The sequence below is a fragment of the Hyperoodon ampullatus genome (genome assembly GCF_949752795.1).
Source record: "Hyperoodon ampullatus genome assembly, chromosome: 6".
Classification (NCBI taxonomy): domain Eukaryota; kingdom Metazoa; phylum Chordata; class Mammalia; order Artiodactyla; family Ziphiidae; genus Hyperoodon; species Hyperoodon ampullatus.
The window spans coordinates 108,357,750-108,429,838 of NC_136919.1; positions in this window are offsets into that span (position 1 = coordinate 108,357,750).

Consider the following 72,089-nt stretch of genomic DNA (forward strand, 5'->3'; position numbering starts at 1 on the left):
ATCTAATCTGGAAGAAAAGACAATCTGAGGACAGGTTGTGTCACGAATATTCTGGACCACATTTAACACATTTAGTTTGCAACGAGGATTCAGAGAACACACACCTTGCACCAGGAACATGCCAACCATCATGGGGAATAAGAATTATACAACATGGACCTGTGCTCATAATGTTAAAACTCCACTTGACCTGCCCCACCCCACAGAGTCCTGAGTGCGAGCAGAGCCTGGCTGCTGACGGCTGCTCACTTCCTTCTCAAGCTCATCCAAGAGAAGAAACTGCTCTGTGACTGTCTCCATGCAGAGACAGGAACCGGAAGCCAGGGATCATGTAGGTGCTTCACACACGAACCCTTCTTAAGCTTTGGGACCCTTGGTCCTCCATGTTATACACTTTGACCTCAGAAAGAACCAATGAGGAAATGTAAGGCAGGACATGGACCTCAGCGACCTTCCTCAACTTACTAATCATTAAGAATGACCAACTTTCATCAGGGGAAAAGTGGATCCCTTCCCTCCATCTGCAGCCCCCACCAAGCTCCCACTTTTCTGGAAGATCTATCATAGATTGCAAGCTTCTCAAGCATTCTCAATCAATATTCAATATTAGGATCATTCAGACTCCCAAATGAGTTCTTAGGATGGGCCTTCCTCCCTGCAGATGGATCTTCCAGAATGGACAGAGCTGCCCACCACTTTCCCTCGTGGCCTGAGATACCCCAGGTCAGGAGCAACCTCTGTGGCATACGTCAGAGGAACAGAGAACTGCTGGGTAGCCCCAGCTTCCTCCAAGGAACAGGCATGGTCCTAGCCCCTCGCCCCTCTGCTGCCTTCCTCTGCCCTCTGAATCCAAGCCACCTGCTCTCATAAGAGCCTGGAGGGATCTTTCCATGTCTTTGCCTATGTGGTGATAAATTATACTCAATTTCCATTTGTTCTTTTCATCACAGTACTTGACTTTCTCCAAATAAGAAACCTAAGGTCACTTCAGTTTAAAGCTGATGAAAAATTAGCTCCAAACACACGTCATCCTTTATCCAACAAGCCACAACCAAGGTTCAGGAATAAAGTTTCCCTCCTTGGTGAGAATGGGTCAGTTAAGATGTGTTGCTTGGCTCACGGATGGTGTCAATTTATGCCAGGGGTGCATTCTGTTGGTTAGAATGAACATTGTTTCAGAAGACAGCAAACTGTGTGTGGTTTCTAGCGCCCAGTGATGGAGGGAACGCCTGTTTCTCTTCAACTCTGTGTTCCCAGCAAACACCTGTTTCAGGCAGAACTGCCATCGCCTCGGTGTTTGTCCCCACGAGGCAAGAATTAAGGAAATGGAACAGTTTTCTGCACATCTTAGGGGCCCGCCCCACATTCTGTTTCATCTCCAGTGTAGAATGGAGACATCTTAAAGTGCCTCTGCCACTCCAAAGACAAGTAAAAGGAAGAAACATGAACTGGGAGTAAAAGACTGTAAACTGGAGTAAAAATGTCTGTGGACACCTTGCCATTTGTGTTACTTTGAGGATCAAATGAGGTAATTGGGTAAACTTGCCAGGGAATGATAAAGCACCACACAAACAAAAGCTAATGTGGAAACACCACCCGGATTTTGGAAGAGCTGGGCTTTGTCCTAGTTCTGAACCATCAAGTGATCTTGGGCAAGTTTAGTACAGTCTCCAGGGCCCCAGTTTTCTCAGCATGTGGTTCTCCTGGCTGCATGATGCCCACCACGCTGGTCTTGCTGGAGTGGGCTCTTAACACATCTCAGGTTTGACACCTGGCTCTGAACCGCCCTCTGTTTTCCAGCTACAGATTTCATAGAACACGTGGCGCCCATCAGAGTCCCTCTCCGGGTGCTGGCACTGACAAAGAGATTCAGCTCCAGGCCCCAGTGTCCTTGGCCATCTTCACAAGGTCACGAAAGGAAGCAACATCAAAGAAAGGGTCCATTTAAAGAGCTGTTGCTACTGACTGGAATGGGTCCTTTGAGATAGAAGCAGACTTTGAAAGCAGGGTCCTCACCTGACCAGGCTCCCTGTTAATGCATGTTTCACTCATGCATTAACTTGAGTTACTCTCTTAACCTGCTAGATCTCTTGCCTTTGCAACTAATTTTTTGCTCTCTTGGGCAGTTGCCAACTCTCAAAGCACATGGCTCCCTGCCAGGTGTGATCACAGACAGTCCATTTATTTCAGCGAGAGATGGAGGTAAAACATCCCCTCCCACGAGATTTCAACCACTGGCGCCTAAAGAATGAAGACCTCTCAGTCCAGTGGGATCCAGTGGGGTCCAGTGGGGCATCTTGGCCAAAAGAGCACCTGGGGCCGGGTCATTCCCAGAGCAGGCTATGGACCTGGGAGGGCCAGCAGGGAATGGCTCCATGATATGGAAACTGGCAAAATCACAATTCAGGTTTGTGGGCCCTAAAACCCTGACTATGATGACTTGGTGATGTGACCTTGAATCTGGAGTTTGGAAGATGACATTCCTGCGATACCTCACAGAGATATGCCTCCTTGTGTTAGCATCACTCACCCTCTCTGTCTCCTTTCCTCTCTTCAAACACTGCCTGTTTCTTGTATGCTCAGGGCATCAGGGTTCCCCACAATGTGGACAGCCCCTGGAACAAAAGATCAATGGGCATCTGAATTTAGAGTTGAAACAGCCCGGTGGCAGGGAGATGGGGTGGGGGTGTGTGATGTGGCAGCTAATGCAGAGCTAAGCAGGGAGGATAAGCCCTCCCCGCACACCGGAGGGTGTGGGGCTGCCGAGTTCACATGTGACCCAGTGCTTCTCTGGGGGGCCAGGTGACAAGGAGGAAAGTGCACCGAGCAACAGGTAGAGGTGGAGGATGGTTGCATTTCCTTGGATTTCTCAAGGTCTCACCCATCAGCCTTTCCCTGGGAATGATCTATGCTGCATTTCTGTGTGTAAAATAAATTCTGAAATTGGAGGAGCTCTCCATCACCAGCCACAGGTATGTCTCACAACAGCTTCCCCCAGCCATGGAGAAGACCCTGCAGGTAGTAATGCCCAAACACACTCAGCTCACAATGCAAGCAAGAATGTGACTTGTTCCCTCCCATTTAGGACACCACAGTGCAGTGAGTAGAGTTCCCTGTGCTATACAGTATGTTCCCCTCAGCTGACTATTTTATACATAGTATCAATCGTGTTTTTGTGTCAATCCCAATCTCCCAATTCCTCCCACCAAAAGGGTGGAGATATATGTATATGTATAGCTGATTCATTTTGCTGTGCTAGAAGTAGAAGCTAACACAACATTATAAAGCAACTAGAAATTAATTTAAAAAAAAAGAATGTGACTTGTTCATTCAGGTTTTACAGAAAAATCCCAGAGTCATTTTCCCCTGTTGTCACACCCTTTTTAGAAATGTTTCTCTGTATTTGGCCACTAGTACAGAAAGTGAGCTTCAGTCTCAGACAAGAAGATGCTCTGAGTACCAAAGTCTTTTTACATTTGGACAGTAATAAACAAACAAACACCAATAAACAAATAAATAAAGTAACCAGTACTATAAGTTACGATAAGAGCAAATTGCATCTCAGTCAGCACGAGTGCAAGCTTTTGCGGTCAATGACCCGAGTTGTTAGTAAAACAGAAACATTTTGTACCAGCACATGCTCAGGCCAGCTCAGTCCACTCACTTGTTTTGAGGAAAATTTGGTCAGAGCACAAACCCCTGGGCTCTGTGTGTGCTGCTTCACTAGAAATGTGCCTTGGCTTGAAACCAAGGAAGAGATTTGGGCAAAACCTTCTGTTGAATGAATGTGCTTGTCAAAGCTCTACAAAGCATGAGAGAGGAAAAAAATGTCCTTGCTTGAGGCCTAACTTCCCTGCCCTTCTCCAAGGCTGCAGTGCTCCCTTTCTGATCACCAGCACACTACCCCATAGCCTCAGGCACTTCTTTCTTCTGTGAACTTTCTCTCCTCTTCCCTTTCTTAAAGTGGCTGTTCCCTGAGAACACCACTCCCCCTGCACCCACTTCCAGTTGCAGCTGTGAATGTTCTCCCTCCTACTCGTGACCATGGGCTGGGAGGTAGAGCTGGTGTTTTCCAAGCAGGTGCTTTGGCTCTACTTCCAGATGAGTAGTTAGCCTTTAGCCTCTTGGGAAAGCCTTTGATTCACACCCCATTCATCTCCACAACCCTCCCCCCTTTTTATGGCATCAGACACCCCTCCTTATAGTATAATCTAAACAAGGCCACCTAAGGGCCTTGGTTGGTGGTGGGAGGATAAGGAAAGGGATAAGAGAAGGATGAGGTCAGTGACTAGCGCTTTCTGTGCCTGGCTCAGGTCATGAGGCCATTTCTCCCTCCCCGGGTAAAGCCCCCAGAGCTCCTGCACTCTGAGAAAACCCTCAGAAAGAGTTGATTTCACTGCCAACCAAATAAAGACAATGAAAGCGAGGTGTGGAGCCAGCGATACCACACACACAAAAGGCTCCATCCAGGGATGAGCCTGCACGCACGTAGGTGAAACACACGTCTCATCTGGTGTGTCACCTCCGGTAGGTAGGTAGTGGTTGTCCAGTGTCCTATGCTGAGGATTCAAGGACACCATGGCCTTCAGAGGGTTCAGGCAGTGAGACTGTCCTCTGGTAAGATAGGACAATGGGGACATATGGGTTTGTGGTTGCTATTCCTGGTTTAGAGACACATAAGAGATGTTCCAGACTGATGGTGTATCCCGCCCACTCCCCGCAGTCCCCTCCTGCCCGAATCCATGTCAGTATGCATTCCCTTCTTTTCCACTCCCACCTCATCTGACTCCAGGCTCCCCACGCTCTGAAATGTGCCTACTGGTGGGATCAATAACTATTCTTCATTATGACTTCAGCTATTTATAGTAGAGTGGTTGGCTGTATGGGACAATGACGACAAAGCTACTCGCCATTGCCCTTAACCTGTGTCCGTTTAGGGAGAGGACACGACTCCTTCACTTGTTCCCAGTCGGTCTGGCCAACATGATTCCAGAACCAAGACAAAGGTAGGGCAGGACGGTGACGGGAATCCCAGACACATAAGAAGCATATCCAGGACAACCTGTGAGTCTAGCCTCCACCCCATCACAGGGCCAATAATGCTGCTGCCCTGGCCACCTCCTGTTTCCAAAACAGAAAGCTGGACAGGGGCTCCTCATTTCCCACGGGACAAATCACCATGCTGCGGTCTGTCATGCTCTGACCTCCAATCGCCTTTTGTGTGCACTGCCACAAGACCAAACTGTCTGAAGTGACACTTTCCCTTGGCCTGTCTGTGCCCTTGATGCACACCTCCATGGCTTTGCACAGAATTCCTCTTTCCACTCTCCCTCTTGACCATCCTCTCTTCTGTCTGAGAAATGCAGACCTTCCTCTTGACTCCTACTGCCCCTGTTTATGTGTCTCCCTGTAGGGGACTTAGTCTATCTCTTTACACATCTGTGCCCCATTGGCCTGTGATGGCAGGGGCTATGGAATTTTCCCTCTCCATATGACCAGAGTGCTTGATATCTAGTAGGTAGCCAATGGTTAAGTAATTGGACAAGATACTGAATGCATCAATAAATCAGTCTTTTCAGTTGTGGAAGAAACAGATGCAAAATTAGGCCATGTTCTGGTATTAACTTCCTGTGAGCTTTCTCCCCCAGGTGCCCGCACTGTGGAAGGGAACAGCTCTGGGATGACCGACAGGTCTTTATTGGTACTTTCTAGGGAACAGTACAGACATAATGGTGGATGAAAACAGAACTGGTCAGGGGGGTCATGGCGATTACTACCTAGGGAGAAAGGCTAGCATTAATAACAAACTTTAGATTGAGGAGTAGAAAAAGTGCCAGAAGAAAGGAGGTAATAGCATATAGCAGAGGACAGGCAGTGAGAAGGAGAGAAGTTAAATTAGAGAGAGATTTCCTAGGATGAAGAGAGAAGGAAAAGGAGATAATAAGGACAGTGTCTAGGTTTCTATTTGCATGCTTGCTGGGCATGGACACCACTCACTGCAGTACAGAAGGTGCAAGAGTAATAGGTTTAAGGGGACAGATTATAACTTAGCCTTTATGCATATTGAATTAAAGGAGTCCTCCAGATAACTGTGTAGTGATTCCAAGTCAGCCCTTAGCTTTATGAATCTGAAACTCTGAGGATTAGTCGGGCATAGTGACATTGAGGTGTGTATACTTTGTAAGTAAACACTAATTGAAGCCAAGAGAGCATAGAAATATCTGCAAGTAACAAAAACCTAAACTTAGAATGATGTTGACAATAAAAGTATCTATTACCTCACATTACAAGGAGGGTGATGGCAAAGCAGTTACAGAGTTGGTTAATCTCACCATGGCATAAATAACCCATCTTTCTGTATTTCTGTTCTGCAGTCTCAACCCTTTGACTGGATTTGCAGGAGGCAAAGGAGGCAGGGTGGCCAGAGTAGAACAGGCTTCAGATATCAGGTCAACTCGTCCTGGTATCTCTTATTAAGAGTGAGAAAAAGAGCTCTCAAAACATACCCAGCAGAAGGATAGTCACATCTCATTGGATAAAATCAGATTCCATGCAAAGAGAAGGGAATTACTGTGACTGCCTTGATTGAATTGGAACTGACTGCCAAGTCACTTGAGGGGGTGGGCCAATTTGGACCCCCAGCGAAAAAGAAGAATGAGGAAGTGGATGTTAAGGGAAAAGTGTTTGCTCCATCTAAGGAGAATATGCAGAGTGAGTGAAAAAGGACTTGAGAAATACACATGCTTCATGGTTGGAGGATGAACCTGCAAAGGGATTAAGGTACAGCCAAAGAGCAGGAGGAAAGCCAGGAGAAGGTTTTTACTGAACCTGAGGGTAGAACAGGTCTCATGAAGTAGGTCGTGCTCATTTGCAGAATGCAGCTGAAAGGTCAGACGACAACATGGAGATCATGAGTTACCTGAGTCAGAGATGTTTTAATGACATGGTCAGGGCAGAAGTTGGATTAGAAAGGCTGAGAAGTGATTGGGAGGTGAGAAGTGGAGACATAAAATATAGGCAAGTCTTGTGAGAAATTTCTATAAATGCAAAGTGAAATGATAGACAGTAGCTGTAGAGTTTTATATTTTTGCTCATGTTTTGGTCTGTAACAGAAGCTTGAGGCTGTTTTATATTTTACTGCAAGAATTCATCTGATAGGGTGAACAGAAAAGAGATCCAAAGTGTCTGTGGATATTCGGTGGAATGGAGTTGATTTGTTTTAGATAGGGAGAGGGCAGCTCTTCACTGGATAGCTTGGGAAGAAGGGTAGGTTGTGAAGTTTATATAGAAATGTGCGTTGGATGTTTAGGGGATGGAGGATTTACTGTCTGGTGGCTTCTATTTTTCTCTGTAAAGGGGAATATGAGGTAATCAGCTGAGACCGAACACTGTTGGGTTCTTTGTTAGGGCTCCCAATAAATGCCATCCACGTTTCCTGCCATGAGTTCTGAGTCATCGAGAAATAAGTCAAAAGTATAAGCATATGGAAGCCAAAACATCACATGTATGACTGATACAGCCGACCTTGAGAATGTGGTGTATATCTTCAGTCAAGTGGGCTCACTGATTCTCAACCCAAGAATTGTTGGCTTAAGAAGACAGTGCAGTGCTGGCCAGGGCAAACACACACCAAGATAGTCATCGCAGACAAGAAGACCTCTAGTCATCCAAATGGACAAACCACCTCAATAAATGACAGAAACAGAAAAAGTTTGCCCCCCAACAAACTCTAAAATGGTTAATTTAATTAACTTAATTAATTTATTAATTAAATTAGCTCCAAGACCACCCTGTACCCAAGACAGAACACTTGTTCTTGGATCTGTTTTTCTTTCACCAATTATGTACACTTCTATCATTCAGTATAGTTCAGCAGGAGTCCTCAATAAGAGTAAATGGAAAAATTAAATGCCCCGAATAATTTGAAAAAATCTAAGCATGTCTCAAATTTAAGGAAATATTTTCTCCCATTGCCAAGTCCCCAGAGAGAAATTAAATTCTCTGGTAACTTCAAATCCAAAGACCAAAGGAAGTAAAGGCCAAAATCAAATGAGCTTGCCCTTGAATGTTAAAAGTTTAAAGAAGTGAAAGGCCCTCTTTGTTCTTACTCTGCTTGTTATCAGCATCACGGCCTCTGGATACCTGGGTGGCATTCATGTTTCTGTAACCTGGGCTGTCTTTCATGGGAAATGGGTAGAACCTTCAAGACCTCAGAATTTGAATCCCCACCCCGTGCCACACCTGTGATGTGGCTCCCTTGTTAAAGAGGACGAGTGTATGAGATGCATGAGATGATCAAGAGCCTCACACAGCCCACTTTAGTAATCCAGCCAATTGCCAGCACCTAGTACAATAATATGGGCAAAAAATAATAATAACAGACTTATTATTACCAGGAGACATGAGTCACCCAGATAAAGCTTGGTTCTCACCTTAGCAGGAAGCCAGTCAATTGATACCAGCTGCCCCTAACATACATTCTGTGAACTTCGATCTAACTGAGAGAAATCTCTCAGCAATTTTGGCACAGTGCACTTATCCTATCTGGGAGAAAAATTCACCTGTGTGAAATTAGCAGCGAGCCTTCAAGATGCCCCTGTGATCTTTACTATGTACGTTGATAGCTCCTCCCCATGATGAATCAGGGCTGACCTATGTGACCAATAGAATATTTGTAGAAGTGATAGTATGTGACAGTGACGGTGAGTGACTTTTGAGTCTAGGTTAAGGACATTACAACTTCTGCTTGACCTCTTGGGCTATTTGCTCTGGGGGCAGCTAGCTGTTGTATCTATTAAAATAGCTGAAATCCAAAAAACTGAATCTATGACATGCTGGCGAGCACGTTGAGCCACAGGAACTTTTTTCCATTGATTGCTGGTGGAAGATAACCACAGATACATGGTATTGCTGGGTACAATTTATGTTTTATTGAGATATCATTTACATGGAGTAAGATGCACAAAACTTAAGAGTACAGTTCCATCAATTTTGACCACTGTATACACCTCTGTGAGTACCACCCAGCTCAAGTTATAGAACATGTCCATCTCCCCAGAAAGTTGTCTTATGGCTCTGCCCAGTCAACACTCACCCTGTTCCTCCACCAGCAGTAACCATCACTCTGAGTTGTCTATCAATTTGTTCACCTGTTCTTAACCTTCACACAATGGACTCATACAGGGCATGCTGCTTTGTGTTTGGCCTCTTTCATTTAGATATTTATCCATGTGGTTGTTGCACATATCAGGACCTTATTCTTTTTTTCTTCTTAATTTTGCTTTTTATTCCATTGAGTGAATTGGTTTATCCATTCTCCTGTTATTGGATGTGTTGTTTCCAGTTTTTAATTACAATGAATAAAGCTTCTGTGAGCATTGTTGAACAAGTTTTCATGAAAATATATATTCTTTTCTCTTAAGAATACACCTTGGGCTTCCCTGGTGGTGCAGTCGTTGAGAGTCCGCTTGCCGATGTAGGGGACACGGGTTCGTGCCCCGGTCCGGGAAGGTCCCACATGCCGCGGAGCTGCTGGGACCGTGAGCCATGGCCGCTGAGCCTGCGCATCCGGAGCCTGTTCTCCACAATGGAAGAGGCCACAAGAGTGAGAGGCCTGCGTACCACAGAAAAAAAAAAAAAAAAAAAAGGATACACCTTGGAGTCAATTGCTGGTTCCCAGGATATTCATGTGCTTACTTTAACGAAAACTGCCAAAGAGTTTTCCAAAGTGGATCTAGTATTGTCAGACTCCCCGTGTGAGATCCATTTTTTCTCCACCCTCACCAGCACTTGGTACTGAAGCCTGTTTTATTTCAGCCACACTGGCAGGCATGCGATGGGACCCACTGGGGCTTCATTTGTCTTTCTCTGATGAGTAGCAATGATGAACACCTGTTCATATGTTTATTGTCCATTTGGATCTCCTCCTGGATGAATGACTAAGTCTAAGTCTTTTGCCCATTTTATAATTGGACTTTTGTCTTTCATGTATTGAATCGTAGAAGTACCTTGCCTCTTCTGGGTATGGTCCTTTATGAAATACATGGCAGGGTACATTGAACCTCCAGGAAGACTTCTTGGAGGGAGCAACCCCTAGGTGTGTGTGTGGGGAGGTTATCTCACTCCACAGGCATGTGGGTGGACCTAAAACAGAGAGGAGAAAAGGACAAAACCCCTCTCTTGTCCCACCTGCCCCCGTTTTCATCTGCTGTATCCCTGATCATCCTGGCACAGGCCTGGGGTGGGTAGAGGCTACCTGTGGGGAGCATATGTGAGGTTGGGATTTCTGCATTCTCCCAGATGGCCAGCCTCACCCCTTGGCCTGGCTGCAAGTGGAGTCTAAACAGGTTTATTCCTCCGAAGCAGTCTTAGCCTTTGCCCAAAGCAGATGGACAGCTGTGCATCTTTATGGATCCTCTTGATCATAATGACACTTGGTGGGAAAGCTGGCAGGTCCTTCAGAAGAGCTAGAGAAATGGCTCGTGTCCTGGCTCCTTCTAGGAGTGCTCAATCCCAGAAATAGGAGCGGGGGAGCCCAGCCTTTGTCAGACATAGCCTTTGAGTATCTTCTGAGTGTCAGCACAGTGAAGAGTGGGGGCGAGCAGCATTGTGGGCAGGAAGACCCAGTCTCAAACATCAGTTCCCCAGGTCACCATCCACGGGGCTGGGACCATCTACATTCTCCAAGCCCTTGTTTTCTCCCCTATGCAACAGGAAGAGAAGCATTAACAATGTCTATTATGAAAGTTGTTGTGCCAATTCCATGAAATTAACAAGGTCGTATGCATGCAAGTTGCCTTGACATAGAGACACGAGGAGCATCCTGCTCCCTCTCCTTGTTCACGCATGCGTGGCCTCTGCCTCCCTCAGATCTCAGTAGACTTCTTACCTGACCTGAGACCGTGTGAGTGAAGGTGGTGCCAGCCTGAACCCACGGTCACTCCAGCTGTAAATTCTCAAAGCAACAGCAGGCTCCACACCCTGAGCCCTCCCTGCTGATCCCAGGACCACATGGAACTGACCGCCCCTCCTATAGACTTCTCAAGAGTGATAGATTCTGAGCACTGCCTTTGCAGTAGTGCATAGAGTAGCAAACAGGACAGCCGCTGTGATAATGTAGTTTATAATAAGAAATATATATATTTCTGTCTTCATCTCTGTTTCTGGCACAGAGCTCCTAAAACCCTTGGAATTTCTGAAGTGAGGAAAGCATGAAGATGTCTTTTGTTGTGTTAATGAGGTTATGTTTTGGACCACAGCTAAGCACTGGGATATGCACCAGAAGAACTTGATAAGAGGGTTGGAACTTTCAGTTCGACCTCCACCTTCCAGGAGGTTAGAGGGGCTGGAGTTTGGATCAATTTCCAATGGCCAATGGCTTCAATAATCACACCAGTGTCATAAAGCTTCCAGAAAACCCCAAAGGGAGAGGGCTCAGAGAGTTTCTGGGTTGGTGATTTGGGGAGGGTTGTGCACTCGGAAAGAGCATGGAAGCTCCCTCACCCTTTCCCCAAACCTCACCCTATCCAGCCCTTCCATCTGGTCATTCTTGAATGATATCCTTTTATAATAAATCAGTACTCTAGTAAGTAGAATGTTCCTCTGAGTTCTGTTGAGCCATTCTAGCAAATTAATTAAGTCCAAGGAGGGGGTCATGGGAACCTCTGATTTATAGTCAGTCGATTAGAAGCCCAGGGGACAACCAGGACTGACAATTGGTGTCTGGAGTTGTGTGTGTCTGCGGTGTTGTTCTTGTAGGGCCAGGCTCCAAACCTGTGGGATGTGATGCTACCTCTGGGTGGGTAGTGTCAAAATTGAGTTGAATTGCAGGACATTCACCTGCTGTCAGAGAACTGCTTGGTGGTGTGAGGAAACCACACACACATGTTGGAATGGGGCACAGAACACTGAGCCACCCACCTCTCTGTGTTTACATGTTGGTGGAGGAGACAATGAATCACCAGAGGTCATAGTTTAAGAGCAAGGAATATTAAGAGCAAAGACATACTCGTCTCTGAGAACATGGCATTCGAGAGAACCTTCCAGAAGGCTGAGGGAAGCATTCCCACCTGAGAGCTGGGACACAAATGAGTCCATGGTCTGAAGAGGAGCAGGGAAAAGGGTGTTTCTGAGAAGGAGTAGATAGTGGTTGGAAGGCCGGTCAGCAGGGCCAGACTTCAGAGTTTGGATTTTATTCTAAGTATGAGACGGAGCAGTTGAGGCTCCAGGAAGGAGGGGGCCCTCGGGCTGCAGGGTGGGTGGGAGTGGACTCTGGGGGCCTGTGAGGAGTCTCTGCAGGGGTTGGGGGCTTTGGAGGAAGAAATGGTGTCAGGGTGATTGGGGTCTCGTGGCAGTGACAGACCTAACACCTCAACAGCGGCGATGACAAGGTACATTTGCTGTCCACACTGTCTGTTACCATCAGCGGGGGCGCCACCCTGTGTCCTCTGTTCTCGAGGACATAGCTGACAGCAGCTCAGCTCTGGAACATGCCCAGTGACCAGGCGAGGGGTCCACTGCTCTTCCACTCCCTGAGCACTGGCCAGAGCTAATGGTACCACCACCCAAGGGGCAGGAGGTGCCCAGGAGCGGGACTGAATTCATTAAACCTCATCTGTCCTGGTGTCAGTGCTGAGGCCAGAAATGGCGGGAGATGAGGTCCCCGGTGAAGGCAGCGGTGACAGCACATGCTGGGCCTGGAGTTAAGCCCCGGACTCCTGAGCATAAATGTGGGTGTTCGGAGGGGTTGGGTTGCAACCCCCGATTGCAAGGAAGGTGTCTGGGGCACCCACAGGCCCACGCAGGGTGAGTGTTCAAATGCACCAGAAGTGACAGCCGTGTGACACAGAACTGCTTTCCAGGAACACGTGGCTGGTAAAGAATCCCTGCTCAGCAGGTCAGGCACAGGCCTCTATGTGTGCTCGTCCCCATTCAAATGAGGCTCCTTTTGGTGAAAGCAGCCTTGCCCAGGACCACGGCCCCCTGGGCGGGTTCCACGCACTCCCTGGAGGTGCCTGCTGACATCTGCTGCCAACATTCCACTCTTCTGGGAGGTTTCAAACTGCTTCAGGTGAACCACGGCTTCCCTCTGAAGACACTGTATTTAAGTTGTAGTTAAATGAAGTCATGACCATTTCTAGCTGGAGACCCTTCCCTTTCTAGATTCCTCGAGAACCTCTGTGGGCTAGGTTGTCCGAAAAGGAGGAGATTTGGCCCAAGAATCTTGTTGTTTCAGAAAGACTGTGATTTCCTCTGCCTGCTTGGAAATCAGTAACAAGCCCATCAGAACTTCCTGTTACGTGGCTTGAACCTGTGACCTCTGGGTCCTGCATCAACAAGGGCTTCTCCAACAAGCATCCTGGGGGACTCTGAGGGAGGGAAGCAGGCGAGGGGCTGCCGTGGCCCAACTCAGACCAGGTCACCTCTGTCCCCCGAGCCTCCTCTGAGCACGGCACACGCCACAGGCTCAGCCATTATTGTTTCCCTGGACCCACCTTCAGAGAGCTCTCTTGTCTGCACACCTGAATCATGCAAAGTGAGCATTTCCAGGGAAGCACCAGGGTCGTCCTTTGGAAAACATTTTTGTTGAAGTTGTGGGTGCGGTGGCGGCTGCGGGGGCAGGGAGGTGCAAAGCATGACATGCTGAATTTTCACAAACTGGACACACCTGTGAATCCAGCACCAGATAAAGAAACACAAGACTCAGAGCCCCCGCCTGCCCCCTTCCAGGAACCAAGCCCAGAATAATAGCTCTCCTGACTTTGCACGGCATGGATCTGCTTTGCCTGTTTTGCAGTTTATATAAATAGACTCATAGAGTATGTGCTCTTTCCCAACTGGCTTCCAACATTACCTTTCAACGCAATCTATGCTGTTCCCTTCTTAAAATAATCCACATCTTGATTCGAGAGTGGTCCCATGTGGGGTCTTGCTGTCCAGGTGCTTGGGCTCTGGGGGCACCACCCACATCCCCTGCATTGCAGTCCATCGCCCCTCAGAGTAGGGTCCTGGCGTGACCCTCTTGTTCAGTCACAGAGAAATCTGGATAGAGTCTTAGAGCCAGGGTGGCTTCACTGTTTTTTCAAGACCCGAGTTAAGACCCTAGGGCACTGTAGGAGTTGGAACCCAGAGAGGAAAAGAGTGAGTATAAAAGGAGTATGCCCAGCCCCCCGACGGCCCCCTGGACCACAAGGCTAGAACAACCCGGAGCCCCAAACAGGAAGACTCACCTCTTTCCCTCCCTCCTTCCAGCTCAGTCCAGTCCCCTTCTGCTCTGTGCCTTCTCCCTCCTGACTTCCTTCCTTCCTTCGTGGTCTCCCTCCTGGCCCAGCTGCCAGAAGCCCTACACACAGGCTGCCCTGCCCCAGACCTGTCCCTCTCCGGTCCATTCTCCACAGTGTGTCCAGACAGATTTTTTAAGACAAAAATCTTACCGTGCTACTAGACCATTAAACACTTTAATAGTTCCCCTGGCCCTTACTTGTGACCTCACCATCTTTAAGTGATCAGGTCATCATGGCTTCTGTGTGCTTCCCCTGTCTCTTTCTCTCCCACACACCCCTCATGCTCTATGCTCAGCCACACTGAGCTCCTTGGCCCTTGGAGAGGCCACTTCCTCTGCCCATCAGTCTCCCTTCCCTCAGCTCCTCCCTGGGAAGCTCCCTGCCCACCCCACTCCTCCCACAGTCTCTGCACTCTAGGGGCCCCAAACCCAATGCTCACCATGTGGGGCTATACCTACTCGTCTCCGATGGACCACACACTCTGTGAGAGCAGGGACTAAGCTTCTATGGCTCATGGATTTTTCCTCCAAGAAAATTTCTGATGTATATTAAACAGAGAAGAAACATTAATTGAATGAATGAATGAACTACAACAACCCATTGTGGTAGACCAGTACCAATCTATGCTCAATCCAATCAGACCTTACTCCACGGGCCTTCTACCTAAGAAGGATTCCATAAGATGCACCTAATTGCACCAAAAGTTATCAGAGTAAAATCAGGACCTTGGTAACAGAAAAAGAAGTAGTCTTGAGATAGCTGCTGATTTCCAAGAGACAGAGGAGGCCCTGGGTGCTGAGATAAATGGAGTAAGGTTTGTTCCATGATTTCCAAAGATGACCAGCCAGCCAGTATCTGTGGGCACCCTTCCTGTGCAGCAGCACCATAGACACAGGCAGAAAGGACATCACACAGGATGACTGCCAGGGACAGTCATCCACTTCTGTGGATGAGGGGGTCAACTGCCCCTATATTGTGCAGCAAGTGGGGCGTGAGCCCCAGAGAAGCTTCAGGGAAGAAAGGGCAAGAACAGACACTCATTTCTACAGTTGCATGCCTGTGACCAATGGTAGACGTCTGACCCTATCCTTTTCCTAGGATTTCATCTCATTTTCTCCAATTTTCTCCACTCCAGGAAGCAGGACTTGCAGCCAGAGGTGGTGGCACCTGGGCATTTCTTCCACCCAGCTCTTTTTTTTCCCCAAGGATGGCATAAAAGCAGTGACTATTCCATCAAATAAGCTAACATCAAAAGTCGGGTAAATGTCTCAAATTCATAAGCAAATTCAGAGATCACCCGTCCCGGAAGGGCATTGCGGAAATTGCAGATGTGTAGCGGAAGGCTGAGTGGTGACTTCTGTGCTAATGCTTCCCTCCTCCCTTTACCACCCCCTGCTCAGTTTGACCTCTGCTGGCATTTGAGACCTGGATGTAATGAATCAATCGCTTTTGTAGACAACAATCTTAGAGTCTTTGCTTGTGATCAAAGCTTGCCTGTTGACCTCACCAGTACAACAAATTACCTTAAGATCCGAAGCCTGGAGTTTATGGCAACCCCTGATCCTCTTTCCCCAGACTCTCTTCAGTAAAGAGAAAGGCCCCCAGCCCCCAACGCCTACACAAACACTCTGCAGCTGGTTCTGTCTTTCCTGGGAACCCTCACCGGTGAGTGAAAAAGTTGGGAAACATTACAAATGGTTGGCCTGTGTCACTGGGGCACCTTTTTTCTTAGGTTGGGTTTGCATTTGGAGGAACACTTTTCAGAGCCTTTGAGTCTTGGCCTGGTGATTCTCCAGGGTGGCGGCCCCATTAATATTGACCTCCCCAGAGGCAGCTACACAGCCTAGTCTCTCTCTAGCAGTGAAGACACACAAGAGAAGATCACCCGCACCTTGGCTTCATCTCTCAAGGAGTGGCCCAAAGAATACTCAGAAACAACAGACTACGTGGTGCAGGGGTCGGGGACAACTTCTGGAAGGCTGTCATTCGAACTTACACCTCTGCTTGTTGTGCAAGCAGGAACCTGACAGTTTAGGACAAGGCCGGAAGACTGCCTGGTCCGCGAGGGAAGACTGGTGCCAGGCCCAGCTCCCTACACCAAGCACCATGATGCTGTGCTGCTCTATGCTCAGCTTGGTCAAGCTGGAGGCTCCTGTCCCAGACTACTCTTCTCCACATGGTTTGGAGGTGAGCTGGCCACAAGGGACCCTTGGCCTGAGATCTGGGAAGCCAAGGGCTACGCACATCTCTGGTGGGCAATGGAGAAGGTCCTTGCTCTCCTTGGGTCGGTGTGCGGCAGCCCCAGGGTACCACCAGACATCCACTGCCCCACCGTGGGGCTGCACCGAAGTGGATGCGGGCATGGCCTCCCCACCTGTGCACCTTTGAGAACATGCCCAGAGTTCTCTGCAAGCTCAGATGTGGCCACCCAGGCCAGCAGTTTGACAGTTCTAACTGGTGATCTCCTGACTGTCCATCTTCCCAGCTTCATCCCCACCATGAGTCCAGGTCCTATCAACATCCTTCATGTGTGATTCCATGGTTCCTTCTTCCCCAGAGTGAGCTCCAGTTTCCATGAGCATTGTTCTTTTGAGCATGGTTCTTTCTTCTGCCGTGTGAGCTCCAGGTACTGTGGCATCCTCCTAGTGTAGTACCTTCTTCCACAGTGTGCACTATAGTTCTATAAGTGCCCTTCCTGCATGGCCGCCCCTTCTCTCCAATGTGAGCTCCAGGTCCTATAAGCACCCTCTGTGTGTGGTTTGTTTGGGGCTCAGCTTCCTATATTGCACCTTGATGAAAACAGATCCTCATCCATCACTGGAGATGAACAAGTGGGGACTTTGGGGGATTGTTTGGATTATCTTGGATCCATTCTTCAGGAGGGACAACCTCCACCTCCTTCCCATGCACACTTTGGTCCACTTCTCCCAAAACTTTTTTCCAAAACCTCAGGCTCTTTGCAGGGGTGGTTCTCTGATCTTGGGCTTCTCTTGGACAGGTACTTGTGTGGTTCACACTCCCATATTGCCAGGTCTCTGCTCAAACACAGCCAACTAGAGCTGGACAAGAGATGTCTTCACTTCACCAAAGCTGAAGGTCAGGGGAGGTCAGGGGTGGGCACAGAGCTGCCCAGACCACTGTCAGCCAGGAAGCCCGGAGGACTCTAACCTGCCCACAGGCTGCACCCATGCCTTCTGCCAGCTCCCTTCCTGGGACCCCATACCCAATGTAACCCTTCCAACCTTCTGTAGTGGTCAACCTCCACAGTCTCTTTGCAGCCTTTTAAAATGTTTTGTGTTACTATTTTTTCAAAATAGGCTTGAATTTGGAAAAGTTGAATGTTCCAAAGGTCTGGGATTTACTTCATTTGATATGACATGGTCTACGCATGAGTGCTCTGAAAGGCCATTCAAAGAAATTGTTCACTTTGCCTAAAGTTTGCTTCATTTAATGTTCTAATGCTCTGATATTTCTTTAGCCTTCCCATCCCAGGCTGCAAAGTTACCCAAGTAAGAGCAAAGTATGTCCCCTGCTAGTTGTGTCTAAAAAGGAGGAAAGGTGGCCAGGATCCAGAATCCTGAAACCCTGAAGGAGCCAGAACACAGATATTGCAGGAAATGCACTCACTGCTTGTAGCAGAGGCGTCGGTATTCCTTCCTGACCCCTTTGCCTGGTTGGCTGCTCTGGACCTGCCTGATTCCTCCAGCCTGTGTCCAGTTTTGCTACTCCAACCAGCCAGCATTGGCGTTCATCTTCCATTTACTCTTTCTCCCCAAAGCGGCTCCCCTGTGTGTCATGGGTCTCCCCTCTTCCTAAGGCAAGTTTGGGAGGGGGCAATTGGTGGGGTAAGGGCTGCAGACTCGATGTTCCCATAAAAATCCCTCTCCCCACACAAGCACTGTCTCTCCTCTGATGGGAAGACAGTTGGAGGACATGATAATGAGAATACCAGAAGGGAGGACATGGAGAGAGCCATTCCAGGAAGCCCCAAAGGTGAGCAAAGCATGGGGTGCAGACTTACAGACTCGAAAATGCTGAGGTGAGCAGGAGGGGCGATGAAACCAGGAGCCTCTCAGTAGATACTGAAAATAATGGCCAAACTGTCCATGACCCTAAGAGCTGAGGTTTCTACTAGCCCACAATCTCTTACTAATTAAGTTCCTCAGTGGAGAATGGCAGCTCTATCAGAACCAACAGAGAACTGCTGTTTCCTTTCTCACCTTGTGACAAGGGCTCCCAGGCCTTCTGAGCTGCCCGCCCCTGCAGGGAACAGCATAGTTGTCACTCACCTCAGGAATGAGCAGTGCTAGGTGTTAGAAATGTAAGCAGCCTGTCACAAAAGCATTTTCAAAGAGAGGGTGACAGATGGAGTGATATGGCCCCAAGGAACAAGAAGGGTTTCCTCCCAGTTCTGGCAGCATAAATACAAAACCCTATTGGCCTGTCTCACTAATAAAAAGGCAACACAAAATCCTGCCAGAAGACTTTCACTGCTTCTAAGCCTCTGCGAGCTGTGTGTACACATTCTTCTACTCTCCTTTTTGCTGTAAAATCTTTTCTATTTTTAGCAAAGTACATCCACATAGTAAAATCAAAGAGTTCTAAGTAGCTTATATTGAAAAACTATTGGGCCCAGTGCCCAAACCTCTACTGCTGCTTTAGAGGAAGGCATTATCAACTTCTGAAGATTTTTTCTGATATTTATTTCCGTATTTTCATGTAACATAAAATCCTGCTATTTCTTGATTAATCAATACTCTAGAGTACGGTATGGACTCTCTATTAAGGGAGGTGAGAAGTCATTCTCTCCATCACCCCCAGGCCCCACCTTCCCACCTCCTCCCCTCCCAACAGACAGAGTTTACATTAATCACATGGGGTACATATGTTCCCAATGCATGGAGTGAACATGCCTCCATTCTCATACAGCTTTTACGGGTTTTATGGATTTTTTTCCAGAAGCTAAAAATTACCTTATGTTTTCACTTGCTCAGTGTTCCATGTACTTCTTAGTAAAAGTTTTTAAAGTTTGAACACATGCGTTAAATGCCTCAAAACTTTTCCAAGTATTCAGAGAGCATTTTTCTCTTAGAGACTTTTGAGCTTTCCCCACCTCCCTCCTGCATTGGGTCCCCTATTTCCAGAATTCCATCTTATCTAGTTTTCTTCCTTATTTTACTGAAGTGCATTATCCAGTAGTTTTAAAAGAAAGCGCTCAAGGGAAAGATAGATAGATAATAGATTACCGACAGAGAGATAGGTGATAGATGAACAGACTATATAGATAGATAAGTAGGTAGATGATAGCTGGGTGAATGAATGTATAGATGTTTGGATGGATGGCTGACTGGCTAGCTGGTTGGATGATGAATGGATGGATGGATGATGGATGAAAGGATTGTTGGATGGATGGGTGGATGGATGGTTGGATGGATGGCTAGATGGATGGATGGAGAGTTTGACCAACTGGTTGATCAGTAGATGAGAGATGGATGTGCAGATAGATTGGTCTTGCTTTCATGTCTAAAATATCTATATTCTACCTTCCCTCTTGACCAATCATTAGTCATTCTTCTTTCATAGCATATTGTTCTTTATATATAGATGCAATTCCATCTTGATCTCTAAGAATATTAACTCTTATGTTTCAGTCCTCTTTTAGCTGGTAATTGTTTCTTCTGCCTATTGGCTTTCTGGTTTTTCTCTTCTGAGCCTCAGTCTTCCATGTAGACACTCTCTGTCCAGTGTCTGTGATCCTTGGCTGTCCATTCATATCTCAGAGGGAAGCATTAAACTGCTGGATGCGATTTGGGCAGATGGGAGCTGGGGAGGTCTTGCAGACTTATGCAATGAGATGATCCAGACACAACTGAGAAACTACCAAATACCAATACCTGGTGACATTTTCTTTGGGAATGTCTAATATTCTCCCTGGGTGAGTGCAAGGTGGGCCTGGCTTCTCTCCCTGTGAAAGTAGAATGGGACAGGGGACTGAGGACGCAGAGTCCTGTAGGCTGACACTCACTCAATCCTGACTTTTCATCCCCGCAGCGCTCTCCAGCTCTCTGCTAGGTCTGGTGTCCCTGAGGTGAAGATTCTCTGTTCTTTCAGCCGGTAAACTCCCCACCATATTATAAGTTGAAGTGTGTGCCCCCCAAATTCATATGTTGAAGTCCTAACCCCCAACACCTCAGAATGTGACACTATTTGGAGATAGGTTCCTTGCAGATGTAATTAGTGAAAATGGGATCATTAAGATGGGTCTTAATTCTATGTGACTGATGTCCTTAGAAAAATTTGGGCACAGACATGCACATGAGGAGAACACCCTGTGAAATTTGGAGTTATGCTGCCATAAGCCAAGGAACTACCAACAACTGGAGAGAGGCCTGGGACAGATCCTTCCTTAGTGCCTTCAGAGGGAAGCTGGCCCTGCCAGCACCTGATCTCAGACACCCGGCATCCAGAGCTGTGAAACAGTACACTTCTGCTGTTCTCAGCTACCCACTCTGTGGTCCTCTGTTATGGCAGCTCCAGGAAACAAATAACTACTTTGTTGGGGTGATGATTGCCAGAGTAACCCCTCTCTGCACAGGGTGGGAGAGGAACGTGAGATGCTGGAGGGTCTCCATGTAGACACTCGCCCCAGCCCTGTTACGGGCCGCCCCAGCCCTGTTACGGGCCCCTCCAGCCCCCTGATCCATTGGCCTTTGCACTGCTTGGCTCTTCCCAGTAGGATGGCCAGAAAGGGGACCACTGCTTGTTAGTAGCTACTCAGCTGAGTCATCCCAAAATGTGTGAGGTTACTTCATCCCTGGCTTCAACCTGCTCTCTTTATCTCTATGAGGTAATCAGGTTTTCATTCCTTTCCTGTCATTTTAGTGGGGCAAGTAGAGAGAAGTGAGGCATGAGCGTGGTCGATCTGCTATCCCTGACTGCAAGTCCCCTTGGGTCTTTGTACGGTACAGCTTTCCACGGCTGTTAACGAGCAGTCCCTCTAGCTTTCTGTCTGGACCGGGCAGACATATCCCCTGAGAAGACCGTCAAAGTTGTTACAGATAAAAATGTCACCTTCTTATAGAAGGAAAGGCAACTTCCTAACTAGTTTAATAATAATAATAATTAACAATAATGCTGTGAACAACAATTTCTAATTAGTGTGGTAAATTTAACATAACCTCACAAATTCTGGGACACTTGCCCCTCCAGGAGTTGGCATTTCACTTCTCTCCTCTTGAGCCTGGGCTGGACTGAGTGACTCTCTTGTAACAAAAATATGGCAAAGGAAAAACAGTCACTTGTCAGTGGAGAAACCTGGCAGACACCGACTTAACCGACAGACCCAGGTGAGCATCACCAGGAAGAAACCTAGTTGAGGTCATACATGCCCTGATGTGGAGTGAGAAAGATGCATCACCTCTGTGATATTCTGCACAGAAATCTCTAACCACAATCTAATCACGGAAAAACATCAAACAAACTCAGCTGGGGGGGAAACTCTACAAAATAACTAACCAGCACTCTTCAAAAGTGCCAAGATTATAAAAGACAAGGAGACACTGAGGGGTCATTGCAGATTGGAGGGGACCAAAGAGACAGGACATCTTAACGTGACTTGGTGTGCTGGATTGGGTCCCAGCGGAAAAGAGGGTCCAAACAGAGCCTCTGGTTTAATTAACAGGATTTGACCAATGATCATTTCTCAGTTTTGACAAATGGACTGTGGTTATGTAAGAGGTTAACATGAAAGGAAGCCAAGTGGACTGTATATGCAAACTCTATCCTTGCAGCTCTTCTGGAAATCCAAAATCATTTCAAAGCATAAGTTTAGAAAAGTAAAATGAAAAGCAGAGCATGACCCTGATGCTATCTTTCACAGTTGCTGCTCCCTGTGCAGACCCAGTGCCCTCCCCTTCCAATCTCCCTCTTCCAGACACCCTTCCATCCCCACTGTGGTCTCCTCTGCTCTGCGGTCTAGAACCCCTGATTCTTCTGCTCTTTCCAGAGTTTTCTGGAACCCCCTGCACACCTCCTCATCACCACCTCTACATTCAGAGAAGGAACATCTTGCACACAAGACCCGCAGACTCCTCACACCACTCTGACCAGCCCACGGATGTCCTTGTCTTGGACACACCTCCATGTCCCCACCGCGGTCCTCCCTGCCGCTCTCCACCCTCTGCGGACACAGTCACGGGCTGGCGTTCCTATTGCATCAGCATCAGCCCGTCTCCTGCTCCAGGGTCCCGGGTCTTTGCTCCTCCCGCGTTTCCATCACTGTGATCGTCCCCCTCACCAACATGTTCTCAGCATCCTGCCAACGCAGACCCCAAGGCCCATGCAAACAGGGCTGTGCCCACTCTTTCAGTCCCCATCCCACCCCCACTTCCTTGCAGGACCCGGAAGAGCTCCTGGTGCATAACAGATGCCAGAAATGTGGTGAATGAACAACTGCCAGAAAAAGAGACTGACATGTCCTCTCCTTATCAGTGTCCTCAGGAGGGGCCCTTCCTGAGGAGGAAACCTCGAAGGCTTTGCTTCAGGAATCCTTTTGATGGTAAGGATCAGGGAAGTCACTAAGAAAACACTGGTTGGACTGCAGGTGTGGGGTATATGTTGGTGGAGGGGAGTGGTGTGTGTGTGTGTGTGTGTGTGTGTGTGGTGTATAGGGTGTGTGCGTGGCACAGTGTCTGTGCATGTGGTGTGATGTGTGTGTGTGTGGTGCGGCATTTGTACATGTGGTGCAGGAAGTGGGGGGAATGGGATGCGAAGCCAGGGACAGTGTCGCCAGGTGTGGTTGCCTGGGGTCCCCCATGGACTCACTCAGCCAAGGAAGAGTTAATCAGAAACTCAAGGATGCTGCAGCCTCCCCAGAGACCTGCAAGGAACAGGCCAGTCTGGCTCCAAGAGCAAACAGACGTGGGACAAGCTCCGGCCCGGCAAACATTTCTGTCCACACTTCCAGCTGGACTTGGGATTACCCAGCCAGGGATGAAGCACGCAGGCTTCGCCTGAAACAAGGGCCCTGAGAGGATAAACAACCCAGCCATCTGCTCTATCTGCACCGGCACTTGAAGCCCATCCCATTAGGAGGGGAAAGAGCTGAAGACACCCAGATACAAAGGCGTTTCCCAGGCACCCTGGCAAAGCTGCATCCTGCTCATTAGTTGCAAACTGCCTTTGTGGAATGGTCTGGATGGTGACCACTTGGATTAATCCAAAGGTGATACAGTTACTGAATGTGTTGGCCACACCTCATGTATTTATTTTACTAAAAGGTTAGGAAAAGAAAATGCCATTTATGTTGAACAATACCTTGATGATAATTGGATCTTTTTGTCATTTGGAGGTGTAGCCATACCTGCAATGCCTGAAGTGCGTTATTATGAATGTCACATCCAAGGACTAGCAAAAATTCTTGGATAAATGGGAGGGCAAAGAGTTTAACTAAAGTGTCCTCAAAATACCAATGCACTTTCAAAGCAGGCTTAAACAATAAAGTTTATTACTTGCAAATAAAATATTGTTTTGATATTACCCACTTTAAAGCCCAATACTTGAGGAAAAGATTAATTTTTTTTCAGTTTTTAAAGAGGAATCCAGAAAAAGGAAGGAGATAGTGTTTCCATACTTGAAAGCTCTTGCATCCAATCAGAAATAAATGTATTTTGCAATTCCCACTTCATTTGAAACACCTTTTTTTAAAAGAGTATGAAGGATGCAAATACGCCACATCACTAAAGGACCCCACGTTTTCACCTGTGCACGTGGCTATGATCCTGGACTCTACCTGACTGGACAGGCTAAATCCACCTTGTAGTGTCTGTTGCCAGTAGTGGAGTGCCACTTCCTGTGCCATTACTTTTGGTGGTGCTCTTTCTGTTGACATTCAGAAGGGAATGTAAAATCCACGGACGCACTCTGAGAACGAGAGGACAAGCATACGTGGACCTCCAGTTTGGCTGCTCAGAGAGACGCTTTTGTTTGAAGAGGAAATCACACATCTCTTCACTCCTCATCCTTTAAAACAAAGCACCTTCTGCACACCACCCTTGCCATCTTAAGATAGTGACCTCAAACACCCACGGTACATACTTGTTTCCAAAAGCAAAGTTCGACCGTAAAGGCCAAGTAGTCCTTTCATTGCCCTCCAGCTTTGGAAGGATTGAAAATGCTCCATCCCCAAGCAGTATGGCATTTGTCCTCAAAAGCAGGACAGAACCCTCCCCGGTGGGAAGACCTGTTTCTGGGACACCACCCCAAGAGTGTCTGGAAGCATGGCCACCACATGAGCAGAGCCACAGCCGTCAGCAGGGACAGCTTAGGTGGAGGTAGTCTGGGTGCTTTCATACTGCTTGCCTCTCATCAGTTCACAAAAGCTCTTTCACGAACAAATGTTGGGTCAGTGGAAGTTCAAATAGGAGGCTCAGGGCCATCCCTGCCCCAGGGATACTTCCACCATTCCTGGAATTAGTCTGCTCAGGCTGCCATAAGAAAACTCCACAAACTGAGGGGATTAAACAACAGAAATTTCTTTCTCGTAGTTCTGGAGGCTGGAAGTCCAAGATGAAGGTCTTCCGCAGGTTGGTTTCTGGGGAGAGCTCTCTTCCTGGCTTGCAGACGGCCGTCTTCCAACTGTGCATTCACATCGTGGAGAGAGAGCTTTGACGTCTCTTCCTCTTTCTTAAGGTACCAGTCCTAGCGAATCAGGACCCCACCCTTATAACCTCATGTAACCTCAATTACTTCCTGAAAATCTTGTCTTCAGATACAGTCACATTGGGGGTTAAGCTTCAACAGATGAATGGGAAGGGGCACATTGGGTCCACAGCAGTGGTCGTGTGATCTGCTCCGTTTGACACTATTCACCACACCCCTTTTCTCTACTCACTCCACGTGGGCTTCTCAGACCACACTCTCCCCAGGTTTCCTTCCTACCTCTCCAGCCCCTCCACAGTTTCCATCGTGGACACTGGACCTCCTTCCTGCTCTCTGTCCCCTCCTGTCTCTGTGTCTCACTCTTCACTCTACCCCAGATGAGATCATCCCTATGCACAGCTTTATTGATGACTGGTTCCCAGTTCACAGAAGGAATGATGAGCCTGGGAGCCAAACATCAGCTTGAGTCCCAGATCTGCCACTTTCTAACTCTGCGGTCTCCGGCACATCACACCCCTACACCCAGCGTCTGTACCAGTAAGACGGGTAGGATTTACTCACCAATCATCCAGCCCAGTTTCCGTCCCCACCATTCTACCTGTCACCTGCCCAAATCCCTGGGCTGCTGCTTTCTTTCCATTTTATTTCCCAAATGTTTGGTTTTGCCATCCTTCCCTTGTTTGTCTTTTCTAATTTTTACTACAAACATATACATCCCTAAAAGTATATATTGTTTACTTTTGCACACTTTTGAACTTGAACAAAATGGTGTTACCGAGTATACATTCTTCTGTGATACTGCGGAGCTGGGGCTATGGATGGGGTGTCCATGCAGGAATGAGATTAGAGTGAAGAATGTGTGCTGAAGGGTGTGGAAAAGGCAGGGCCCACGTGACAGCCTGGGATGGTGGGAAGGGAGGGGCCAAAGTGGGCTGGGCTGGATTTCCACTAACTGCGGAGATGGCAGCATCCCAGGAGAGTCTGGCACAATCATGTTTGTACTTTAGGAACTTTCCTCCCCACTCCAACTGCCGCATTGGGCATAGGCTTGGTGGGGGATTTGGGGTGCAGGAGGAAGACCTCCCTCCCTCCTCAGCAGGACCCTGATCCTAATACCTACTGCTTGCTGTTGATGGGGCTCCTTCTGTGTGCTGGACACATACTCACATCGATTATCTGTCTTGATGCTCTTAGAAAGTCTCCACGTTCATATAGAGCTCTTCCTCTCCCTACGTTAACAATGGGATGGGGCTGAGTCTGAGAGTTATTCCACCTGTAACCCACACCCCGTAACTGGTACAAGGGGGACTAGGAACTGGTCGTAAAGCTTGAATTCTGAGCCTCTCTTGAATGCACTCCTCTGGTTAAGGAAAGAGGGGTGGATTTGTGAGATATGAGGGGCTGACACAGGCGGGCTCTGCAGCTGATAGAGAAGGGAGAGGGAGGGGTTTCGCCTGCTTTGTGTGGCCGATAGTGATTTATCAGGAGAGAGAAGGGGGTGGTTAGAGAATGAGATGATGAATTTGAGGGGCCTGAAATCTTCTCCATTAAAATGAAGAATATATATATATATATATACAGCACAGTGATTCATATATATATATGAATCACTGTACTGTACACCTGAAACTAACACAACAGTTTGAATCAACTACACTTCATTTTTTAAAATTAGAATAAATTGAAATAAATAATAAATAAATACATAATAAATAAATAAATAAATTTCGGTGTCAATTTAAAAAAATAGAAGAGTCTGGACGTGAGACCTGTGACCTCTGTGGCCTCTCCCTCCTCCATCACTCTGGTGGTATTTGGATGCAGTCCTTGCACAGCAATGCTGGACTCTTCACGGTGTCACTTTACTGAACCCCACATCCTAAGAGAGAAGCCTTACCCTCCATTCATTCATTTATGCCACAGTATGTGTTGGCCGCCCACCATGTGTCAGGCACTGCTCTAGGATAAGGGCACAGAGCTATCAACAAGACAGGCAGGACCCGAACTCAGGCTCTTACAGCTCTGCGGTTCCTGCTGTGAGAACACCAGCTCCATTGCAGCATCATCTTTAAAGGCTGTGTGTCACTGTAGATGGCATGACAGCAATAACAGGAGATTTTCATTCAAAAAATCCGAAATAGTGACCTTCAAATTTTTTCTAAACCTAAAATCATAGAAAATAATGCAGGTTTCCTACCTCCATGCATGTTACCCTAAAAGGAAAACACTAAACCTCTTCGCTGGCAGAATCACTTTTGAAGATAGCGGTAGAGCCCAGGGTGGGGCAGCCAGTGGGAAATAGTGCTAGTGTCATGGCAGAGTGGACATGGCAGGGGCCAATAGGAACCATGAACTTGGGGCAGGGTGCAACGGAGATCCAAACTTGAATTCATGTTATCAACAAACTCCACACTCTTACCGAATAAAAGAAACAATTTGAAAGAAAGAATTTGCACATTATGTGAGAATGTAGACTGGATTGATAATTCTGGCACTTTTTTCCCCTTATTTAGAAAAAAAAAAGAACGCCTTCCCAAGGAAGTCCATGAATTTTCCAAACAGCCTTAATACAGGAAGCTGTTCCATGTATTCTTTTGTTTCTGTAATGCCTGGAAGAATTCAACAGTGGAAGGGGCAGCCACATATAGTGACTTGGTCCTGTGGAAAGAAAATTCAAAAGGAATGAGGTCACACCCTGATTTGTCCTGTCATTGGTGGAACTGCAGAGAACAATCATCTAGGGGTACCCCATCCTGAACTGCATTGTCCTTGTGTGAATCACGCAGATGTTACTGAGAAACTGGACAACTGGACGCCTAGAGCACGGCACAAACCCAGGTACAGCACTTGGGCATTACAAGCTAAGATCAAATAAATAAATGATAGGAGAGGCTTCCTAAACCAGGTGCCATGTAGGAAATACTGGACATACTTTTTTAATTTAAAATCTTAATAATTGAAAGAATTTAACATTTTAATAATTCTTTACACCAAAAACACAATAACTAAAATATTTTTTAAAAGCTGGACTGAAAACTCCTCTTGCACATTGAATAGAGAGAGAGTTGGTGGTATAATAATTCACTCCTACAACATTAATAAGAAAAAGTGGGCAAAGGAGACCAGTCTGCAAATTCACAGAAGCAGGGCAAACGCTCCATTAACTATGCTAACCATTCCATGCAAGGATGATTAACCTTGCAGTGCCCACAGAAGTTCAAGCCTATGTTGGTGAGACTTATGAAAACAAGTCTTCATGTACCTTGAGTGAGAAGATCAATTATTGCAACTTTCCAGGGTATAAATGGGCAAAATTTGCTAAAATCCCCTGACCCAGCATTCCTACTTCTAGAAGAGCTTTTTCGAAATAAAAGGGGCTATTTCCTAGAAAGAAATAAGAATGGTCCTCATACAAATGTTGCCAACAAAAAAGCCCTGGCAGCACGTAAATGACCATTGATAGAAAAGATGGTTGAAGGAATTATGACAACACATGATACCAGATTATTTAATCAGGAAAACGAGTAAGGAAGGCTTATATGTATTGAATAGGAAATATTTCATATATATATATATGTGTGTGTGTGTGAAAAATTCTCAGAACAATTTATATATCAGGCTTCTATTTTTGTGAAGAAATAAATGGCTCTGTCACCATCTCCCTGTGTAAATCTACATACAACATGTGTGGAGATGTAGAAATGTTTCCTTTGGGACAAGAAGAGAAAATTTATGGAAGGTTCACACCAACCTGTTGACTTTGGCACCCTTAAGCATTTAGAGAAAAAGAGAGACAGTGATTAATATTCATTAATGCTCCCTTCTGCCCCTGGGTGGCTCACACTATTACCACAGCCATATATTACTTTTATCGCTTAACCCATGAAAGAAACTATGAACAAAAATGGTATATGTGCATACAATTAAAACCAGAGACTCATGTTCCTATCTGAGAGTGGCATCTGCAGGCCCTTCCTGGTGCTGGTGAGCAGAGGACATCAGGGGACATTATTGTCACATGGCCACCTGGTACCTGCAAACACCCCACAGTTTCCAATGGGCTGGGGGTGGTGGAGGACAGGTGTCCTCATTCATTCACCCACCTTTGCTCACACAATGCTGTGCATGTGCTTGCTGCTAACACCACACTTGTTCCTTGAAGAAGACGGCACACACATCCTCAGGTGCTGTGCAGCCTGCTGACAAACAGCCCTTTCCCGACAATTCCAAGTTTCCTCACCACTGGAGGCAAGGTGCTTTTGAAATAGTCTTCACCTGCTGCAGCACGTTTGGGCTGACTCAATATTGAGCTGGCTCAGGGAACCTCTTCTGGGAGTAGAAAATTAATAGACTTTTGAAGAGCAGTCCTACTCTACGAGAAAGAGTGCTTATAGTCAGAGGAATCAGGAAGGATCCTAAAGCCTGTCCAGTCCAATCCTCCATGTTTGGAAGCCCAAGAAATAAGACTTGGAGAGATGAAGTCACCAAAACAGGTGCAGAACTAGAATTTGAACCCATGTCTCCTGCCACCAGACTTACTTCCTTCTGCTGCCCGTGGTCAGGCCACCCTCCCAGGCTCCTTTGCAGTCTGGAATGTGAGTGAGGGTGTGCTCACCACTTTTAGAACTGGTCCATTGAAAGCCTCTACACAGACTACTCCTGCACTTCCTCTGACTTGTCCTTGGAAGGCAGGTGTTCAAGATGGCAGAGCACAACTACACATGAGCAAGAAATAAACTTGTATGGGGTCAGTGCTGACCCTGGAGAGTTTGCCCATCATGACTGTAGCGAATCCCCCCATATTTCTCCCAGACTACACCAGGTCTCTTCCAATATGACATTTCTTGCTTTATTCAAATACATGCTTTCTACATGAGCCATTATGACCAGTAAGAGGTGGGATGACAGAAGAGGTCTTGACTGTGGTTATAGAAATGATTCCGACTGTAGAAGCAAAGAAGGCCAACTCAGCCACTCTAGAGACCTGGCCTCAGGCTCATCGGCAACCACATAGACACTGACATCTACAGCATGAAGGAATATGGTGGCAAGATGGGCCAAACTGAGACCATTTGGGTAGACTTATAAAGAAGGGAGGCAGGGCTTCCCTGGTGGCGCAGTGGTTGAGAGTCCGCCTGCCGATGCAGGGGACACCGGTTCGTGCCCCGGTCTGGGAAGATCCCACATGCCGCAGAGCGGCTAGGCCTGTGAGCCATGGCCGTTGGGCCTGAGCGTCCGGAGCCTGTGCTCCGCAACGGGAGAGGCCACAACAGTAAGAGGCCCGCATACCACAAAAAAAAAAAAAAAAAAGAGAAGGGAAGCAGGGGAAATATGGTGGAAAAATCCTCACCAAACAAACCATGATGAATATGAGAATAAATACTGTAGCACACAAGATTAAGAAAAATACCAAACAGCTCTGTTACCTTGGAACCCCCATATTTCATGACCACAAGTCGTTTCGGGAGGTGGGAAATGAGGTCAGAGCAGCGGAGTTGTCATGCTCTCCTGGGGGTACAGAGACAGGCTCCAGCAAGGATACAGAGCCCCCGGGAGGCCAGCTTATTTCCTCCTCTTTTCTCAACCCAATAACACCAAGAGGGAGGAATTAAGCTCCTCTGTTCTTGCTCTCTAGTGCCCTCAGCTCCCTGCCACAGGGTCCTCCTGGTTCCCAGCCATGACTCACTCTCTTCCTTCCAAGCAGAATGTAAAATGAGAGTCAGTGAGCTGAGAAAAGTCCTTATTTCCAGAGCTGGACAAGACAAAGATAAAAAATAAAAGCAGGAACTAACAAGAGTGCTGGGAGTGACCCCCAACAGGAAGAGGTATTGGATGGACAGAAAGGGAGTGAACACCAGGAAGGGGAGCCATGACCTGCTATGACCTGTTGAGCTATGACCTGACTGTTGCTGACCCCAGCATCACAGAGGGGAGGCGGGACTGTGTTCCCTGGGTGAGATCTGCCCCAATGGCCAGTGCTCACACATGTGTGGGTGAAACCTCCTAAGCAGTACTTGTTACCTGAGCATATGTGACTTGCAGAGCTGCCGTTGGGCACCTCAGTCCACTCACAGCCCCGCAGGAGGAATGACCAAGCGTTCTGTGGTTGCGGGCTGTGAGGTCCGGTCTATAGCAGCAGACGGAAGTGGCAGAAGCAACTCAAGTTTGTATCAAAGCAATAATCTCCAGGGCCTGCAGGGTCAATCTCCTCCCTCTGGGTCCCTGTCCAGTCTCCCACTTCCCACCTTTCCCAGGGCGCAAGTGGACTCAAGGAAAGGCATTCCCATCACAAAGCTAACAGTTATTTCAATTTCTTCCTTCCCCCACCCTACATGGTTCTTGGGGAGACAGTGAAGAGAAACATTTGGAGAGCTGCAGGAAGGGTATTTCTCCAGAGCCCACGCTAGGCAGCAGGGAAACCAAGGGTGACAGTGTTACCAGCTTGGCTTAGACCAACTCTCCACCCTCAGAATTCTCACCTGGGACCCCACCAGCCCAGAGCACCAGCACCTAGCACAACTTTGCATTGGGAAACAATGTCAAAGTCACCATTCACTGTTCTTTCATCAAGAATGTTTTCCAATATTTCCAAGAATATATCTTTCTACTACCATGTTGAAAATTCCCGGCAGACATTGAAATGGATAAGACAGATGTGCTTGAACTGACTAGAAAGGTATTCAAGGTCCACTGTTCTTCGACAAAAGAGGTTTGTAGAACAGCATGGGTAGTATCATTTTGTTTGAGGATAGGTAGATAGATAGGCAGACAGACAGACAGACAGATAGATAGATAAGTGATAGCTTGATTGTGAAGATAGGTGATCAATCAATCAATAGATAGATAGTCTTTAATGTGTAAAAAAAAAGTGTGGAAGGAAAATGTATCACACTTTTCATGGTAGGTAGCTGGAAAGACATTTGTTATGGAGTGAAAATATCACTTATGTCAATCACTTCCAAACACTTTATATTTTTTCTACTATATTTGCTATCATGGCTTGTAAAAGCAGTAAATACTGGTTGTCAAAAGTTCAAAAGGAACATAAGATTGTAAAGTGAAAGATAAAATTCTCCTTTCCTCCTAGGTAAAAGCATCACTAACATTTTCTTGTGTGTCTTTTTATAAGATATACATCATGCAATCTTTACATACACACATCCTTTTAAAAATTGAGTATTTGGTTATATATAAGCCATACTGTTCAACTTTCTATTTTAATTAATAATATATCTTAAGCATTTTCCAAATCAACACAAAAAGATCTACCTTTCTTTTTTTTAAGTTGCTAATATTTCATTTTATGGATGTAATAATTTTTTTAATCAGTCCCTTAGACACGGACATTTTGATGGTTTCCAGAATCTAATTTTTCAAAAAATTATGGAAAAAATCCTTACACTTAACCATAGGGTTTCAGGAGGAGAAGGATTTGCACAAGTCAAATACATGTCAAATGTATTTTAACTCATGGAATCTGCAGGATTAAAGTAGTACACATTCTTAAGTTTGATAGCAATTGAAGAATGCTCTTCCAAAAATGTTACACTGAATTACATCCCACCCACACTATATCATGTGTCTTTGATTTCCAGTTGTTTAGATTTAAATGTAGATCTGTGCCTCTTTAGATATTCAGTGACTATATGCATTGCTTTTTCAACAATATTTTGGCACCCCAAAAGAAAATCTGAGTGAGATGTAACTCAGTATTATCCAATGTCTGTGTGTGCCTGTATGTGTCTGAGAGTTTCCTCAAGTTTTACAGATAGTTGTACTCTTTTTTGTGGTCACATTTACAACTTTAAATAATCTACTACAAGCTCTTTCTTGATTTTTAAAATATGAGAGCCCTAGGCCAGGTAATTGGACAAGCTCATAGCAAAGGACTCTAGTGCCTTCTGTAGGTCACCTGGGTCCTTGGTGTCAGATGCAGTGAAAGAGAGGCATGGATGTCTACTTGGCCCTCATGAGTCCCAGCTTTTTCCTAGGGGTCCCTGAGTTTCCCCTCATAGGTTTCAGTGTGTCTTATTCTCCCTCTAACCATGTTTGAAGTTGTTCCTTCAAAAGACCTGAAGGTCAGCCACCAGCCTGAGCCACAGAGGTGACATGGGAGCACAGACTTCTTCCCTGTGGTCCTAATATTCTGATCCTCAAACTGGACTCTCCCAGACTATTACTCTTTCGTCAGTGACTCCTACAAGTGCCTAGGGTCCAATGCTCACACACATACACACATATTCCTTATTTCATATCACTCCAAGCAGTTCTGTTTCTCTGATCAAACCTAACTAATAAAGATCATATATTATTAATCACAAAATGCATCACCTTAAATCACAAAGCTCTGTCTGGCCTCTCAATCATGGTGCCTTCCCACTCATATTATGAGCAGAGGACACACTTATATTTACAACAGCCATAGAAACCCCAATTTCCTTCATCACTGTGCTGTGAAGTTGGGTGACATCACACTTCAAGAGGCACACCTGAATGCCTCCAGAGCAAAGGGATGAAGGAGTGGGGAGAGGTGAGTCACCCTCTTGTGCTCTCTCTCCATCCTTTCCAGCCCACCCTCTTCTCCCACCACTGTTCTCAGTGGGAAGCCGCCCTCTGCCTCTTATGTTCCTCCACATCACCTGGAACCAGACGGCTCTCCATATCCCCAGCTGGGAAGGAAAAACATAAAATTCAGCCCTGCTCTAAAGCGGATTCGGCCCAGGGGATGATAGAACAGTCCAATTCTTTCTGGGCAACACCAGTTTCTCTGCTCACTTTTCTTTTTCCCATTTATTTATAAGCCTGTAAACATTTAGTGAGGAAATAAAAGTGAAAAAGGAAGGATGAGCAGAGGGAGAGAGACTAACATAAGAATGAGATCATTGCTGGTCAGCGATCATTAATCACACGGGACTCTCACCTACAGACCTCAGCCTATTTCCAAGAACATTTTCTCAGGCTGTCAGTTTCCTTGAATTGTAGCTTTGTCATGTGACCTTGATACTTGAGTAGAACCATATCCTTCCCAAGTAGGAAATGTCACCACATCTCATAAAATATGTAAGGGATCAAGAACCGAATGGAGCAGTCCCAGAACAGGGCTGGGGAGTGGGGAGCAATTCTGGGTTTCCGCTTCATAAGCTTTAACAAAGATAATGACACAATTAAATAGTATTTTATGGAGGAATGTTTAACAACATAGGAAAATATACACCATACACTAAGTTTTAAAAACCTAACAAAATCATTATAAAATTTATAAATAATGTACACAATGTGTATGTTGTTTATAAGGCATCAAATATTATTATTCATTATTTCTGAGTAGTCAGATTCGACTTATTTTTTTTTTCTTTCTTGGATTTTTTCAAACACTTTATGATAACTATATATTGTTTTTATGATTAGAAAAACTAAGAAATAGAGCTACCATATGATCCAGCAATCCCACTCCTGAGTATATATCCAGAGAAAACCATGGTTCGAAAGAATACATGCACCCCAATGTTCATTGCAGTGCTGTTTACAATAGCCAAGACGTGGAAGCAACCTAAATGTTCATCAAAACATGAATGGATAAAGAAGATGTAGTACATATATACAATGCAATATTACTCCACCATGTAAAAGAATGAAATAATACCATTTGCAGCAACATGGATGGGCCTGAAGATTATCATACTAAATGAAGTAAGTCAGCTAAAGAAAGACAAACATCATATGATATCACTTATATGTGGAATCTAAAAAAAAAATGATGCAAATGAACTTATTTACAAAACAGAACCACTCACAGACTTAGAGAAAAAACTTAGGGTTACCAGGGGAGAAGGGTTGTGGGAGGAGGGCTAGACTGGGAGTTTAGGATTGACATGTACACACTACTATATTTAAGATAGATAACCAACAAGGACCTACTATATACCACAGGGAACTCGGCTCAATATTCTGTAATTAAGTAAATGGGAAAATAATTTGAAAAAGAATGGATACTTGGTATAACTGAATTACTTTGCTGTACACCTGTAACTAACACATCATAGTTAATCAACTATACTCCAATATAAAATAAAAAATAAAAAATATATACCATAAAATACTCATCAGAAAAAAAATAGACAAAATGTACACTGAGTTTGAAAAAAACAAATATATAAGAAAAACAAATCCCAAAATTTTACTGCAAAATACACCAAGGTATAAAGGCATTAGTAGAAAAATGTAAGACATCACATAATAAAAGAAACAATTTCCAGGATATCAGTATCACAAGTTTGTATACACCTAATAACACTGCCTCAAAATATACAAAGCCAACTCCATGGAAACCTAAAGGAGATTTTAACACATTTCTATCAGAAAGTTATAGATCAAGCATATGAAATAGCATCAATTAGCTTAAACTAATAATTATTTATAGACTCTTGAGCTAAGAGAACATACAAACGTGTTGAAGCTCACATAAAATATTTACAAATTTGACCAAGTAATAACTCAGAAAAAGAAGTATTCACATATTTCAAAGAGTAAAAACACACAGAACATATTTATCACATGCAATTAAATTAGGAATCAACAACTAAAATGTGGTAGCATTTTTATTTTTAGAAATTAAAAGTGATCTTCTAAAAAGCAATGAATTAAAGAGGAAACCATAATAAAATTATGTTTTAAACTTAACAACAATAAATAGTTTTTTTAAAAAAGAAAGAAAAAGTAATATGTTCTCTTTCATAAAGGAGGGATGTTTAACTGGGTAGAAATTGGACCTCACCCCCAGTTTGGGCTTAGTATCACAATAATGTATCCTGAAAGTGCCAGAAGCTATGCTCTGAACTCAACTTGTTCAAAGTCAAACTCATGTTCATTCCTCCCAAACTTGATCTTCTTCAATTCTTTTCTATTTCAGTGATTACCTTTCCACTCACTGAGTTAAGCCAAAACACCTCGTTCTCTCTACTGCCCCTTAGTCAATGCAACACCATCCTGGAAGTTGACATCCTAAAATATCTCTCAACTCTATCCACTTCTCTGCTTACCTCCAGCCAGCACACTCTTCCACCCCCTGCTCCAAGTACAACCCACATCATTCCTCTATCTTAGACTACTCCAGGACCTTAAAATCTGCTTTCTCCACTTTCCTCTGCTCAACTTCATTCCCAAACCATTCTGCTTCCCAGGTTGAGGCCAGTACTGATAGCCATTCTCTACTGAATAGCCATTCTAATAGACATGTCAGATATAATCCATAATTGAAAATCTGGATTTCCACCCATCAAATCTGTTACTTCCCTGGCCTTCACCATCTTAGGAAATAATAATATCATTCAATTAACTCATCACCAAACCCTGGAGGCATCCAGTTTATTCATCAGTGGAAAAGCCTCGTCAACCACAGCTCCACAATATAGCTTGAATTCTTCATTCCACATACATTGCTACAACCAGAGCCCCAGCCAGCATCATCTCTTGTGTACAGTACTGCAATCACCTCCTGACTGGTCTCCCTGTTTTTATTCTTCACCCTACTATCTATTATCTGCAATAACCCAGAGAGATTTTTAAATCAAAGCAGAACAAACACCTGGTAAAATTCCCCGGAGGATTTGCACTGCACATAGGAACAAAATGGACTCCTTCTCTTGCACAACTTATGGCTACCCACTTCTTAGAGCTCACGTTTTAATTACCCTTTGGCTTGCCATGTTCCTAACACACTGGGCACTTTCTATTGCTCAAGCAGACCTCAGGTGATTATAGCTCAAAAACTTGGTGCTTTCTGTTTCTACTGCCAGGAATGTTTCCCTCTGGCTGTTGTACAGTCTGTCCCTCCTTATCTTGCAAAGCTCAGAGCATACATAACTTTCTAACAGAGGTTTTCCTGGTTACCAGTATAGACAAGTAACCAATTCCAGCTTGGTATCCCTTTGATCTAGTTTTATTTCCTCCTTTGCATTTATCTGAAATAGTCATCTTTACTAATGACCTTGGATGTTACTTATCAATCTCCCTCCACTGGAAAGTAAATTCCACTGTCTGCTTTTTTTTGCTTGTTTGTTTTGTTTTGTTTTGTTTTTACTGCTCTTTCCCAGTGTCTAAGAATGTGCTATGGTTATTAAATTTTTGTTGACCAGATAAATGAATGAATCTCCAGGACTTTCTCATCATTTCTACATGAGTATATATCACTGTCTCTGTGAGATTAAGTCCCTGTCATAATCTGAGATTTCACAGTTCACACTTAAATTAACTATTGATAAGATGATTACCTTGCCAAGTTTGCTAGAAATTAAACTGCCTCACTGCTGTGGGAGTGGGTGAAGGCCCTCAAATCATGATGGTGCATTCGTGAAAGCAAGCTCAGCCTCCATGAAAGCATCAGAGCTGGGCAGTCCTCTTTCCGAGTGGCCTGAGGACACCATTTGCCACTCTCTGGCATCTCTGGTACGTGCTGGAGGAAGCAAGCAGCTGCCACATGATAGATCAGGAAGCAGAGGAAAGGCCTCACTTTCTGCCAGTGTGCTTCTGTCCTGATCTGGGAGGGACTCTGTCCTTCAGAGTAGAAAAATTCAAAGGCTTTCCAAAAGAGGGGAAAATATAGACAGGTGGGAGTTGTTAGGACAGAACTATATTACTTCTCTTCTGTCTGACCCATCCTCACACTCCAATCATCAAAGTATTCATGTTAGTGTTAGCATCATGCACCCACCAAACAGCTCAGGTCCTGCCCACACTCAGATTGGACAAGCCGTGTGTAACCTGTAACTCAGGGACACTGACTTCCCATGTCCTGTCTGTCCTCAGGGAACAGCTCTTAGAGGGGTACTCTTTTTTTTTTTTTTTTTTTGCGGTACGCAGGCCTCTCACTGTTGTGGCCTCTCCCGTTGCGGAGCACAGGCTCCGGATGCGCAGGCTCAGCGGCCATGGCTCACGGGCCCAGCCGCTCTGCGGCACGTGGGATCTTCCTGGACCGGGGCACAAACCCATGTCCCCTGCATCGGCAGGCAGACTCTCAACCACTGCGCCACCAGGGAAGCCCTAGAGGGGTACTCTTGACAGCAATGACCACTGTTCAACTGCAGCATATCGAGTTGACATGGCTAATCATGATTCACACAGCTCAAATGAACAAAGCCCATCTTTTTTTAAATCATTTTCCTCCAATGTCTTACAGTGTACTTTTGAACCCCAGGTGTTCTGGGCTCTGTGCCTCTCTCTGATAGTGAGACAGTCTAGTGTAAAAACTGTGAGAAAGTCCTGGGGATTTAGAAGGTGGAAGTGGCCTGGTGTGTGAGAATAGAACATCTGTGGTAGAGAACCAGACACTAAGGTCAGAGAATCATCTGGGTGACAGACTTGCCTCATTCTCCAGAGTGAATCAGATCTTGCCTTGTTGATGCTGTGAATCACGAAATTAATAGCTCTGCTTGCACACCATTGGAGGGTGGGAGCGAACATTAAGGCAGCATCACATGCTACAGAGTAAGAACTTGTGGATAGATCAGATGGCCCAAAGGGACTTTCTTTCCCCTCTTCTACCTAGTATACCTCAAGGATCACAGTCAAAATACAAAGAATATCTCTTGGAAAAGTAGGTTGAGGGGCAGAGGTAGAGGCAGTTTTCCTAGATAGGCAGGGTTACCTAAACTCAAGTCCACACTTGGACACCAGAGCCTCTCCCCCAGGAAAATGTTAGCTCCTTTTTAAAATCACCAGTACAGGCAGAAATCCAAACCATAGCCTCATCCCATTCTCCGAGACAAATAATCTCAGTCAGGGTAGCTGGCCCCTTGAAATCTGAGTTCACAAGGTGGGGAAGAGGAGACAACTGAGCAGAATAGACAATAATAAAAGTAGTAAATTGAACAATCTACATCAGATGAAGACAAATTAAGAGACTAAGACAGATAAAGAACTTAAAATATAATAAGTATTCTTGAAGAGATAAAATAGGATATTCCTTCCATGAAATAGAGACAGAAGAAGTTTTTAAGAAGAACCAAGTAAAAATACTGGAAGTGAAAAGATAACTAAAACTTTTAAAAGTCAGTATATGGGATTAATTGTTGAATAGATAAAGCCAGAGAAGGAATGTGTGAGCTGAAAGACCCAGTGAAGAACTTCTCCCAGAGACATCTAGAAGGAGCAAAAGGATGGCAAATCTAAATGAAAACTGAATAAATGTGATGGCTATATAATATCCATAAACTACAAGTCTAATAAAAAGAGAGGAAGATTTATTAGAAGAAATAAGAAATTAAAATTTTACTAAATTAAAGAAAGGCGAAAGCCTTCAAGTTGAAAGGCCTAACCAGGTACCAAAAAGATGGATAAGGAAAAATCTATAGTGGAAACATTATAGGGATATTTAACAATATTAGAGCCAAATAAAAATTCTAAAAATGTTCAGTGAGTAGGGGTTAATAATTTCCAAACTAAAAAAATCAGAATCTGAATGTCATCAATGTTTTAATAATAACATGGAGAATTAGAAGACAATAGAGTGACATTCAAATAACTGAAGAAAAAGAACTCCAAAACTAGAGTTTTATGTTCAGCTACATTGTAGTTAAATGAAGAATGAATCCAGGAAGAAAAAAGGTGATAAACAGAAGTAACATTAAGGAAATAGCAATAAATTGTTGTTTTCTAATAAATTGGGTACACAAGATTATCTCTAATATTCCAAAGCTAAAATTGAGAGGTACTTGATGGATTTGAGGCAGCCACTGTAACAGGCCACAGTACCTGTGGTTTCTGCAGGCCATGCCGATCTTCCACCTTGCCTCACCTCCATCATACAGAAACAAGAGGCAGCAATCCAGTGCTCCCACTCAGCAGAGTCCGGAGGGCTGAGGCTGGAGCTCACCTTCATTTCCTGCTCAGCAGAAGCAGGTGGTGGCACTTTGATTTTCCTAGAGGGTGGAAGCAGCAGTACTGAGAAGCAGCTGAACTTTCATTCCACACCAGGCAGAAGCAGATGATGCTCTGATTCCTCACCAGGGTGGTGGTGTAGGGCAGGGAAAAGGGAAGAGTCCAGCAAGCTAAGCCTCCACCCCTGTCCAATATCAGCCAGACCAAATGAGGCCATGCAAGTGAGGTCTAGCCAGCACACTATTTTCTCCCACCCCTGGTCTCAGCAGGTTCAAGTGGAGAACTGTGCCTCTGCCTTCAACCAGCATTATTGAGGTGAAATGAAGTAGTGGATAGTGGGGCTGATTGTCATCCCCTGGGGTCTGTGGAGTCATGCAAGGAGCTGAACTTCCATTCCGCATGTGCAACAGCAAATTTGTGGGTCTCAGCCCTCCATGTACCCTTACCTGGTGTCAGCAGGGTCCAGTGGGAGCTGAGCTTACTCCTGCCCACATAGGGGCAATGAGGTGGTGCCAGTCAGTGACCCCATTGGTCAGAGCAGCCCAGAGAAATGCTGAACTTTCACCTCATCATTCTACAAAGAAGCTGTGTAAGTTTGCACTCCTTTTTCACCAGAGTGGTGTTAGCTGAGACCTGCAGGAAGCTGGATGTACGGGTCCACCCATTCCTTATGCACACCTCACCAGGGGACTAGCTCCAGATTACATAGGTCCCAGAGTCTCATCACACAATATGCCCAGGACACAACTGAAAACCACTCATCATACCAAAAATCAGGAAAATCACAACTTGAGTATGAAAAATCAATCAATAGACACTGACACTGAAATGAATCAGATGTTCATTTTATTGAAATTCTGACAAGAATTTTTAAGCAACCATCCTAAAAATGTTGCAACAAGAAATTAAGAGTTCTCTTAAAACAAATATAAAAAAACAGAAAATATCAACAAAGATTCAATGATACAAAGAACCAAGTGAAAATTATAGAACTGAAAAATGCAATCACCAAAATAAAAAACTCAGTGGAAGGGCTCTATAGTAGAGTAGAAATGATAGAGAATCCAATCAGGGAAGTTGAGGACAAATCAATAGAATTTACCCAATCTGCACAACAGAAAGAAAACAGACTCAAAACAGTATAGTACAGACACAAAAACAGACACATAGATCAATGGAAAAGGTTAGAGAGCCCAGAAATAAACCCAAACACTTATGGTCAATTAATCCATGACAAAGAGGCAAGAATATACAATGGAGAAAAGACAGTCTCTTCAATAAGTGGTGCTGGGACACCACTGTCTAGCTACAAGTAAAGGACAAGTAAACTGGACAGCTACAAGTAAAGGAATTAGAATATTCTCTAACACCATATACAAAAATAAACTCAAAATGAATTAAAAACCTAAATGTAAGACAGAATAACTCCTACAGGAAAACACAGGAAGAACACTCTTTGACATAAATAGCAGAAATATTTTGGGGGTCCATCTCCTAAAGTAAAGGAACTAAAAACAAAAATAAACAAATGGGACCTAATTAAACTTAAAAGCTTTTGCATAGCAAAGGAAACCATCAACAAAACAAAAAGACAACCTACTGAATGGGACAAAATATTTGTAAAGGATATGACCAATAAGGGATTAATATTCAACATATATAAACAGCTCATACAATTCAACATCAAAAAAACAAAAAACTTAATTAAAAACCGAACAGAAGAACTGAATAGACATTTTTCCAAAGAAGAAGTGAAAAAGACCAACAGGCACGTGAAAAGATGCTCAACATTGCTAATCATCAGGGAAATGCAAATCAAAACCACAATGAGATATCACCTCACACCTGTCAGAATTGTTATCATCAAAAAGAACACAAATAACAAATGTTGGTGAAGATGTAGAGAAAAGGGAACCCTCATACACTGTTGGTGGGAATGTAAATTGATGCAGCCACTGTGGAAAAGAGTATGAAGGTTTCTCAAAAAACTAAAAATAGAACACCACATGACCCAGCAATTCCACTCCTGGGTACACGTCAAAAAAACCAAAAACACCAATTTGAAAAGATAATGCATCCCAATATTCATAGCAGCATTATTTACAATTGCTAAGATATGGAAGCAACCTAAGTATCCTTTATAAGATGAATAGATAAAGAAGATGTAGTATATGTAAAATGTAATACTATTCAGACATAAAAAAACAAAATTTTGCCATTTGTAGGAACATGGGTGGACTTGGAGGGCATTATGCTAAGTGAAGTAAGTCAGAGAGAGAAAGACAAATACTGCATGTTATTGCTTATATGTGAAATCTAAAAAATAAGACAAACTAGCAAATATAATTTAAAAAGAAACAGACTCACAAGTATAGAGAACAAACTAGTGGTTGCCATGGGGTGGGGGGTGCAACAGAGAGAGAGGAGATTAAGAGGTGCAAACTATTAGGTATAAAATAGGTTACAAGGATATATTGTACAACATGGGGAATATAATCAATATCTTAAAATAACTGTAAATGGAGTATAACCTTTAAAAATTGTGAATCACTATATAGCACACATGTAACATATGATATTATACAACTTCTATACTTCAATTTAAAAAAAAGAAAGGAAAATAATAGAGTGAAAAAATCAACAATCTCAAAGATCTGGAAATCAACAACAAAAGAACTCATGATATCATCAGAGTCAGAGAAAGAAAGGAGAGAAAGAGTGGGACTGAATAGGTATTTGAAGAAATAATGACTAAACATTTTCCAATTTAAATTGTTAATGATGTAGGCTTACAGATTCAAGAGGTTGAGAAAAACCCAAGAAGGATAAACCCTAAGAAATACACATTAACACAAACCACAATTAAACTTGGAGAAACTAAAGACAAAGTCTTTAAAAAACAGCCAGAGAAAGACAACACATTCCTTATAGGAAAATGCCAATTAAATGCAGTGGATTTCTCATCTGAAACCATAGAAGTAAGATGGAAGTGACACCATGTTTTTCAATAACTGAAAGGGAAAAAAAAAAAAAAACTGTCCACCCCAAATATTGTATCTGGTAAAAACACCTTATAGTAATGGAGAATATTCATAAATATAAGAAAACTAAACGAATTTGATGCTGGGATCCCTACCTTTAAAGAGTGGTTAAGGGGGGAGACCTTCAAGATGGTGGAGGAGTAAGACGTGGAGATCACCTTCCTCCCCACAAATACATCAGAAATACATCTACATGTGGAACAACTCCTACAGGATACCTACTGAACACTGGCAGAAGACCCCAGACTTCCCAAAAGACAAGAAAACCCCCACGTACCTGAGTAGGGCAAAGGAAAAAAGAAAAAACAGAGACAAAAGAATAGGGATGGGACCTGCACCTCTGGGAGGGAGCTGTGAAGGAGGAAAATTTTCTACACACAAGGAAGCCCCTTCACTGGCGGAGACAGTGTGTGGCAGGTGGGAAGCTTCGGAGACACGGAGGAGAGTGCAGCAACAGTGGTGCAGAGGGCAAAGTGGAGAGATTCCCGCAGAGAGGATTGGTGCCAACCAGCACTCACCAGCCTGAGAGGCTTGTCTGCTCACCTTCCGGGGTGGGTGGGGGCTGGGAGCTGAGGCTAGGTCTTTGGAGGTCAGATCCCAGGGAGAGGACTGAGGTTGGCTGCGTGAACACAGCCTGAAGGGGGTTAGTGCGCCACAGCTAGCCAGGAGGGAGTCCAGGAAAAAGTCTACAACTGCCTAAGAGGCAAGAGACCATTGTTTCAGGATGCGCGAGGAGAGGGGATTCAGAGCACTGCCTAAATGAGCTCCAGAGACGGGCGTGAGCGGCAGCTATCAGTGTGGACACTAGAGATGGGCATGAGATGCTAAGGCTGCTGCTGCAGCCACCAAGAAGCCTGTGTGAAAGCGCAGGTCACTATCCACATCGCCCCTCCTGGGAACCTGTGCAGCCCACAACTGCCAGGGTCCCATGATCCAGGGTCAGCTTCCCAGGGAGAATACAGGCTGTTACAAGGTCATCCTGGCCTCTGCTGCCACAGGCTCACCCTGCATTCCATACCCCTCCCTACCCCCAGCCTGAGTGAGCCAGAGCCCCCTAATCAGCTGCTACTTTAACCCCATCCTGTCTGAGTGAAGAACAGAGGCCCTCGGGTGATCTATATGCAGAGGCTGGGCCAAATCCAAAGCTGAACCCCAGGAGCTGTGCAAACAAAGAAGAGAAAGGGAAATTTCTTCCAGCAGCCTCAGGAGCAGCGGATTAAATCTCCACAATCAACTTGATGTACCCTGCATCTCTGGAATATCTGAATAGACAACGAATCATCCCAAAATTGAGGTGGTAGACTTTGGGAGAAACTGTAGATTGGGGTTTGCTTTCAGTATCTAATTTGTTTCTGGTTTTATGTTTATCTTAGTTAAGTATTTAGAGTTTATTATCATTGGTAGATTTCTTTATGGATTTGGTTGCTCTCTTCCACCTTTTTTTAACTTTTTTATATATAGATATATTTTTTTCTTCCTTTTTCTGTTTTTGTGAGTGTGTATGTGTATGCTTCTTTGTGAGTTTTTGTCTGTACAGCTTTGTTTTATCATTTGTCCTCAGGTTCTGTCTGTCCAGTTTTTTTTGTTGTTTCTTTTTTTTAGTACAGCTTTTAGAGCTTGTTATCATTGGTGGATTTATTTTTTGGTTGGATGCTCTCTTCTTTCTTTCCTTCTCTTTTTTAAAATTACTTTATAATATTTTTATTTTTAATAATTTTTTATTTTAATAACTTTATTTTATTTTTTAACTTCTTTTTTTCTCCCTTTTCTTCTGAGCCATGTAGCTGACATGGTCTTGGTGCTCTGGCCAGGTGTCAAGCCTGTGCCTCTGAGTTGGGAGATCTGAGTTCAGGACATTGGTCCACCAGAGACCTCCTGGCTCCACATAATATCAAATGGTGAAAGCTCTCCCAGAGATCTCCATCTCAATGCTAAAACCCAGCTCCACTCAATGACCAGCAACCTACAGTGCTGAACACCCTATGACAAACAACTAGCAAGACAGGAACACAACCCCACCCATTAGCAGAGAGGCTTTCTAAAATCATAATAAGGTCACTGACATGCCAAAACATACCCTTGGACATGGTCCTGCCCACCAGAAAGACAAGATCTAGCCTCATCTACCAGAACACAGGCACCAGTCCCCTCCACCAGGAAGCCTACACAGCACACTGAACCAACCTTACCCACTGGGGACAGATGCACAAAACAATGGGAACTATGAATCTGCAGCCTGCGAAAAGGAGACCCCAAACACAGTAAGTTAAGCAAAATGAGAAGACAGAGAAACACGCAGCAAGTGAAGGAACAAGGTAAAAACCCACCACACCAAACAAATTAAGAGGAAATAGGCAGTCTACCTGAAAAAGAATTCAGCATAATGATAGTAAAGATGATACAAAATCTTGGAAATAGAATGGAGAAAATACAAGAAACGCCTAACGAGGACCTAGAAGAACTAAAGAGCAAACAAACAATGATGGACAACACAATAAATGGAATCAAATATTCTCTAGAAGGAATCAGTAGCAGAATAACTGAGGCAGAAAAATGGATAAGTGACCAGGAAGATAAAATAGTGGAAATAACTACTGCAGAGAAGAATAAAGAAAAAAGAATGAAAAGAATTGAGGACAGTTTTACAGACATCTGGGACAACATTAAATGCACCAACATTCAAATTATAGGGATTCCAGAAGAAGAAAAAAAGAAAGGGACTGAGAAAATATTTGAAGAGATTATAGTTGAAAACTTCCCTAATATGGGAAAGGAAAGAGTTAATCAAGTCCAGGAAGTTCAGAGAGTCCCATACAGGATAAATCCAAGGAGAAACACACCAAGACACATATTAATCAAACTATCAAAAATTAAAAACAAAGAAAAAATATTAAAAGCACCAAGGGAAAAGCAACAAATAACATAAAAGGGAATTCCCCATCAGGGTAACAGCTGACCTTTCAACAGAAACTCTACAAGCCAGAAGGCAGTGGCAGGACATACTTAAAGTGATGAAAGGAAAACACCTACAACCAAGATTACTCTATCCAGCAAGGATCTCATTCACATTTGACAGAGAAATGAAAACCTTTACAGACAAAAGCTAAGAGACTTCAGCACCACAAAATCAGCTTGACAATAAATGCTAAAGGAACTTCTCTAGGCAGGAAACACAAGAGAAAGAAAAGACCTACAATAACAAACCCAAAACAATTAAGAAAATAGTAATAGGAACATACATATAGATAATTACCTTAAATGTAAATGGATTAAATTCTCCAACCAAAAGACATAGACTGGCTGAATGGATAAAAAAACAAGACCCATAGATATGCTGTCTACAAGAGACCCACTTCAGACCTAGGGACACATACAGACAGAAAGTGAGGGGATAGAAAATGATATTCCATGCAAATGGAAATCAAAAGAAAGCTGGAGTAGCAATTCTCATATAAGACAAAATAGACTTTAAAATAAAGACTATTACAAGAAACAAAGAATGACACTACATAATGATCAAGGGAACAATCCAAGAAGAAGATATAACAATTTTAAATATTTATGCACCCAACATAGGAGCACCTCAATACATAAGACAAATACTAACAGCCATAAAAGGGGAAATTGACAGTAACACAATCATATTAGTGAACTTTAACACCCCATTTTCACCAATGGACAGATCATCCAAAATGAAAATAAATAAGGAAACACAAACTTTAAATGATACATTAAACATGATGGACTTAATTGATATTTATAGGACATTCCATCCAAAAACAATGGAATACACGTTCCTCTCAAGTGCTCATGGACCATTCTCCAGGATAGATCATATCTTGGGTCATAAATCAAGCGTTGGTAAATTTAAGAAAATTGAAATTGTATCAAGTATCTTTTCTGACAACGGCGCTATGAGACTAGATATCAATTACTGGAAAAAAATCTGTGTAAAATACAAACACATGGAGGTTAAAAAATACACTACTTAATAACCAAGAGATCACTGAAGAAATCAAAAAAGAAATCAAAAAATACCTAGAAACAAATGGCAATGAAAACACTATGACCCAAAAACTATGAGATGCAGTAAAAGCAGTTCTAAGAAGGAAGTTTATAGCAATACAATCCTACCTCAGGAAACAAGAAACTTCTCAAATAAACAACCTAACCTTACACCTAAAGGAATTAGAGAAAGAAGAACACACACACACACACACACACACACACACACACACACACAAAACCCAAAGTTAGCAGAAGGAAAGAAATCATAAGGATCAGATCAGAAATAAATGAAAAAGATAAAGGTTCTTTGAGAAGATAAACAAAATTGATAAACCATTAGCCAGACTCATCAAGAAAAAAAGAGAGAAGACTCAAACCAAAAGAATTAGAAATGTAAAAGAAGTAACAACTGAAACTGCAGAAATCCAAAGGATCAAGAGAGATTACTACAAGCAACTATATGCCAATAAAATGGGCAACTGGAAGAAATGGACAAATTCTTAGAAAAGCACAACCTTCCGAGACTCAACCAGGAAGAAATAGAAAATATAAACAGACCAATCACAAGCACTAAAATTGAGACTGTGATTAAAAGTCTTCCAACAAACAAAAGCCCAGGACCAGATGGCTTCACAGGCGAATTCTGTCAAGCATTTAGAGAAGAGACTACACCTATCCTTCTCAAACACTTCCAAACCATAGCAGAGGGAGGAACACTCCCAAACTCATTCTACGAGGCCACTATCACCATGATACCAAAACCATGACAAATGTCACAAAGAAAGAAAAGTACAGGCCAATATCATTGATGAACATAGATGCAAAAATCTTCAACAAAATACTAGCAAACAGAATCCAACAGCACATTGAAAGGATCATCCACCATGATCAAGTGGGGTTTATCCCAGGAATGCAAGGATTCTTCAATATGTGAAAATCAATCAATGTGATAAACCATATTATCAAACTGAAGGACAAAAACCATATGATCATCTCAATAGATGCAGAAAAACTTTTTGACAAAATTCAACACCCTTTATGATAAAACCTGTCCAGAAATTAGGCATAGAGTGAACTAACCTCAACATAATAAAGGCCATATATGACAACCCCACAGCCAACGTTGTTCTCAATAGTGAAAAACTTAAACCATTTCTGCTAAGATCAGGAACAAGACAAGGTTGTCCATTCTCATCATTATTATTCAACATAGTTTTGGAAGTTTTAGCCACAGCAATCAGAGAAAAAAAAAGAAATAAAAGAAATCCAAATTGGTAAAGAAGAAGTAAAGCTGTCACTCTTTGGAGATGAATGATACTATACATAGAGAATCCTAAAGATGCTACCAGAAAACTACTAGAGCTAATCAATGAATTTGGTAAAGTAGCAGGATACAAAATTAATGCACAGAAATCTCTTGCATTCCTATATAGTAATGATGAAATATCTGAAAGAGAAGTTAAGGATACATTCTCATTTACCATTGCAACAAAAAGAATAAAATACCTAGGAATAAACCTATCTAAGGAGACAAAAGACCTGTATGCAGAAAACTATAAGACACTGATGAAAGTAATTAAATGTTATACAACAGATGGAGAGATATACCATGTTCTTGGATTGGAAGAATAAAAATTGTGATAATGACAATACTACCCAAAGCAATCTACATATTCAATGCAATCCCTATCAAATTACCACTGGCATTTTTCACAGAACTAGAACAAAAATTTTCACAATTTGTATGGAAACACAAAAGACCCCGAATAGCAAAAGAAATCTTAAGAAAGAAATATGGAGCTGGAGGAATCAGGCTCCTGGTCTTCAGACTATACTACAAAGCTACACTAAGCAAGACAGTATGGTACTGGCACAAAAACAGAAATATAGATCAATGGAACAGGATAGAAAGCCCAGAGATAAACCCACGCACATATGGTCACCTTATCTTTGATAAAAGAAACAAGAATATACAATGGAGAAAAGACAGTCCCTTCAATAAGTGGTGCTGGGAAAACTGGACAGCTACATGTAAAAGAATGAAATTAGAATGCTCCCTAACACCATACACAAAAATAAACTCAAAATGGATTTAAGACCTAAATGTAAGGCCAGACACTATAAAACTCTTAGAGGAAAACATAGGCAGAACACTCTATGACATACATAACAGCAAGATCCTTTTTGACCCACCTCCTAGAGAAATGGAAATAAAAATAAAAATAAACAAATGGGACCTAATGAAACTTAAAACATTTTGCACAGCAAAGGAAAACATAAACAAGACAAAAAGACAGTCCTCAGAATGTGAGAACATATTTACAAATGAAGCAAATGACAAAGGATTAATCTCCAAAATTTACAAGCAGCTCATGCAGCTCAATATCAAAAAAACAAACAACCCTATCCAAAAATGGGCAGAAGACCTAAGTAGACATTTCTCCAAAAAAGACATACAGATGGCCATGAAGCACATGAAAAGCTGCTCAACATCACTAATTATTAGAGAAATATAAATCAAAAATACAATGCGGTATCACCTCACACCAGTTAGAATGGCCATCATCAGAAAATCTACAAACAACAAATGCTGGAGAGGGTGGGGAGAAAAGGGAACCCTCTTGCACTGTTGGTGGGAATGTAAATTGATACAGCCTCTATGAAGAATAGTATAGAGGTTCCTTTAAAATCTAAAAATAGAACTACCATATGACAATCCCACTACTGGGCATATACCCTGAGAAAACCATAATTCAGAAAGAGTCATGTACCACAGTGTTCATTGCAGCTCTATTTACAATAGGCAGGACATGGAAGCAACCTAAGTGTCCATCAACTGATGAATGAATAAAGAAGATGTGGCACATATATACAATGGAATATTAGTCAGCTATAAAAAGAAACAAAATTGAGTTATTTGTAATGAGGTGGACGGACCTAGAGTCTGTCATACAGAGTGAAGTAAATCAGAAAGAGAAAAACATATACCGTATGCTAACTCATATGTATGGAATCTTAAAAAAAAAAAAAGTTTCTGAAGAACCTAGAGGCAGGACAGGAATAAAGACGCAGACATAGAGAATGGACTTGAGGACACGGGGAGGGGGATGTGTAAGCTGGGACAAAGTGAGAGAGTGGCATGGACTTATATATACTATCAAATGTAAAATAGATAGGTAGTGGGAAGCAGCAGCATAGCACAGGGAAAGCAGCTCAGTGCTTTGTGACCACCTACAGGGGTGGGATAGGGAGGGTGGGAGGGAGACACAAGAGGGAGGGGATATGGTGATATATGTATATGTATGGCTGATTCACTTTGTTATAAAGCTTCTGCTTTATAACACACCATTGTAAAGCATTTATACTCCAATTAAGTTGTTAAAATAAATAAATTAATTAATTAATTAATTAAAATAGAAAAAATATAAACAGAGTGGTTAAATGAATTCTCTAAACAGAAAGGGAATAATAACAGAAGAAAGCTTGGAACTTAAAAAATAAAGAACATCAGAATGGATAAAAGTAGGGATAAATATAAGAGACACTTCTTGTAAGTTTCTTAAGTCATATTTGGTAGTGGAAGCAAACATAGGGTTCACTTTAAATTGTGCATATAATATATAATAGAATTATACCAAAAGCGGGCAGAGTAAAATGTCCTAAATGGAAGTAAGGTTTCTACACTTCATGCAAAGTGCTAAAACATCAACTCCAGCAGATTATGATAAGTTATTAATGTATATTGTAATACCTGGAGCCATCACCAAGAGATGATACAACTAAACAAAGAGATATACTAAAAATCACCCTAAATCAATCAAGATTAAATCCTAAAAAATGTTCAAGTAACCCAAAGGAATGTAAATAAATAAAAACAGATGAAGGAGAAATTAAGGAAACAGAAAGTAAGTAATAAAATAAAAATGGCAATCCTAACATATCAGTTCCTTAAATATAAATGGGCTAAATAACAACAATGAAAACACAGAGCTTGGCAGAATGGAGTAAAAAAAAAAAAGAAAAAGAAAAAAGAAAATTTAATGCTATCTATAAGAAACTCACTTCAAACACAACCATATAGATTTTAAAAATCAGCACTGGATATATTAATATCAGGTAAGGTAGCTTTCAAAGAAAATGAAATTACTAGATACAAATAGGGATGTTACAAAATGATAAAAGGATCAATCAATCAGTGATTGACCAATGATTCTAAATATGAATGTACCAAAACGCAAGAACCTCAAAATACAAGAAATAAAAACTGATACTAGTATTAGGCATTAGGGAAATGCAAATTACAACTGCAATGAGATAGCACTCCACATCTATCAGGATAAATAACATTTTTAAATGATGATAACATCAAATGCTGGTGAGTATGTGGAGAAGTGGGATCATTCATACATAGCTGGTGGGAATGTAAGTAGATACCATCACTCTGAGAAAGAGTATGGTAATTTCTTACAAAACTAAACATGCTCTTATCATATTGCTCGGCAATTGTGTTCTTGGACATTTACCCTAGACAAGTGAAAAATTATTTTCACACTAAAACCTGTACACAAATGACAAAGCAGCTTTATTTATAATAACCCAAAACTGGAAACAACTCAGGTGTCCTTCAGTGTGTGAATGGTGGTCCATCTACACAATGGAATATTAAAAGGAAATGAACCCAAAGCAATTTGGATGGATCTCAAGGGATTTATGTTGATTTGAAAAAGCCAGTGTCAAAAAGATGCGTAGTATAAGATTCAATTGAATAGCATTCTTGACCCGACAAAATTACAGAAATGGGAAACAGATTAGGGGTTTCCAGGGAAAAAGGGAGGCAGGAAGGAAGAAAGGTAACTGTGTCTATAAAAGGGAGCACAAGGGATCCTTGTAGAGATGGAACTGTCTTGTATCTTAAGGTGGGGCGGCCATAGGAATCTGCATATGTACTTAAGTTGCATAGAACTAAACACACATACACACACACACACACACACACACAGGTATTGATACATGCAAAACTGATTAAATCTGAATAAGTTCAATGGATTGTTTCAATATAAATTCCCTGGCTGTGATTTTTCTGCTATAGTTATGCAAGATGGTACTATTAGGGAAAATTGAGTGAAGGGTATATGGGATCTGTATTAATTCTTACAATTGCACGTCAATCTACAATTATCTAAAAATAAAATGTTAAAGAAATGAGTATATAGGCATCTAATGATATAGCCTCAAAATACGTGGCTATATAGTTTAATTAGTATAACACCATTCTTATAACAAAGAGAATAATGATTCATAAAATAAGCAAAGATATGAGTTGAATAATATAATGACTAAGCTCAGGCTAATAGTTGCACATAGAATGTATATCAACAACAACAAAAAAGAAGACATTTTTTGGTTCCATTTTATCCACCTGGTATTCAGTGTGCTAACAGAATTTATTAACTCTAATTGTCTATCTGTGGGTAACAGATGGCAGAAGATATTGGCAAAATTTAAAACTGACCATTTGTACCTGGAATATACAAGGAGTTTCTACAAATTGGCAAAAGATACAAGTAGGCAGATCATAAATGGAGGAACACATGGCCAACCAGTATTTGAAGACATGCTCAAATTCTCTATTAATCAGAGACATGCAAATTACAGTAGTGGTGAGATCTATATATATCTCTATCTATCTATATATCTATCTGTCCACCTACCTATATATGTCTATATATACCTCAGATTGGCAAAAACTAGCAAACTGAGCAATATCGATGAAAGATCTGGGGAGATGGGAACCATCACACTCATGTGCAAAGCCTACTAGTGACCTTGCACAAGCATGCTGGAAGTACCCAGGCATTGCTTGGTAAAGCCAAGCTGTTTATGACCCATAAGCTATCAATTCCACTTCTGGGGATGTACCCCGGAGACGTCACCAACAAGTCCCTGCCCAGGAGGTCTGAGGATTTTCATGATTGCCTTGTCTGTGATTGGTGAAATTGAAGGGTGCTGGGAAGCAGACTGTATAATACCTGCTGCAGTTAGAAGCATCAAGGCAGATGTGCAGAGAGCCTGGTAGAGAGAGCTCACCCCAACCTGACTGCCTAAAAAGTGAGACAGAACAAGGATCTAGCACACACGTTCTATGTGGATTAAAAACAAACATAAAGACACAAAACATTTTACAAACACACCTCTGTCTTTAAGGCATGTGGCATATAGGAACATGTGACTCTGGAGGGGGGACTGAAATAGGAGTAGAATGGGCAGTTAGAAATAAATAGGGTAAAATATAAAACCAGAGGGGCTTCCCTGGTGGCGCAGTGGTTGAGAGTCCACCTGCCGATGCAGGGGACACGGGTTCGTGCCCCGGTCCGGGAAGATCCCACATGCCACGGAGCGGCTGGGCCCGTGATCCATAGCCGCTGAGCCTGCGCGTCCGGAGCCTGTGCTCCGCAACAGGAGAGGACACAACAGTGAGAGGCCCGCATACGGCCAAAAAAAAAAACTCTCTCTCTCTCTCTATATATATATAAAACCAGAAAAAGCCTCTTCATGAACTGATGAAAAGAATGATAATGCCTTAACCTACAAATAAAGAGAAAATAACCTAAGACTGTCATGTGGCAGCAGAGTGGTGAGAGAAATAAAGCAGGAAGCTTTCCTAGAGGTCACCTCTGTGTGCAGCTGAGGTGGACAGGTCGGACAGGAAAGGCACTGCTTCCATTTTAAGAGCCTCTTTTCTTTTCTTTTTTTAAAACCATGAGCATGTATTACTTTGGTGAAAATAGAAAAAGAGAGAAGAAGCAGAGAATGGTAAATGCAGACAAGTTGAAAGCTGGTAACACTCTCAGGACCAGCTTCTGCCTCGACTTCCCCTCTACTCTCAGGCCCCCACTGTCTTGTGTTTTGAATGCCGCCAACTCCCAGGAGCCAGGACTGCAGGCATCACCTGCTCTTCCCAGTCTGGTCCTTCCCCTGGGTGTTTTCACTTTGGTCCCAGCAGCCGTGTTTCCTCTTTCTGTCAGGTAGAGAAAGGCTAAGATGCTGAGTGGTTTCTAGCCCGGCGTCCAGCCTCTCTCCTGATGCTCATTCTCTGGGGCTCAGAGGATGTGCTCTTTCCAGGGAAGGGAGCCAGGCAGCTGGGGTCAGGAGTTTGGGGTACAGACTAGCTGTGGACCCACGTGGAGCAGATGGGCAGGCCTGCTTCACGGCTTTTCCCTTCCTCACGGACAGGGTGCTCGACAGACAGCCCCACTGTGGAGCCCGGGCTTGCGGGCATGTCTGCCCAGGGATGGAGGGCCTGCCAAAGCTAAGCTGCCTGGGATCCCCATGTTGCTTCCTGGGGAAAATGCAACCATTGTTCCTACACAAAATAGTCCTCTGTCCCTGATCAGGCCGGTCCCTAGAAACTTATTTCCACAAAACCCTGAAGGCTGCAAAAAAATGTTCTCTGGCTCCGTCTCCCGTAGAGAGCTCTTAGCCAAGTACAGTGACACACTTAGCATAACGGCTAAAAGGTCCTCGAGAAGGACAGTGAGACACAGTCAGCATGAGCTGACCACTGAGTCCTTGTCCTCTGGCTTGGGAGCCATCCCTTGTCACAATCCCACATGAAGCCTTGGCAGTCACTACCGCTGAGTTTAGTTCTCCCCAGGAGCCAGACGATCACAATCAAACCTTTGGGCAAATGGGTCCTGGGCATGCCCTCCCCAACCTCAGGCTTCTCCAAAGACTTCCAAGGTCTTTGAGTCCCTACTCAGCTCCTTGTCCCCAAGCCTCCCTCCATGACCCTTTTGACAGACCATGGCCTCCACCAAATCTCCCGAGAAGATGGAACTGTGCTTCCCTCCTCCTGGCCAGCCTGGTGGTGGGTGAGAGGCATAAGGCAACACTTCTCAGCCCCAGACAGGCCAGTAGGCTCCTCTCCACCCTCGTCCCCAATCCTGTGGGCCCCTAGCCAAGCAGAGCCCTATGAGCAATCCCTATGCGCTGGAGGTCTCCGGCTATCATGATGAGCCAAATAAACAAAACTATTATTGAGTCCCACTAATAATTTTTACTTTAAATACTAAATCTTAAATTAGGAAAGTTTGCATTTCAGTTTGGAGTGAGATATTCTAGTACCATTTTGTGAAAGGCCTTGGCGTTTGGCAGTCACTCCCTTCTCTTACAAACACCAAGGCCACTTTTCGTTATGTAGGTCATGCCTCAAACGGGACTTCCATCGTGACTGTGGATGCCACTCCCTAACACACATGTGCATGCTGCATGCCCTGTCCCGCTGTTCCTGGAGCTGTGGGACCTACAGACCCCCAGATGCCCGGACAGACAGAGGGGTTGAATCTGGAGCCATGTGGCCTCAGGGCCTCGGGAATGTGTGGCATCAACCAGGTGCAACCAGTTTACGGGCAATCAAATATGGCCGACTTGTCCTTCCCCATCTGGTAGTCATCTTGGAGGGGCATTTGAGCCATGCTCCCTGGTTATGGCCAAAGACTTGGCCGGAGCCTAAGCAGGGGTTGGGGCATTGAGAAGGACCACACTGTGGTTGGCAGGGCTCCCCGCCTGGGGTGCAGCAGGCACTCTGGGCTGGGCCCCAGTAGCCCCAGAGACAGGAGCACAGAGGGGCTCCTGGGGGTTGGAATGGGGCCATTCGAGGTCCCTTGATCCTCTGCTTACAAGAGCAGCCTGTAAGTTCGATTCTCAGAAACATAACCCTGGAAGCACTGATGCATTATTTTGTTCTTGAACGGGCTACTCTGCTCTCATGAATGCCTGGGTTGGAAGCCTGCACAGCAGAAACCTCAGCAGCCAGCTGTTTGCTTTTCTAATGACTCCAGAGTTTGGACAATCAGATCCTCTGACGCCAAGACCCAGCTCCAGTGCTTCTCCGGCAGGACGTCTGCCGCCTGAGCTGATGACTGCGGCTCTCACCCAGCCTGGGGCATTCCTTGAGAAAACGACTCCAGTGAAAAATGTAAGTGTTTCCTTTTGCCCACCTTGGTTTTAATGCATATTTTCCACCTTGTGGAGTCTGGGAGACATGTTTTCCTCTCAGTCTCATCTCTACAAACTCTTTCTCTCTCTCTAAATTATTTCTTTTCACCACAAAAGCATCACCTTCCCAGAAAGAGCTGATAAGCCAGTAGGGCAGCTGCCCATCTAGGGCCTTGAAGGAAAAAGGAATAGGAAGAAGGGTTGGGGTTTACACGGCTCTTGTGGGAGCAGCTGGTGAACAGCATCCGTCCCTTACTCTGCCTTGACCATTTGGAGTCTCCTAGACTTGGGACAGAGCAGGTCTACTAGTTTGTTTGTACTGCCATAACAGTGCCACAGACGGGATGGTTTAAACAGCACCAATCTATTTTCTCACTGTCCTGGGGGCAAGAAGTCCAAGATCAAGGTGTTATTTAGCAGGGTTGGTTCCTCCTGAGGCCTCTCTCTTTGGCTTATAGACGGCCGTCTCCTCCCTCTGTCTTCACATGGTGTTCCCTCCATGCATGTCTGTGCCCTAATCTCTTCTGATAAAGACACCAGTCATGTTGGATGAGGGCCAACCCTAATGGCCTCATTTTACTTTAATCACTTCTTTAAAGCCTTGTCTCCCAATAGAGTCACATTCTGAGGTCCTGGTGGTTAAGACTTTAGTGTATGAATCTGGGGGGACATGACTCAGCTCATAACAGATGGTGTCTTCCAGCAGCACACCCTGCTGTTCTGACCTCTCCAGTGAGGTGACAAGGGCTGGAGCAGGATGCTTTAAAATCAGTTTAAGAGTGGAGACATTCTGCAAAGTCACTGAGAAAAAAATCAGCTTGGCAGAACTTGACCCTAGAGAGTCTTTTCTCATCTTGTTCACTAGGGTAGGGATCAATAAACTACTACCTGGGCCAAATCCCACCAACAAGCTGGCCACCTGGTTTTGTAGAGGAATCTGTACTGGGCATAGCCACCCCACTGCATGAGTGTCATGTCTGTGGATGCTTTTGCAGAGTTCAGTGGCTGCAACAGAGACCACATGACCCCCAAAGCCTAAAATGTTTATGGAAAACATGTGCCAACCCCACACTAGAAGTCAGCTCCCTCTGGCAGGGACTTTTGTCTCCTGCTTGGAGCTGTATCCCCAGTGCCTACAACTCTGCATGGCACCTAGTAGGGCTGAAGCAATGCTTGTTGGATGAGCAGGTGAACCTGTGCTCATGAAACTGAAGGTGTGGTGAAGTCAAGCCCTGGAAACCCCTGGAATAATCCAATAAAATGCATCAGACTAACGTTCATCCCTTGTGCCCAGCAAGATCACAGCAAGGATGAGCATGGAAGGGTCTAGCCATTGCCTCCCTTACCCAAATGCCCCTTTGTCCACAGGATCTGTTGTTGAAACTTTCTGTCCTACTTAGTATAGAGGACTCACTACCCCCACGATCATCACCGCTGCCTTTCTGGCTTCTGACACAGTGATGTTGGCTGTACTCTGTAGGTTCTAAGACACCACTGAGAATCCAAATCAAAGTGTGAAAGGTGTTGGCCACATCATCAACCTGATCAATCACTTGCAACAAGGGGCCTGACCAACCTTCTTCCCACTAAGGAGTAAGGCCCCCCTGATTTCTCCCTAAAATCCCAGTCTCACAGTGTCCTTAGGACTTGTCACCACTCCCAAAGAAAACCACGGCCTGGGGGACATAGTACTCTGACCTCCCTGACCCACAGCTATCGTTAGGTTTGAGTGGTCCTGATGCCCCCTCGACCCCAGGTGGGCTCGGAGTTCCTAAGGATGCCCTTTCATTTCTAGGGAGTCTGGGACACCCCACTGCAATAACAAAATTCCCCCCATGCATCCATGCACTGACACAGCTGTGCAGCTGCAAATCAATTCCCAGGCATAGCCTCAGGCATCCCATAATTCCCCAAAGTGCAATTGCAAAATAAACTCTAATGTGCCCTGGTTCCAGGAGCCTTTGGGCACGCCTTTGAGAGACAAGAGGAAGAGGAGAGAGCAGGCAGAAGAAGCAGTTCCCCAGGCTGGTGTAGATATTCAGCTTCCTGGAAGTGGGACGTGGATGTGGTCCAGATGTGCCCCCTGGGTCCTGCAGCGCCTCCCATCACTTCCCTAGAAAGTTCTGTAGAAGTGAGGCTGCGAGCCGGCCTTCCAACATCGGAGACTGGAGTGGGAACACTGGTTCTCATTCTTCCCGGGCGAGGAACCGCTGGAAAGCCTCACTGCCCACATATGTAAAATGAACTAAATAATACTGACTTCATAGACCTCTCGAGAGAACTAGAAGCAATAAAACGCATAAGCACTTATCACAGGTACCTGGCACGTAGGAGGAGATCAATCAATACCAAACCTATGTGAAGCCTGGGGAACAGGATGAGAGGGGAAAACAGGCAAGAAATACTAAAGAATAAAAGGAAAGGAAAAATGTATATTTTCTAAATGTCCTAGGACTATTTTTTTTTCAAAAGTTCTAGCAGGAAAAGTAGAAACAAATAGTTGAGTTTTGTCCCCCAGGCTGACACTTACACAGACAGAAATATGCATTGACTACATAGGTGGATGATTGTTCCCATAGTAACAGGATGCAGACAATATTCTGGTTGGGATGCAATCTACCTTGATACTTTGCCATAAAGCCTGTCTGCCACACACATCCAAGAGATCAACCTGAGAAATATTTTCTGTTTCAGCTCTCAGGTCGACCCCATCTTAGCTTAGAGAACCACACAGTGAGCTTATTTTAAGTCACGGTTTAGCCTGATGAGGAGTGGTGCCAACTGTTCCTGCCAAGAGTGCCAGGAGTGTGCTGGGGCACCTCAAATGCAATCTTCAGATACCTTCACTTCTACCTGGCTCCTTCACAGGTAAAGTACCTCATCTATGGAGACCAAGCCATGACTGCATAGTTAAGTTTAGCGTGAATGTGTGAATGCAAAGTGCTTCTATTATTAAACTATCACAAGAGAGAAATATTTCTCCAGTGACATCTAGCAGCTCCTGGCATCCAGGGACTCCTTTCCCCAAATCCTTTCCAAATAGGGAACTAGCAGTGCTCTAAAATTGAACCAAGGAGACCCCAAAGAATTTGTGGATTTGGAAATATTCTATGCATACTCGAAATACCTTTCACCTTTGGTATTCAGAAAGACCTGTGGACTCTGAAATACGAAGCTCTCGTGACCACAGAAGGTGCAAAAGTGCCAACTGCACTGAAATCCCTCTCAGGATCCCTGGCCATGTGTGTTTTTGGAAACTGCATTAACACCTTCCATCAACTCGTGTATTCTCAGGACACTTACATTTTCAGTTTCAGCTTTTAAAAGAACTCTGAGTTTCCATCTCAGAAACTCTCACTCATTGGGGAACACAGGATATATTGCTTTTCCAGGAAGACATATTTTAAAATGTCAAGAGTAATGAATGTCCTGAAAATTCAGAGAAAGTGAAACAGTATAATACGTAGCATTTATTGAGTGCTATGTTCTGGGCATTGGGTTTGGATTATTTTATTTGATCTCACCACCACTCAATGACATAAGGATGGTTATCCATTTCATTTTCCATTCATTCCTTCAAAAATCACAAATATTTATTGAGCATCTACTGTGTACCAGGCTTTATTCTAGCTACTAGGCAGATGGCAGGGAAGTAGACAATGGCCCTTCCCAGATGGGGTTGATAACCTAACGACAGAGACAGACCACAGTGAAAATCACATAGCTATAATATGACATCACGTAGTGATGAGTATCTCAAAGAAAGATGGGGGCTTCCCCGGTGGCGCAGTGGTAGAGAGTCCGCCTGCCGATGCAGGGGACACGGGTTCATGCCCCGGTCCGGGAAGATCCCACATGCCGCGGAGTGGCTGGGCCCGTGAGCCATGGCCACTGAGCCTGCGCTCCGCAACGGGAGAGGCCACAACAGTGAGAGGCCCACGTACCGCAAAAAAAAAAAAAAAAAAAAAAAAAGAAAGATGAAGCAGGGTTAAGGGTCCAGATGAAAGGAGCAAGGTCAAGAATGACTTCTAAGAGAAGCTGACATCTGGGCATCAACCTGAGTAGAGGGATGGTGTGGCCAGTCAAAATTCGAGGAAAAGTCCTCCACGCATAGGAAACAAAGCAAGGGGGTCACTGGGGGTGGAGGGAAGGGAGGGAGATACAAGGGGCTATTGACATCAGAGAGGTAGGCAGGCCCTGAGCATCAGGACCTGATGGGAATGCATAACATCTTGGTTTTGAAGTTGAATGGGAAAGAAATAGAGGGTTTAGTGAACTCTGATATCTCCTATTCCATTCCTATTTCACATTTTTAAAAAATGTTAGTCACACTTCACTAAGTTGATTTCACAACCCACTGAGTTTAAAAGCCACACTCCAGTGGGTATCTCTTACTTCTGAATTATCCTTATCAAAATAGAGATAGTAAAAAAGACACCTATCATCACAAGGAAAAAAAATTTTAACTATGTGTGGTGATTGGTTGTTACTAGATTTATTGTGGTGATCATTTCACAGTATATACATATATCAAATCGTTCTACACCTGAAACTAATGTAGTGTTATGTTATATATATCTCAACTTCAAAAGCATCCCCCCAAAAAGAAAAAGAGATCTAGCAAGTTTGACTGTACTATCTACACAATCAGAAAAATTAACTGCAAAGTGATTGTGTAAGTAGAATCAAATGGCAACCCTTCTGTATTTTACCTTTTGTGTGTTTATTTTTTCTTATAGTTAAGGAAGCCAAAATGCCCATGAATGGCAATGTAGGGCTGCCTGTTCCCCCAGGAAGCCATGAGCTGTTGGATCCACCAGCCCTGTCTCTGAAGGCAGCTGACCGCAGAACTGCTGCCCCCTCAGCTGCCAGCTGGAGTGCAACGCCGGGCATGTGTTGGCACCAGCCCGCAACAGCAGGGCAGAGGAATGCAGATTCACAAGGCTCTTACGGGGAAAGACTCCCTTGAGTCTTACATGTCCAATTCTGGTTGGGTTTGTGGCTTCTCTTCTTATCTCAAGATGGCATTCCTGTCTGTGCCTTTTAATCATAGAATTCCTGGGTATTAAAAGCACATGAGAAGTCACATCCTGGGTCCCCACGCCGCCATGCCATGGAGGATCGTGCCTCAATCCCCTGGAGCAGGCAGACAGACACCTTCCCCAGACTGGGTCGCAGCACCCATCAAGGCACGGGTCCGGTGTCTCGCCACCCTGTCATAAAGTTTTTTCTAGAAGCTGGTTCTGCCACTCCCCCATTAAATCTGTTCCCACTTCTGGGAACCAGGCAGTCATAAGAACCCCCCCATCCTCCCCTTTCCAGAACGATCCAATTCTCGCTCCTCTCATTGGCACCATGCAGGGCTTCAGTTTAGGACCAAAAGACCTGTGGGTTGCAGCCCCCAGGCTCATGACCTTGACCTTGAAGGTCTCCTCCAGCACGGAGGAGCCTGGGGCCTGAGGTGTCAGTTGCTGGCTGTCATGGAGCACTCTCCCTTGTCTGGGGAGGTGACCAGTGCTGGGAAAAGCCAGGGAGCAGGCTGTTGGCAGAACTCTCTTCTTCAGATTCTTCAGCCATTACTGCATCAGGCGAAGCAGCCAGCAGGCCTTGGGAACACGTCATCCACTTCGGTATTTTCAGACACAACTTCCACTGGACCTGTCTGCGCTCACATTCAACCTCGATTCACCCTCGCTGTGAACCCTGCTCTGGGTGTAGACCCCCTTCCTCTGTCAGCTGGCATCCAGAACACACGGGGTTTCCAAGCTGCTGCTCCACTCGCCTCCCTGCCAGGGTCTGTGTCTTAGCAATTCACGAGGGACGAATCGTCCTGGGTATGTCTTGACCCTGCACAGGTGACTGGCAGTGGGGGCCTTCAGCACCCTCCAGAGCCCCCCTCAGCCCCAAATTGGGGTGTTGTTGTGACTGCAGCTGCACCCCTACTCTATCATGTTCTCCCTGCAGCCCCATGGCAATGTCCCTATGTGTAAGGACACGGTGACAACAAAATAAAGATCATCAGTTAAGATCCCAAGCACATGCTGCCCACCTGTTCCAGCAGTGGGAGGGATCGGCCGCCTGCCTGGAGGAAGCAGGGCCCGTGGGAAGACTGTTCTCTTAATCGGCAGGGCTTTGCTCCTGCTTTCATTTGGTGATGTTGTTCAGGGCTTACCAAGTTATTTTTAAGAACGCCTCCTGGACATATATACACTACCAAACGTAGGGTGGGTAGCTAGTGGGAAGCAGCTGCATAGCACAGGGAGATCAGCTCGGTGCTTTGTGACCAGCTAGAGGAGTGGGATAGGGAGGGTGGGAGGGAGAAGCAAGAGGGAGGAGATATGGGGACATATGTATACGTATAGCTGATTCACTTTGTTATAAAGCAGAAACTGGGCTTCCCTGGTGGCGCAGTGGTTGAGAGTCCGCCTGCCGATGCAGGGGACACGGGTTCGTGCCCTGGTCCGGGAGGATCCCACATGCCACAGAGCCTGCACGTCTGGAGCCTGTGCTCCGCAACAGGAGAGGCCACAACAGCGAGAGGCCCGCGTACCGCAAAAAAAATAAATAAATAAATAAATAAATAATATAAAGCAGAAACTAACACACCATTGTAGAGCAATTATACTCCAATAAAGATGTAAAAAAAAAATAAATAAATAAAAATTTTTTAAAAAAGAACTCCTCCTGGGTTTCTTTGGATATTTTTTTTCCTGCTTATTTAGTAAGTTGATTCATTGTCATTAGCAGCCATGTGGAGTTTCTCAATTGGATACCAAAATGTGCATCTAGCGTGGTAGTTGAACTGAATTCCCAAGAGTCTATATGTGTGTATCTTATAAATGTGGGTGTGCAAGCCTATGGGGTCAATATTGTCACTTTTTTAATACCTACATACACATAAGCACATGAAATGCAGGACAGAATATATATGTAATGCCCCTCTCTCACGTGTCATATTCTAATGAAAACTTCCTGTGAGCCTGTGTGTGTGTGTGTGTCAGTCTGTCTGTCTGTCTGTCTGTCTGTGTGTGTATTGGTGAATAAATTACTAAGCCTCTTTTCTGAACACACTGAATGACCCCAGCAGTCCTTGAGCTGGAAAAAGTAAATTCAAGAGCTGGAAGGAAAGCGGTAATTCCTTTCCCATCCTTAGAATCATCTGAGGGTACCGTTATCCACCCCAGAGAGTACCTTCTTCTGGCAGGCCCAGGCCGAGCTCACACCTTGCGTCACTGTCACTCTTCTTACAGCTGCCTTCACAGATCTCTTCAGTCACTCCCTGCAAGCCCTTGGCTTTATGTCCTCATAGTCAAGAATGTGGGAAATTGATTATAACTTTAAAAAATGTTCTCTTATAAAACAGATTACTTCTCTTCAAGATGGTACCTTGGGCTCATACTTTAAACTCCCTCTTCTATCCCAACTACATTGGCATACTTTTAAAACAAATTATATATATATATACACACGCAAGTATACATGTGCATATGCACACACATGCACACACACACACACACACACACACACACACACACACACACACCAACCCATCTCAGGGTACAGAAATCTGGAACCTTCCCAGAAAACCTTGTGTTTCTGAGCACATCTCTGATTCCCCATGTAATGTAGTGAAGTCATACTTTGCATGGTGCAGATCTGTACTGGGGCCTTTCAGGAGCAGCCCCAGCACCCCTGCTCCCCACCACAGCTCTCTGACCACAGACTACTGTATTGCCAGAGATGCTGGTCCAAAGGATGCTGCCCAAGCCCCAGGCCACACCCACCAAACAGAACCCCTGTGGACTGGGCCATGAGTCTGAGCTTTAACAAGATCCTGATGGGTTCTTGGGGCCACTGCTTGAGCTCCAAGGGCCTCCACTACAGCCAGAGGCAAATGTCACAGTCATCCCCTGGGAAGCTCAGCAAACTGCAGAGATGGGGGAGAGTCCTGTTTCTCACTTTCCCTAAACCTGAAGGAGAGTGGCCCCTGCCCAGACTGCATGCTTTAGAGGGGCACCATTCAGTCTCCCTTCATCACTTGCAGCCCACACCCCATCTTTCTAAAGAAGCACTCCAGAATTCTCTGCGTAAATGCTCTCGGGCTGTGTCCTGACCGGTTCAGGCGTTCCCTGTGTTCAGACATGCCTTGGGCATGTACAATTATAGATCCATTGGGTGATCAAGAGGCAGCTGTTTCCAGGGGTGTAGACAGAGCTTGGATGTGCCCATAAGGTACCCCATGGTAAGAAGTGCAAAGGTCAGACCCAAGGCCAGAATCTACAAACAGGAAGTCCCCATGCCACCACGTTCCAGCAGGATGACCAAGGGGTCTAGAGAATCTAAACATAACTTAACTTCCAGGACATAATGAAGGTATATTATTGTTATGGACTGAATGTTTGTGTCCCCCCAGAATTCATATGTTGGAGCCCTAACCCCTAATGTGATGATATTTGGAGGTGGGGCTTTGAGGAGGTGATTAGGTTTAGATGAGCTCATGTGGGTGGGACCCCATGATGGGATTAGTGCCCTCAAAAAGAAAGGAAGACAGACCAGAGTTTCATTTCTTTCTGTCATGGGAGGACACAGTGAGAGGTGGCTGTCTACAAGTCAGAAAGTGAGCTCTAGGTGGGACCAGTTCAGTCAGCACCTTGATCTTGGGCTTCCAGCCTCCAGAACTGCAAAAAATAAATGTCTGTGGTTTAAGTCTCCCAGTCAATGGTGTTTTGTTATTGCAGCCTGAGCAGACTAATACAGCAGTCAAGGTGGGAAGACAGAACCAATCTTATCTATCACATTATGAGACCATTGCATCATTGTTAAGCACTTGGGACTATGGTAGGAGAGCTCTTGTTTTCTCTCTTGCACAGACCTTGTTTGGGACAGCCTGTTGGTCCACCCTCCTCACCTTTGGACCCCTTGAGAAACATGGCCCTATGCTTCTCTTAGCTCTTCTTCCTAGACCATTTATTCCCTTAGAGCCCTGAAATATTTCCACAGTGGCTTCCTAGGCTGCAGAGAAGCTGGCTGGCACCCTCACTTATATGTTCGTAGACAATGAACAGCCTGCACAGGCTTTATGGAGCCAGGCCTCTCTTCTGAGGAGTGAGTGTCTGGAGGGCCGGGCCAAGGTGTTGCATAACAGGGAGAATTTGTGAGATTTACTTAGGGGCCCAGCTCTGCATCCAGGCCCAGCTGTGGATGTGGACATGACCCACCACAGCTCCCAAGGGTGCTGTTACAGGTTGAATTGTGTTTCCTCAAAAAGATATGTTCAAGTCCTAACCCCCCAGTACCTCAGAATGTGGCTTTATTTAGAGGTAGTGTTTTTACAGAGGTAATTAAGGTTAAATGAGGTCATTAGGGTGAGCTCTAATCCAATATAACCAGTGCCCTTATAAAAAGGGAAGATTTGAACACAGAAGCGGGCAGGCACAGAGGGAAGACGATGAGAAGACATAGGATGGAGGTGGCCTCATGACTGGAGTGATGCTTCCACAAGCAAAAGAACACCAAGGATGGCTGGCAACGCCAGAAGCTAGAAGAGGCAAGGGAGGATTTTTCCATAGAACTGCTGGAGGGAGCATGGCCCAGCTGACACCTTGATATTTATTTTTCTTCTTTTTTTTTTAACATCTTTATTGGAGTATAATTGCTTTACAATGGTGTGTTAGTTTCTGCTTTATAACAAAGTGAATCAACTATACATATACATATATCCCCATATTTCCTCCCCATTGCATCTCCCTCCCACCCTCCCTATCCCACCCCTCTAGGTGGTCACAAAGCACCGAGCTGATCTCCCTGTGCTATGCAGCTGCTTCCCACTAGCTATCTATTTTACGTTTGGTAGTGTGTATATGTCCATGTCACTCTCTCACTTCGTCCCAGCTTACCCTTCCCACTCCCCATGTCCTCAAGTCCATTCTTTACGTCTGTGTCTTTATTCCTGTCCTGCCCCTAGGTTCTTCAGACATTTTTTTTTTTTTAGATTCCATATATATGTGTTAGCATACGGTATTTGTTTTCCTCTTTCTGACTTACTTCACTCTGTATGACAGACTCTAGGTCCATCCACCTCATTACAAATAACTAAGTTTCATTTCTTTTTATGGCCGAGTAATATTCCATTGTATATATGTGCCACATCTTCTTTATCCATTCATCTGTCGATGGGCACTTAGGTTGCTTCCATGTCCTGGCTATTGTAAATAGAGCTGCAATGAACATTGTGGTTCATGACTCTTTGAATTATGGTTTTCTCAGGGTATCTGCTCAGTAGTGGGATTGCTGCGTCATATGGTAATTCTCTTTTTAGTTTATTAAGGAACCTCCATACTATTCTCCATAGTGACACCTTGATTTTAGATGTCTGGCCTCCAGAACTGGGAGAGAATAAATTCTTGTTTTTGCCCACCCAGTGTGTGATATTCTGTTACAACAGACTGAGGCCAACCCACATGCATGGGCTCTTCTGCCATTTCACATGATTTGTCCTGCTCCACAGCAACAGTTCTGGAAAATGTGGTCCCAGACCAGCACCATCAACATCGCCTAAGACTGTGTGCAAAGCAAAATGCAGGCCCCACCCAAACCTACTAATTCAGAAATTAGGTGGATGGGACCAGCACCTGTCTTTTAACCAGCCCTCTGGGGAGTCTGATGTCACTCCATTTGGAGCATCCCTGGGAGGGAGGACAAATATCAAGGAATGGGGAGTACTGAGCCCCAGAGGATGTACCTGCAGTGGGTCCACTGCTCCTCCCAGCCAGCATCCCTCGACAGCCCTGGTAGGTAGGATTGTTGGCAAATGCATGGTGGGAGAGCTCAAGGGGGTGTGAACACACCCCCGCAATGTGTGACCCACAATGTATCTTGGGCCCAGAAAGGTGGGGGACCCCAAGATTGAAGAACTCCTGTGATCTCCCTTGTGAGAACTAGAGAATAATTACAGCCCACAGCTGCTTTGCAGGGCAGGCAAAGTGGTGTCACAGCCAAGGCCTGCCCATGCCCTTCCCAGATGATCCCTGTAAGATAAACCCCCAAAGCTCCCACAGCTCCAATGGCACACCCGGGCAGGCATCACTCCAGCTGCTGCCCAGAGCCCCATGCCTCTGCACACACTATTCCCGTCCTCTGGAGTGTGCTGTCCACACTGACTCATCCTGTAAAACCGTGTTCCCACGTCACCCTCCTAATCCTCTCCACTCTCTCTATGCACACAGCCTTGGGTCCTCACTCTAACAGCCTCCAGCACATGGCCCTTTATTGACCATTGACACATGAGCCTCCTTCCTGGATTGCTTCATTGTGGAACATTCCTGCATGTTCCATTGCATGGATATACCACATTTTGTTTATCCATTCATCTGTCAGTGGACATTTAAGATATTTCCATTTGGGGGCTATTGTGAATAATGCTGCTGCAGACATGGCTGTACAAGGTTGTAACGAAGAGTCAGACTCCTTTTTTGATGTTTGATCACTGACAGCTTTGAAGCCCACCCCTAATCTCTGCTCCAGAGTAAACACCAGGTTTTTAAACCATTAAAGCTATTTCCACTCCCTCACCATTCACGTAGCCCTCTTCTCTGTCATAAGTGATATTTTACATCACAAATCCCGTTTTTTCCTCTCTCTCGGACTTACTAGAAGGACAGGGGTCTGTAAGAAAGGCTTCCTGAAACTTGAGATGATCCCGCCAAGCAGTCACAGGTCAAGGCTGTGAAAGGCCATCACCCCTGGTAGTCCAGTGCAGACGCGCTACCCACAGCCCTCCACGTGACCCATCACTCGGGCCCCAGGCAGCAGGCGCTGAACATCCAGCCTGTGCCCCAGGCTGTGGGGAGGAAGGTGTGGACAGCTTTAGCTTGGTGACAAAAACGACTCTAAATGCCCTCTAGCTTCTTCCAACTTTAGACTGAAGAATCGGAAGAGACTCCATGCAGCCTGAGACCCAGTTTTTACCAAAAAAAAAAAATGTCCTTTAATTGTGAAGATCTCGTATGAAGAGACACACACAGGAGAGCAGTCCCACAGGGCACTGAAACCCTTGGTAACCAATGGTGGAAAAAATGGGGGCAGACGGCCCTGTGAGGCCTCCAGTAGGAGCCTGGAGGGAGAGTCTCCTCCCCTACAGGCATTGCTATCGAACGTGGAGGGTGAGAGATAAATTAGGAGCTTGGGATGAACATACACACACTACTCTATATAAGATAGATAACCGACAAGGACCTACTGTACAGCACAGGGAACTCTACTCAGTATTCTGTAGTAACCTATATGCATAAAGAATCTGAAAAAGAATGAATATATATATGTGTGTATAACTGAATCACTTTGCTATACACCTGAAACTAACAAAAAGAATGAATATATATGTGTGTGTATAACCGCATCACTTTGCTATATACCTGAAACTAACACAACATTGTAAATCAACTATACTCTAATTTTAAAAAACAAACAGGAACAGAGCCAGGAGTTGCTGGGCCCTGGGATGTGCCGGACCCTGTCAAGACTAAGCCATCAAGTGCTCACAGCATCCCAGGTGCTAGCTACTATGTGTGTCTCCCTTTTAAAGGTGGGGAAACTGAGGCAGAAAAGTGTGACCTGGCTAGAGAGAGGAGCTGGGTGGCACCCTTGTAGGACTGCAGCCAGGCGGGGGTGGGGGTGGGGGGATTCCTCCTGACATGCGGACAGCAGTCCCCACCCAAACACGTGTGCTCCCTGGGGAGGACTTGGACACGGAGTGCCAAGAGGAATGAAGGAGAGCTCGCTCCCAAGGGACTTGGTTTTCCATTGGAGGGAACTTGTGGTTTTCTGTTTGCTTTTTAACTCGTGTTTCTTATTATTATTACTATTATTATTATTATTATTTTAATCTTCTGTCACCTTGCTGCTTCCCTCTGGTTATTGTTATCTTAGTACTTAGGGACCCTGCTGGCTCCCTGGTCAGTTGGTCCGAGTGCCTTTTGTTCCCCTCTGGTCCTAGTCAGGACTGCTGGGCTGTCACCTCACCCAGGTTCTGCTGTCCCTTTCTCCAAACCCATTATAGCAGCATGGGTGCCCAGCAGCCCAGGCCTGAACTTCCAAGGACACGCCCACTGTCCTCAGTCAAACCAGAGGGAGGTGAACCCCAAGGGGTATTCCCTGCTGAAAAGTGAACCCCTTACGAACAGAGACCACCACAAAGCATAAGCATGGAAAGACCCTGGCCTTCCTCCACAGAAGCAGCAATTGTGAGACAGCTTTGGGGAACGTTAGGCTGAATTTCTTTGTCTGCCATCAGCGTGGACATGGCAGATGGGAAATCCAGCCGGCTGAGGTTCTTAAACAAACATCTGATGTCTCCTGGAGGTAAGAGAGTTTTGCAGGCAGCATGACTCTCAGAGCTGGTGGCTGTTTCTCAATGGAAAAAGATAAAAGAAATAAAAAGAGTGAGGCCCAAAAAAAGATCTGCGTGGAAGCAGCTCGGCAGCTTTTCTCTATGTTTGCAAAACAATAGAAGAGGGAAGAGTTTCCATTAGAAGCAGGATTTCGGGCACACGGACGGAAGGACTCCTTGGTCTCCATGATGCTCTCACTGGGAAGGGAAACCCCGAGCTGGGCACAGGGCTTCGGGGAGCAGTGAGGGGCTGGATGCCCGGGGCTGGGAGCTGGCCGGCCCACATCCCTCTAGACACGGGTGGCTCCATGAGGCCCCTGCTTGCAATGTTCCCAAGGTAAACCTAAACAAGCCTGGGGTTGAGGGAGGTCACGTCCAAGTCCTAACAGAAACTTGGCAGTCTTTTTTTTTTTATAGTTAGTAATAATCATTTTTTAAATTTAATTTTATTTATATTTTTTTACATCTTTATTGGAGTATAATTGCTTTACAATGGTGTGTTAGTTTCTGCTTTATAACAGAAGACGGAGTGCTGAGCCCTGGGAACTCAGAGCCCGGGATTTACACAACAAAGGGGACGTGCCCAAACCTGGCTGTCTGGTGTGTCCTTTGAAATGTAGAATTCAGGCTGCAGCCCAGAGGGCTCCAAACACCCACCCCCGGGCCGACTCACTCTGTGGAGGAGACGCCACCCGTCCTGGCTTCACTTTCTCCCCACACTGATGCTGAGAGCAGCGGCCTCCATGTGCTCTGCCCTTTGCTTTCACTAGGTCTGCCCGGAGTTGGATGACTCGAGGTACGGCTTTCCCGCCAGGTCCCGCTGCCCAGATCCCTCTGCCAGCGGCTTCCCGGAGGGGAGGGGAGGGGAGCGAGGGGAGGAGAGGGTTCCCGGAAAGCCCTCAGCAGGAGGCAGGATTGGTTACAGGTATGGACCTTGCCCTGCGTGCAGCCTCTGTCCCTCCTGCACGTGGTTAATTATAGCTGTTTACTGAGTGAAGGATGGGTGTCAGGGGCTGCAGGAGATGCACGGGTGGGAGAAGCAGTCCCCGGCTCTCCCGCTGTTTACACAGCAGTGGGAGAAGGGAGGAAGGCAGTGCCAGGCCGGAGATGCCTGGCTCCAGAGAAGAGAGGTGTCAGCGACCACAGGGGGTCCAGAGGAAGCAAGGCAAACCCAAGCTGCCCCCGTGCCAAGGCATACTCAAGTAGTTCTGAACTGACACCTCCAGGTCAGCGTTCAGGCCAATGAATTCTGCAGAACTCATTCCCGGAGGTCTTCAGAGCTTTCAGGCAGGACTGGGGTGCCCTGAGTTCACCTGGTTTGGCAGAGACGTGCCGAGGCATCAGGATGGGGGCATCAGAACTCGTGAGCCCTCACAGGATTAAAGCCACGAGGTCCCAGAGAACAATCCATGCCCAGCTGGGCATTCACCCAATTTAGCACCTCAAGGTGCCTCTGAGCGGCACGGTAAGCACTGAGGAGGGGTATTCTCCCATATCACAGACAGAAACCCAGCTCAGAGTGGTCCAGGCAAAGCTCAGGGGCACACAGCCAAAGGGCTCGCAGCCAGAGCCCATGATGGCTCTGCCCCAAGGAGCCACTCTGGGATCAAGACGGAGCTCCAGAGAACACACTGGGCGGCCTGCTGATCCCTACAAGGCTACAGTCCTATGAGATAAGAAATGTTGACAGACTGGGAAACTAAGGTGTAGTGGAATTAAATGAACTGCTCTCATCACCCAGAAAAGGATGTTTAGGAGACTGGAGCCCAGGAGTCTTGGGGACCACAGTCTGCACTCTGCCCTCCCAGAAGACACAAACGTGGCCTGTAGCAGCGGGGTGGGAGACCTGGCATTTCCCCAACAGACCCTGACACTCTTTGGCACAGGCCTGTGGTTCTCAGAGCCCAGTCCCCAGACCTGCAGCATCAGGTGAGACATGTAAACCCCAGGCTGCAACCCAAATCTACTCAATCTGCGACTCTGGGGTGGGCCCGGTGGTCTGTGTGGTCGCAAGCCCTCCAAGGGCTGTGACACTCCTCCAGGTGAGAAAGGCAGGTGCCCTGGAGGAACAGTCCATGTGGCTGGGGCGGAGCATTCCTAAAAAGGAAAGGCGCAGCCTGTGCAGGGCCGACACAGACCCCTCCCTCAGCCTTACCTTGGGCCGCAGAGAGAACGGGGCAGGGTCTGTGTCCGCCTCAGGGTGTGCGTGCCTGATGGGTCAGCACGGGTGGGAGGTGAAAGGGAGAGCTGAGAACTGACCTGCATCTGACCTGGCCTGGGGGCCGGACTCCACCATCACCTCACCTGGACGCTGGAGGGGAAGGACACTGGCTCGTGGCCCCAGCTAGGGATATCTGATCATCTCTGCTCTGTACTGCCCACAGGGTGGAGTGTAGGACAGACAATTCCAGGGAGGTGACCTTTTCAATTAGGCGGTGAAGTCAATGTGAACTTCAAACAGGTTAAAAATAGGATTCTAAAAGTATCTCTGTGGAAACAGGAAGTGCAGCGGGAAAGTTCCTGGTGAGGCTGGGCAGGGTAGTTCCCACACAGCCTCCATGCCAGAGGAGAAAGCTGTGTCTGACCCCCAGCAGGCCACCAGACAGAGAGAAATGCAAAACATCTGGGTGGTGTGTGAGGAGTGTTGTGATGGGGAAAGGGCTTGGGGCTTGGGGGGGTGAGCCTGCCTCATTTATGTTACCTCAGCGTTCACTGATTGATGGTCCTTTAAATTCTACATATAGGTTTGGGTATGCTCCTGTGTGTATGAGCTAGCTAATATGTATATAAACATACATGTTCACATTTTTTACCAGATTTATTTCCTGCCAGATCTTCCAG